Source organism: Panthera leo, chromosome E1 (genome assembly GCF_018350215.1).
Source record: "Panthera leo isolate Ple1 chromosome E1, P.leo_Ple1_pat1.1, whole genome shotgun sequence".
In the NCBI taxonomy this organism is placed as follows: Eukaryota; Metazoa; Chordata; class Mammalia; order Carnivora; family Felidae; genus Panthera; species Panthera leo.
The window spans coordinates 39,822,632-39,883,579 of record NC_056692.1 but is presented as its reverse complement, the minus strand read 5'-3'; the positions used below and the strand labels follow the sequence as shown (position 1 = coordinate 39,883,579).

Genomic DNA, 60,948 nt, shown 5'->3' with positions numbered 1-60,948 from the left:
CCATTTGGGGTTGTGATGATTCTGTCTCCTTTGAAGCCATCTGATGAAATTCTGATTTCACCAACCACTAGCACCCATGAGGAACCTGGTGTGACACAAGCTAAATGGAATAATTTTATGGGTTGAGGAGACTCTTTGCAGGCATCTAACTAGCATATTTTGGAGAAAAAAATTAGCTGAAGCATTAGGAAAGGAAATTATGCTGTATGCCAACCCCCACCCACCATTAAGGGTATAAAAGGACCATGGAGGAAGGAGAAACTCAAACCTCACCACATCCACCTAGATTAGCTTACTTGCTCTCCATCACCTCTCCCTGCACCATGCCTTACAACTGCTGCCTTCCCAACCTGAGCTGCCGCTCCACCTGCTGCTCCCGGCCCTGCGTGCCCCCCAGCTGCCACACCTGTACCCTGCCCGGGGCCTGCAACATCCCCGCCAACGTGGGCAACTGCGGCTGGTTCTGCGAGGGCTCCTTCAATGGCAGCGAGAAGGAGACCATGCAGTTCCTGAACGACCGCCTGGCCAGCTACCTGGAGAAGGTGCGCCAGCTGGAGCGAGAGAACGCGGAGCTGGAGACCAGGATCCGGGAGTGGTGCCAGCAGCAGGTGCCCTTCGTGTGCCCCAGCTACCAGTCCTACTTCCGGACCATCGAGGAGCTCCAGCAGAAGGTGAGGGGGTGCCATGTGGGGGCACAGCAGCAGCTGACTGTCTTTGAACAATAAGACATTCTCAAGTTCAAGTGGCCCTCACAGTAGAATCTTGTTTTCAGATTCTGTGTGCCAAGTCTGAGAATGCCAGGCTGGTGGTGCAGATCGACAACGCCAAGTTGGCCTCTGATGACTTCAGAACCAAGTAGGTTGAGACTTTTAGGCTAGGTGACCCCTAAGGTACTTATGGCTCTCTCATGGCCCCGTGGGACTAACATTTCCTGGAAGGGGAGAGGCAGCCATTTTTCCCTTTTGATTTCTCTTCTGAAGCCCGGCTTTATCTAAAACTGGTTTCAAACAGAGATCCAGACTCATATGCTGTGTGCACTTCAGCCTATATTGCTATCTCTGGAAGGCCTTCTTAAATCCCCAAATTCAGAGATTGACAGAGACTGTTCTATGGGGAGTGGTGGTATATTAACCAACCAAATTGAGAGGAAAATGAGAGACTCCATCTCATGAGTTCTTGTGGGGACCTTCTGGTGTTAGGGTGAGTCAGGGGCCTCTCCAATCTATTTGCGCAGAGCTTGAGGGAAACATGGAAGAAAAGGGGGAGAAAACTGTACCAGCTCAAAGAGATGGAGGCCAGTCCATGCACACAAGACACAGAACAGGGGACCGGCTTCTTTCCTGCCTCATCCTTTCTGATCTGTGTGTGCAGGTACGAGACGGAGCTGGGCTTGCGGCAGCTGGTGGAGTCGGACATCAACGGCCTGCGCAGGATCCTGGACGAGCTGACCCTGTGCAAGTCTGACCTGGAGGCCCAGGTGGAGTCCCTGAGGGAGGAGCTGCTGAGCCTCAAGAAGAACCACGAGGAGGTGAGAGGAAAAGGAAAAAAAAAGTAGGTTTCAGATCCAAGCCTTTAGCATCAGCAACCAGGAGGCAAGTGCCATCAGGCTTCTTGAGCTGGGAGTCTTCTCTGAAGAACTCAAGACTCTTCAGAGAATGATGATACTATACCCATAGCATGTAGGGAGGTGGGTTGCTTATTCTCCAGCAACTGGGTGAGGTTGGACAGGTGTTGGAGATGCTGAGAAAAGGCATCCATTTATTGAGCCCTGCTCACTGCTGCTCACTGTTAGTTTTTAAATTTGGTGGTAGAGATGGAAGGAAAAAAAGAACTAAGACATGTTCCCTCTCTTCAACGGGCTCCCAGTGGTCTAGGCAGATGGCTATGTACAAACAATGGTAGAATACGGGCAGAGGAAAGTAGTTCCATATGAGAAGTATGAGCAACATATGCAGGGAATAGTCCAGTCTACCTGGAAGGAGACAGGGAATGTTCTCAGAGACATGTCATGGGAAGGAGGAGGCTTTCACACTTGGATGTTTCAATCTGGGGGAAGAGACTGAGCAAAGACACAGAAGTGGAGGAGCAGGTGTATTAGAGTTTGGCACATGGATTGATATGGCTGGGCATGCATTACCTATAGGGGTGAGTTGGGAAATGAGGTAGGATTTGCACAGACCGGGGAGTTCGGACTTAAGTCTTATTGGAAATGTGAGCTTTTTTCAGTTTTGGGGGGAAATATATTGATGTGATCCCTATTTGGGTCTAATCCTACATCGTATCTGTGTCAGTCGTTGGGAATGATCAGGATATACATTTTTGGCAGGGTTGTGCTCACTTTCCTACAGTAGGAAGATATACAGCAGATCCATTTCCGTGGTTCATTTCTTCCTCTTCTTCCCTCAGGAAGTCAACACCCTGCGCTGCCAGATCGGAGACCGCCTCAACGTGGAGGTGGACGCGGCCCCCACCGTGGACCTGAACCGCGTGCTCAACGAGACCAGGAGCCAGTATGAGGCCCTGGTGGAGACCAACCGCAGGGACGTGGAGGAATGGTTCACCACCCAGGTGGGCATCTCAGCACGCGGCCACCCGGGCCCCTCGGCCCCTCGCGGCCCTCGAGGCAGGGTCTCACCCTGTCTCGTCCCCTGTGCTGTTTCAGACCGAGGAGCTGAACAAGCAGGTGGTGTCCAGCGCGGAGCAGCTGCAGTCCTGCCAGGCGGAGATCATCGAGCTGAGACGCACGGTCAACGCCCTGGAGATCGAGCTGCAGGCCCAGCACAACCTGGTGGGTGTCGCTCGGGGTGCTGCCCACCCTCTCCTCACCTGGTGAAGCCCGTGACTTCCCTGGAGTCCCACGGAGTCGCCCCGTGAGAAGCGGCTCTGTGACATTCCGTGTGTTCCCCACACAGAGGGACTCCCTGGAGAACACGCTGACGGAGACCGAGGCGCGCTACAGCGCCCAGCTGGGCCAGGTGCAGTGCCTGATCACCAACGTGGAGTCCCAGCTGGCGGAGATCCGCTGTGACCTGGAACGGCAGAACCAGGAGTACCAGGTGCTGCTGGACGTCAAGGCCCGGCTGGAGTGCGAGATCAACACGTACCGGGGCCTGCTGGAGAGCGAGGACTGCAAGTGAGTGCGAGGCAAAGAACTCTGGAGGACATGTGGTGGGACTACAAGATATTGTGAGCATACACATGGCGGCCACGTTTTCAACTCACAGAACAACGTGCATGTATAGAGTCCATGATGTGACAGTTAAGCAGAAAAGGAAGGTCAGAGGTGAAGGGCATACATCCCCTGCATCAGGGAGCTAACGATAGAGAGGTGGTGGTGGACAGATTGTTGCAACAATAACTGTTGGGTAAGACAGCGTGTATTGTTTTCAGGGGAGCTCAAGAGCGTAACATTTTTCAAAAGGACAATTTCCACCTCAGCACATGGCATTCTGGGATGGGGAGAAGGATTCGATGGCAATCAAATTTGATTCCAACTATCTCCGAGCACTGAGAATTCATGGGTTGTCTCATTAGGCACCTTAGGGCTCTCTCCACAACCATCCCCAACCCGCTCTAAACCTCTGTGTCCTCCCAGGCTTCCCTGCAACCCATGTGCTACCACCAACGCTTGTGGCAATTCCTGCGGGTCCTGTGGTGCCTCTCAAACGCGTTGCTCTTAATTTAAGAACTTGCACCCTCTTTGAAGACAACAATGAAGCCACTCTGATCAAGCAAAGGAAAGGTCCTCGGGTCTTGCCTTCTTTGGAGCCTAGCCATGCCAAATATGATATCTCTAGACATGAAAATGCCTTCCAGATTCAACAAGCAAAGGCACACATGGTTAACTTCCAATGTCTGGGAAATCCCTTTCTGTTGAAGTTCGAGTGTCTTTGTTTCTGAAGATGTCCAGCTCCATGGTATCTGAGCTCCAGGTATTACTTTTAGGGCATTTCCTGTATGTATTATGTTTCCTGTTTTTCTTGCTTCTTTGGTATTCTCTGGAATGCAAGGAAGCTACTTCATTTACTTCCCAATAAACTTCATTTCTCTGGCATAGTAAATGTGTTTCTCATTCATATTTATGCACTGTAAAGTACCTGTTGTGGCTATTTCATAAAAACGTCCCTTTGTTAGGATGAAATAGGTTAAATGACTAACCCCAGCCATTATGCTCCACTGGTAAATACTGCTGGCGGGGGGAGGGACTGTTCTCCTGGGAAGCTCCTGCCAAGGGGCGACCATGAAGGAAACCTGGCCTCCAACACTCATGCCCCTCTTTCCTTGGCTGCAGGGTGCTTGGCAATACTGAGTCCTCCCCAGATCTGACTGCTATTTCCCACGGTCATCCTCATCATTCAGGGGTTGGTTTTCTGTTCCCCTTTCTCCTAAACTGCCTAAAGACCAGCTTCTGAAGAAACTGCTCAAAGAGCAGCTACCCTCTCCTTTCAACCTGTCAACTGTACCTGCATCCCCACTGTAGATAGCTGCCTTTCCCTGAAGACGTGCCTTCAATGATTTCCATAAACCAGCACACTCTGGGTTCTCTCGTTATACCTCCTGCTACCCATTTTCCAGCTCCTGATTAGCCTGCCTTCTCCTTTCTGTCCCAATTGGAGGAAATGCCTAGATCCTCAGCTGTGTTTTTTTCTCCTCCATCTCTGTTCAGGAAGAACTAGCACCTCTATGCTGAGAACTCCGAATCTTGCTCTCATTTTCATTCAAGTCCCAGGTCTTTAGTTGCCCATAGGACAGTTTCACTTGATACTAGGCTGCCACATCACATTTAATTGGACTGAAACTTATCTTCATCAAACTGGTTCCTCTTGTTACCCACTTGTTACACCCAACACTTCGTAATCTAAAGACCCTTTAAATGCAGGTAAGCGCATCTCCCCACCTCCCCCTCTTTTCAAGTTCCCTCTTTCCTCTAGGTCTTCTCTCCTATCTACAATGTTCTTCTGTAACTTCTGTATCATTTTATTTCTTATAATTTCAAGAAAGACTAGTGCTCATTGTCTCCCCCAACAGACATGAACCCTACCCCCCACGTGATTCATATCTGAATTATTAGAGCTCTCAATTCTCTTGGTCACTGTGTCAAGTCTTCATTCGATTTGACCCTATCTAACCTACACAACTGCAACCAACCATCTGTTCTGTATGCTCCATGTGGAGCACTGAGAATACACAAATAAATGAGCCCTGGTCCTGGCCCACAGCATGTTCACAGTCTAGAATGGACAAGACAAAGAGACAACCCTTATGCAGACAAACATCCATGTGGCTCAAGAAAGGTGTAAGTAAAGAATGATACATTTCTGACCTATGAGAGAAAAACTATATGATTTCAGGAATTATTTTTATAGTTTAAGTGTGAGAGAGTGGTAAAAAGAGAGAGGAGGTAGTGCTCAATCAGAGCTTTGAAAACCCAAATATTCTGTTCATATAAATACTGTCTGCCTATCCTTCAAGAGAGACAGTATCATCACCCAGTTATAGCCCAGTGTAAACCACAGAATACTGTAAGTGGAATAAAGGAACAGTAACACTAATGAGGATTCATGAGAAGGTTATTAAAACTTAATATACTTCCCTTGTTCCAACTTCAGTCAACGATTACTGTATGATATTAGCATAATTCTGAAACGAAGTTTGATGAGGTATGTTTGGACAGATGAGTATATGCAGGTCTGACAAGAGGGAAAGTTTTCCCAAACATGAACTTTGCCTGGTAAGGAGAAGAGGAAGCAGGAAATGTGTCTAGAGCTTGACAGACCAATTTCTAACTGGAGCAAAGCATAAATGTAGTGGCTGATGATGAAACTGCAAAGTAGTCATGGAGCACCATATCTGGCAGTGCTTTTCATGGTTATCTGTGAGATTTCTTTGTAAGGAAGTTTGGTATATGATCTATCGAGAGCTATGTATAAGGCGGGTTGTGATGAGTCCTAGAAGTTGGTGAGATTGGGTGGAAAAGAAGGAAGAATCATTGGGGGGCTGGTGAGAGACAACAGGACAGAGATGGGGGTGGTGGTTGGGGAGCCAAGGGTGGGGTGGATTTCAGAGGCACAGCCTGGGATGTGGAAGCAAATTCGGGGTAGAGGAACAATGGAAAGGGAAGGAAGGAAACTAGTACTGATTGAATACCTGCTTTGGGTCAACATGAGAGACATTTTTTGAGCCTGAGAAAATGAAACACCAGTGGGGCTCCAGTGGAGAAGGCTGGAAGAGAATGACTGGATTTGGGAGAGACGTCAGAGAGTTACCTAAACAGAGATGATCAGTTAGAACCATAGGAGTTGTTAAGACTGTCAAGGGGATGATGTTACACTATGGACAACCTTGGGAACCACTGGTAGAAATGACAGAGTGGCCTCAGGCTCTCCAAAATCCCTGACGTGAGGTTCCTTTTTGATTTGGCCCAGTCCCCAAGGAGAGAGGTGATATCTGGTTAAAAGCAGTTGGGAGTGGGAAGCTGAAGCAACACAGAAGTAAAAAAAGGGGTGCCTGGATGGCTCAGTTGGTTAAGCGTCTGACTTCGGCTCAGGTCATGGTCTCACGGTTCATGAGTTGAGCCCTTCATCGGGCTCTGTACTGACAGCTCAGAGCCTGGACCCTGCTTCAGATTCTGTGTCTCCCTCTCTCTCTGCCCCCCCCCCCCACCCCCTGCTCACATTCCATCTCTCTCTTTCAAAAAATAAATACACATTAAAAATTAAAAAAAAAAGAAGTCAAAAGAAATTGGGGTTTTGATGAGGGAATGGTCAATGGCATCCTTCTCATGAATCCTCATTAGTGTTATGGTTCCTTATTTATTCCACTTACAGTATTCTATGGTTTACACTAGGCTTCAATTAGGTGAAGATATTGTCTCTCTTGAAGGGAGAGAAAGAGGAGAATTCAGACAAGTCAGTGGACATAGTAATAGGGAGATCACTGGTGACCATAGAGAGAGCAGGGTCTATAGGTTGCTGAGGAAAGAAGTCATAGTTCAGTGACTTTCACATCTTTTTCAAGTTACCAACTTAATAGTGAACTTAACACAAAAGTTCAACACAATGTATTCATACTAAACATGAAGCTTACTTTGCTTTATCTTCTGTGTACTCTTTTAAGTGTTTATTTATTTTTGAGAGAGAGAGAAAGAGATGGGGGGAGAGAGAGAGAACAAGTGGGGGAGGAGCAGAGAGAGAGAGAGAGAGAGAGGGAGACACAAAATCTGTACAGGCTCCAGGCTCTGAGCGGTCAGTGCTGAGCCCGACACAACATGGGCTCAAACCCATGATCATGACCTGAGCCGAAGTTAGAGGCTTAACTGAATGAGCTACCCAGGTGCCCTCTCTGTGGAACTCTCAAAATGTTTTAGCACCTGCTCTTCCCTTTGGTATGCAGAGCAGTCACATAAATAGGTGTTCATTCCTTCTCTGAGTGGTTCCTGAATCCAGCTTTCACAGATTAGGACCATTAAGTTATATTGTCTTGGATTTTTTTTCACATTCTTCTTGACTTCTCTATTCTAGACTGGATAGAGTTAACATACTGATGAGCTTTGCATTTTTATGATTTGGCTTGGTCCCTTAAGGACCTCCAAACTCCATTCCCACTGGGAGTCGAAGACTGAGTGTAAGGGACAGAACAGCAGTCCTGGAGAGGATTTGAGTGATGGGCTTTGAATCCTATTTCGGGGTGCATTTTGATCAGCCCATATTAGCATTGACCTAGCTCATTCTGCATATCCTCCTCTGCTTGTTCCTCATTGAAAATCTTGTTTGAACATCTTCCCAAAGCCAAGCCAAACCTGTTGGTTTAATTCCTGGATCACCATGACAATTGCTCCCTTCAATGTGGTAAGACTGAGTGGTTGATAAACTGGCAATAGACACTTTTATGGAATAGTCTATGGAAGCCCTATATCTTGTTCTTATAAGCAGCTCTAACGGGGGCTGGCCCAGCAGGGTGGGCTAGGGTTGGTAATGAACAGTGTTTCTGCTTTTCGGATTTTCCAGTGAATAACTCTTCATCTCTTAGGCAAACATCAGTATCTTGGTCTATGTGTGCCCAGCAATGGCACTCCTGGTCTCTTCTTGCCATTTGTCTACATTAAAATAGAATTAATCTGTAAGTGGCCCAGTATGTTACTTTGCATTTCCCAAGTAATGCAATTTATATTTCTCTTGGTGAGAATTTCAAGTGCCAGTACCTGGCCATCAGAGAAGATGGTTTTGGGAAGGAGGAGGGAGGCTTCCTAATACCTTTAAAGTTCTGCCATGGGAGGATGGATGGTCTCAGTAGATCTGCCCTGAATCCACTCTGTGGTTGAGTGCCTCCGGTGGGTTGGCATGTGATCTCTCCCACGGATATAGTCTTGGCTTCCATAATAAATAGTATCTTTTAACCTCAAGTGCAATTTTCTCACATCTGGAGACCAGAAGCCTTACCGTGGCGTCTGCCACAATTACACAGGCAGGTCTAAAACTTTTTTGTTTGTTAGGATTTGATCTGCTCATCATGTTTATTGAAGGGTCATTAACTAGAGACAATGACATTGCTTATGTAAAGGGAAGGATTCAAGCACACAGTAAGTGGAATAAATAAAAAACAACTGCCTTCCAGAAATCTTGGGAGATAAAACTTGGCTCTTTTCTAAATAAACCCAAGTCCTCTCAGCTATTATAATCTAATTACCATGTAGCTATGCAGCAATCATGGTTATTTTTGCTCAAGAGGTGGGAGTAGTCATGTTTTCTAAACTCTGCCCTCCACTTTTGAAGATTCAGGGTACTTATCTCTGGGTCATTTTGTTCTGAGGCAGAAGCTGCCATCATGGTTTAGGAATCCCTGCGGACATATTTATCAATCCAGAATACAGCATCTCTCCTATTCTTTAAAAAAGTGCCATTGTCTCGGTTTTCCTCTTTGGAATGTTGAGAAATAGAAGAAGGAGCGAAACAGAAAAGCTGATGAATCTGATGAAAGCTATTTGTTTTATGTTATTGGTACTGATTTTAAACTAGCACGCCCGTCCGATCTCTCTCTAAATGTAGAGATTCAGGCAGGAGAGGCAGAGAATTGTGGATTGTGAACGTGGGTAAGGATGTCAGTGTCTTCAAAGCATTACCTTCTGGGAGACTGCACACTTACTCCAAATTCGCTGCCCTTTATGGGAGCAGATCTGAAGCTTCATGTTGGCAATGACTTTCAGAATCACCCAAGAAAAAGTACATTGTTATTTTACAGTCCCAATGTGTTTCTGACCCATTAAAGATGCTACCAAATTCCGTTGCTTATCCCACTTACTAGGCTTGGTTCCAAATGATATCTGGTGAGTTTCAAAAGGAGACACACTCTCAGAAGATGAAGATTTGTCTTCAATGAGGCTAACCAAAAGAAAGTGTCCCAGAGTGTGAGGTCAGCTTTGTAGAAGAGGTGATGTGAGCGGTGGCTATACAGGAGGAATTTGCACATAGCTTCCAGAAGGAATTGCTTTAAGGTGTCTCTGTCCTATTTTGAGTGCTGATAGATGAAACGTAAAGTGCTCATAGTTCATATCTCCATCTGGAATAGCACCGGGGCAGAAATATATTGATGGTCAAAGATGTTACTAAGCATGTCATGGCGTGGTGGTTTTTCAGGATCACATCCTTTGGAGAACTGGGCTCAGATGTTTCTCTGTCAAATCAACCAAAGGTTTCTTTTTTTTTTTTTTTCAAGCTTTTAGCAGGTATTACACTTGTTCATTTAGCAGACTTCCTTCCATTAGAATGGAAAGGACCTTTGGTTCTTTGATGGAGAACAGGCTTTTGTTTCTTGGCCCACTCTAATGTAGGAGGGGATAGTGTCTGGTAGTGACTGAGCTTCACTGAACTCAATCCATTTGCGCATTATTGCAAGTCAGTAGTGAGGAGACTGGAAGAGACGGTGTGATGGAGACAGCGTGGCTGTTGGAGTCAGAGAGGTTTGGGTTGGAATGCTGGCTCACAGTGTGGGAGCCCTGGGACCACAGGCAACCTCTCAGAGGCTTGGGGTCCTCCTCTACAAACCCTGCAGGGTTTTGTGAGGCCGGGAGGAAATAATGCATATGAGGTGCATCGAACAGTGGTCCTCAGGAATCCGGTGCCATTCCGATAACACTCCCGTTGTGTGTAAGCACACAATAAATTCTTCATGCAGGGTGGGTACTACCAAGTTGTTTGTTTCCTTAACGTTGCTGACCACTGAGTAACAGTAGAAATGGAGTCTGGTGGTGGGTGGAGGGGCTTCCTGCAGCCCCTCTAAGGAGAGCAGAGAGTTGCCTCCAACTGGTCCGCATGCAAGGGCAAAGGGCTGTTGAACAGGATGGCCTCACAGGTCTGCTCTGGTCTCAGCTTCCAGGATTCCCTACTGAACAGTCCAGTTTCCAGGCAGGCTTCCTTAAGTGGCTTTCCTCACAGAGCCCTCACTGAATGGGAGCTGGATGAGGCACAAGTGTTTCCTCCTTTAGGAGAAAGAGGCACAGAAGTGCCTCCATCTCTGGGGGACAGGGGACAGCTGTCACTCTAACTCAAAACCCTATGAATAAGCGCTGCTATTGACAAGGTCATGGGTTGGTCACTTTGAAGGTCTTACTTAACCAACCAGCATAATTGGCGAGGAGTCCTGACTTAGCAGGAAGCCAGAGTAAAACGTTTTATGAGGTGAAGGACTCGTGTGAGGTGGCTAAATAACAAGTGGAAAAATGGGTAAATAAGGTAAAAGGTGGGTAATGCTGCATGTGGTCACCACACCCACTGCTGACAGAATATAAAGCTCTGGACAGGACCAGGGCTTACACCAGAGAGAGGAATCAGCCTTTGGAACTGACCTTCAGAGCTCTGCTGAAAAGCCCTCCAGCACCATGCCTTACAACTTCTGCCTTCCCAACCTGAGCTGCCGCTCCACCTGCTGCACCCGGCCCTGCGTGCCCCCCAGCTGCCACACCTGTACCCTGCCCGGGGCCTGCAACATCCCCGCCAACGTGGGCAACTGCGGCTGGTTCTGCGAGGGCTCCTTCAATGGCAGCGAGAAGGAGACCATGCAGTTCCTGAACGACCGCCTGGCCAGCTACCTGGAGAAGGTGCGCCAGCTGGAGCGGGAGAACGCGGAGCTGGAGACCAGGATCCGGGAGTGGTGCCAGCAGCAGGTGCCCTTCGTGTGCCCCAGCTACCAGTCCTACTTCCGGACCATCGAGGAGCTCCAGCAGAAGGTGAGGGGGTGGGCACCACACTGCCGACTTAGTTAACTGTTTAATTTTTTTGAATGTGTTTTTATTTGTGCGAGAGAGACAGAGATACAGAGTGTGAGCGGGGAGGGGCAGAGAGAGAGGGAGACACAGAATAGGAAGCAGGCTCCAGGCTCTGAGCTGTCAGCACAGAGCCCAACGTGGGGCTCAAACTCACAAGCCGTGAGATCGTGACCTGAGCCCAAGTCGGAAGCTCAACCAGCTGAGCCACCCAGGCGCCCCAGGTTAACTATTTAAATTTAACGCACCAACTTCTTAATGGATCTAAGGCTGTTCAAAGCTACACCAATAAAGACATTGACTTCATTGGCTTAGGTAGGACATCTTAGGAAATCTGTTTGGGAAGCTCTATAGGAAGGATGCAGACTGGGGTAGGATAAGGCATCAGACAGGTAAGATGTTTCTTACCTAAAACCAGAGCATCTGATTTTTTAGTTCTGTTATGATATCCTGGTCTTGTTTTTAGGCCTATAGGCCTGTAGGCTTAAAAAAGCATGCACCTGAATTAGTTCAGCTAGGAATTTCCTGAGTAGATCCTCAAATATTTAAAGCCTTTCAAAGCTGTAGCAAGAGACTACGTCCATAGCAAAGCAAAAGAGCTGTTGACCCCATAAGCCTCACTAATATACACAGGCCCTGTACCATCCACTAGAGCAAGCATGCATGTGAGAATTCAGGGTCAGAAATGCAGGAGCAGAAGTGGGGATAAGTATAGAGTCAGCATAGAGAGAGAGACTTAATACATGCTGTAGGTCAGGGAGGGCTTCCCACAAGAGGAATATCTGAGTAGGCTTTGATGGATGAATAGTTTATATCCAGTGGCACAAGCCTTTGATTCTCCAAGGAGATTGACTGGTCACTGCTCAGTAGTGCTGACAAAGTGAATGCCAGAAAAGGGGCCATGCAATTTGAAGATCATGTATTCATTTGCCCATATTTACTGAACACAAGGCACAGTGCTTGAGTGGGGGATGAAGTTCAGAGTAAGATAGTCTAGTCTCTTTCCTTCAGGAGCTCGCAGTCTAATAGGGGAGACAGACATGGAAACACATGGTGAGAAGTGTACCTGGCTACGTGCAAAGTACTGTGGGCATGCACGGGGGATGTGACCCCCTGTGGGAGCTGGGGGCGGGGTGGAGGGGGAATGTGGGTCATTCAAGGGGTCTTGCTGGGTGGGCAAGGATATCCCAGGGCATTCCAGATAGAGAGAGAGCTTTGTACAAAAGCATGGAAAAGGGTAATATGAGGGGGAGTGGAAAGAGGTCAGCAGGGCTGGAGTAAAGGGGTGTAAGGGTAGGAAAACCAACCTGTCCTGGTTTGGCTGGGATTCTTCTGGGCTTAACCTTCCAAGGGCCCCCTATTTCTTTCTTTCTTTCTTTCTTTCTTTCTTTCTTTCTTTCTTTCTTTCTTTCTTTCTTTTTAACATTTATTTATTTTTTAGAGACAGAGCGAGACAGAGCATGAGCAGGGAAGGGGCAGAGAGAAAGGGAGACACAGAATCCTAAGCAGGCTCCAGGCTCTGAGGCATCAGCACAGAGCCTGACGTGGGGCTCGAACTCATGAACTGCGAGATCATGACCTGACATGAAGTCGGACACCTAACCCACTGAGCCACCCAGGCGCCCCAAGAACCCCCTATTTCTAAGCAAACTGGGACACAGGTCACCCTAAGTGAGGCTCATTACCCAGTTTGCTCAATTCCTGCAAGAAGCCAGAGGCAGACCAAAGAGAGGAAGAATTAATGACTAAGGGCACATTTCCCCTTGACTGTTTTAGTTTTGAAATGAACGGTGCTATTAATTGGTTCATCTTCCTTTTATTCCCAAACTGAAAATCTGAAAAGACTCAAAGCTATTTGGAAAGAATGTGTGCTTGGAAAAAAAAAAAAAAAAGCTTTTCACTTTAAGGCACAGGCGTTCCTTCTCAGTATAACTCATTTCATAATGAATCCTGTCCCCAGATCCTGTGCAGCAAGTCTGAGAACGCCAGGCTGGTGGTGCAGATTGATAACGCCAAACTGGCTGCGGATGACTTCAGAACCAAGTAAGGTTTTTCTGAGGATCAGAGCACTCTAGTAACACACAGGCTGACTTATGACCTGATGAACTCGGTCCTGGGTGCGAGCAAGCAGATGTCTGGGGTGACCCTGGGAGGATTCTTGCATTGGGTTAGCCAGGTTAAATGTCAGTTTCCTCACTGAATACAAGAATGTTGCATTTTAAGCCTCCTTTTAAGGAGTGCAAGAAACCACCCACCCATTCTCTTTTTCAACTTAATATGTGGGCCCAGGTTAAAAGTGAATTTCACACCTGTTTCTTAGTGTAGGTTCACCACTATCAGCCCGTCAGAAAAAAGTTACTAAATCACAAAAATAGGAAGCAAAATCCATTTTAGCGAATGACTTTTTTCTAGGTGTGATCATTACAATCATAAGAATCCTTTGCATGTTTAAGGGACTTTATAGCTTACAATGTAATTGTAATTATTATGCCATTTCTACATCTTTGGACCAACCTGTGAAGTGTTAGTTTGGTTTCCATTGTATAGATGAAGACGTCAAGGCTCAGAGACATTAAGGAATCTATCCATGGTTCTGATTTCTAATTCAATGCTTTCATTACATCAGTTTGCTTTCAAGGTGGTTGGAAAGGATGGTAAGACAATCTATATAACAGGCTTATGAAGTTCACCAACTCACTGAAAGAGGCAAGAAGACAAGGCCTAATCCATAGCAGCCTGTACATGGGGTTCTTAGAACAAATGCAGTTAATATCAGATTAAGACTGTACATAGGCCCCCAACCAATACCTTCCCTGTGGGTCTCAGGGAAGAAATAAGTCTTTTTTCATTCAGCATGGTAGCATTTTTTTCCCTTCCAAAAAACTTTTTAGAAATTCAAAAACCTGCAAAATGTAATTAATTCGACTGGGCCAGCCAAGTAAAGCCCTGGAAAAAAAGTCTTTTTTTTTTTTTCACTCCCGTTGACCTTTTGGCATGTGTGCAGGTATGAGACGGAGATGGGCTTGAGGCAGCTGGTGGAGTCAGACATCAACGGCCTGCGCAGGATCCTGGATGAGCTGACTCTGTGCAAGTCCGATCTGGAGGCCCAGGTGGAGTCCCTGAAGGAGGAGCTGCTGAGCCTCAAGCAGAACCATGAGCAGGTGAGGGAGTCCCAGCCCCCATCATCCCAAATGGAGCACTCCATACCTCCCCCAAGCAGGATAAGGTCGGTCTTTACTAAGCGTCTTAGAACTAACACAACAGTTTGCTGCTTGCTCAAAACCCTCTTGGGGGAATTTTCAGGGACTGGCTCATAAGCTTACCTCTTTCACCTAAAAGAATGTGGTCAGCTGACTTATTTTCCCTTGGGGCCAGATATACGGCCAAAAGTCCACACAAAGATATTTAAAGTACTTTCTACTATTTGACAAGTTCTATTAGCTTTTGAAGGTGACAAATGAAGGACTAAGACTGGAAGAAGACAGCAAACTCCCTCATGTTATATGTCACCTAGATACTAGAACCCAGTGGGTGGATGGGTGGATGGATGGGTGGATGGATGGGGGGGTGGATGGATGGATGGGTGGGTGGATGAATGGATGGATGGGTGGGTGGGTGAATGGATGGGTGGGTGGGTGGGTGAATGGGAAAAATGAGAGATGAAGGAACTGAAATAATGGGTGATTCAGACCTCATGGTTGAATGTAATAGAGGATGTCAGATGCATGTATCAAACATTAGATTTTTAAAAATATAATGTATTGTCAAGTTGGCTAACGTAGAAGAGGAAACTATGTATACACTATATAATGGCAGAAGACCAGGAAATAAATGGGAGGAGTTATGCCTGGTTTCTCTGTATTGAAGTAGCAATAATTATAAACCAGTTACCATACCAGGCTTATCACTGAGCAAAGGGAAAATCAGAAAGAAATGATAGAATCCTGGATTGGGAAGAAGCATTAGCAATCACTTTTTCAAGCAGCCTCATCATGCAGATGAGAAGACACTCAGGTAAGAGGCCTGTATCACACAGAAGTAACTCAGCTGGTTCTACATCAACTGGGCCTCAACTCATATTTCCTAAATTCATTGCAAACTTCTTCCCATCATATTGAACTTGCTCAAAGAGAGTTTACTGACAGACTTTTTTTCCTGAGTTCATTCCTCTCCCTTCCTCCTTCAGGAAGTCAACACCCTGCGCTGCCAGATCGGAGACCGCCTCAACGTGGAGGTGGACGCGGCCCCCACCGTGGACCTGAACCGCGTGCTCAACGAGACCAGGAGCCAATATGAGGCCCTGGTGGAGACCAACCGCAGGGACGTGGAGGAATGGTTCACCACCCAGGTGGGCATCTCAGCACGCGGCCGCCCGGGCCCCTCGGCCCCTCGCGGCCCTCGAGGCAGGGTCTCACCCTGTCTCGTCCCCTGTGCTGTTTCAGACCGAGGAGCTGAACAAGCAGGTGGTGTCCAGCGCGGAGCAGCTGCAGTCCTGCCAGGCGGAGATCATCGAGCTGAGACGCACGGTCAACGCCCTGGAGATCGAGCTGCAGGCCCAGCACAACCTGGTGGGTGTCGCTCGGGGTGCTGCCCACCCTCTCCTCACCTGGTGAAGCCCGTGACTTCCCTGGAGTCCCACGGAGTCGCCCCCTGAGAAGCGGCTCTGTGACATTCCGTGTGTTCCCCACACAGAGGGACTCCCTGGAGAACACGCTGACGGAGACCGAGGCGCGCTACAGCGCCCAGCTGGGCCAGGTGCAGTGCATGATCACCAACGTGGAGTCCCAGCTGGCCGAGATCCGGGCTGACCTGGAGAGGCAGAACCAGGAGTACCAGGTGCTGCTGGACGTCAAGGCCCGGCTGGAGTGCGAGATCAACACGTACCGGGGCCTGCTGGAGAGCGAGGACTGCAAGTGAGTGGCCAGCAGACATCATCCCTGCAAGGCACATATATGGTTCTACTCAAGGACAAAACAGAGACTTTTCGGGTTAAGTTTCAGAGGCCAGCACGTCTGTAGAGATCAGAGGTTTCTGTTACAATAGTGTACCGTAGAGGGAATTTTTTGTTGTCATTACCTGGCCGAAAGGTATTTTCTTTTCCAAAAGATACTCAGGAGACTTGACTGTTTTCTCCAGCTGGTGAGCTTTTGGAGGCTGATGGGTAAATAAAGCCTTCTACCTTCACGGTTGGCCTGTCACAGCAAAAGGGAAAACAAAACTCAACAACCATCACATGTATTTGAGCAGCGCTTTCAGATTTAAACCACACTTTCAAATCCACTATTTCATTGATCCTTGTTGGAATCATCCGAGGCAGGCGGAGTGGGGACAGTATAGCCAACTCACATATGAGCATGACACAGTGTTTTCATGAACACATTCTGTGTGGTAGGTATTACCAATCCCATCTTACAGGCAGGGAGACTGAGGCTCAGAGGGGTGAAGGGACTTCCCCATAGCTCCAGGGTTATAGAATGAGGGCTGGAATCCCACCCTCAGTCTTCTTTGCTCTTCTCTGACACTGTCTCAGAGCTTTGTAGAAGGAACAGTCTGAAGAAGGCTTGGCTTCCTAAGATGTTGGAGAATGGCTTCTGCTTTTTCTGTCTCCTTGGGTTGACCTCCCTCCTTTTTAAAAATGATCCCTCTCGTGCTGATGAGCTATTAATTCTGTCTCCCAGGCTGCCCTGCAACCCCTGCGCCACGACCAATGCGTGTGACAAGCCCATCGGGCCCTGCGTCACCAATCCCTGCGCCCCGTGTGGCCCACGCTCCCGCTGCGGGCCCTGCAACACCTTTGGGTGCTAGATATCCAGGGGCCAGCAAGAGGATTGCATGAAGACAGAGGGGCCATCGATGGGCCAGCCCTGCTTCTCTGACGAGCATCAGCCACAGGAGCCAGCCCCAGGCATCCCTATAAATCACGATCTGGAAGGAGAGCAAGAGCCCAGGTGTGGCCCGGCACTGAGCCCAGCCCACCTGACCCTCATCATTCAAGGCTGCTCTCTTGTAGTTATGCTGTGACCTGATGGTCTGCCAGGTCTGGGCTGTGAAGGTGTCATACGACGTGTGTTGTGGTTCTCTCTGTTGCTTTGACCTCCCTTGCGGGTCCCCGAATCCCTTTGTAAATCTAATAAACTTTCCTCTTGCAAAGCAGTGATGGTTCTCATTTGTATTCATTCTTTCCAAAGTGTTCACTCTGTTGTGTACGTGCTTCTTATAAAACCACTTGAAAGCACAGGAGGACTGTGTCATTAATCCTCTCCCCAAAGGGCTTCATCACCATTAATTAACATTCATTAGGTGCAGTGAGCCCAGCGTCCACTTGGGCCAGCTGGAAACCAGTAGGACCACTAAGTCAACAGGATTCATCTGAATATGGTGTATATTCACTATGGGAGCTGACTCAATAATGCACAGTGGTTAACATTTCTAGAAAGTTCCCCTTTTTCTTTTCTAAGTGCCTGCAAGAAGAAGGACAGGAGCTAACATTTATTGGACACTGAGCAAGTACCAGGAACTACACAACTCATTTTCTTTCTTCTGTACCAGTAAGGAGCCCAGAAGTGACAGTTATGCTGGTGCCCTGCTCCTGCATGTCCGGTGCCTCCTGATGTCCGGCCACGGTTGATGGTTCCCACAGTTGTGCGTGCTGAGTCCATGCAAGCCAACTGTCCCATCTTGGGCTAAAGTGCTAGTTATGTAATCTCTCCTTGAGATGCAGCTGACACTATGTCCTGCTGCTAGGATGATGGCTGCTCCAGTGTTGGTCATAAACTCTTGTCTTAACACACTTAGCTTCCTTAGTGTCTGCTCCGGTGGCGTTGATTTAGCTGGTGCTGCTGGAGCTCCCTTATCCAGACCTCAGGCGTGGCCCTGGACAATGACAGAGTGACCCTCCATGCTGTGCTCAGAATGTCCCAGATCCAGCTGGTGTACTTCAGCCTCTCATCCTTCCTTCCCAGAAGCCACCTGCATGTGGGCTATGAATACACTTCTGCACCCTATGCAATCAGTTCTCCGTATGTGCTGGGACCACCATTCACCCATGGGTACCAGCAGCTGCCTTTATCAGGGACAGGTCCCTCCCAGACACCCAGTCCTCTGCCTTGCGAGTGAGAGCTCCAATGTTTCAGCGCAGTAAATACACTTTCTCTTACCGCTCAGTGTGTAAAGCATCAAACAAAACGTTGTCTCTATGTTAGTCAAGTCTATCAATGGGAGGACTAGGTCTGGGGGAGGCTGTCCTGAATCTTGGTCTCTGCCACAGTGATTTCTTTGGTGAAGAAGAGAAAGGAGTTCAAGGAAATCACTCTGTCCCAGGACAAAGCCAGATTGATTTCTGAGCTGTCTGGGTGGGTTTCAGTGCTACTCACCTCGTATATGGGGCAAGACACATGCGCTGAAGTCCCCTGCCGGTGAGCTGTGATTTGCCACCTGGTGAAACAAGGCACTGCTGCTATTTCTTATTTTAAATTGCTAATTATGAAGTATTTCAAACATCTGAAAATACAAAAAAAACCATTAAGACACCTATAAATCCACAACCAAGATTTGATAGATGTAACCTTGTGCTGTATTTATACCATTGCTATGTGTGTGTTTTGTTTGTTTGGTTTAGTTTTTGGGAAAAAAAGGTTACAAGTCGACCTCGAACTGATCCGTTACCCATTCTTCTCTCCCTCTGTCCCCCTGGAGGTAAATTCCATTCTAAATTTAGTGATATATTATTCTCCAATTTAAACATTTCTAAAAATTATACATAGGGTATCCATGTACAGTGTGTGTGTGTGTGTGTGTGTGTGTGTGTGTGTGTGTGTGTATGAATTAGCAGTTTAAATTAGAAAATACAAGTGGTATAAAGCTTGCCGTCAATTTTCTCCATTCAACATTACGTGTCTGAGATTTATCTGTGTTAATACACATTATTCTTATAATTTATTTTAACTTCTTTGTAGTATTTCATAATGAAACAGATCATGTTTTTATTTACTTATTCCACCGCTAAAGGACAGTTAGGGTGTTTCTTCCTTTCTTTAATCATTATAAACAGTGTTGCAAGAACATCCTTGTCAACATCTCTCTTTATGTACCTGTGTGAGTCGTTCTCCAGAGCCGTGGTTCTCAAAGTGTGGTCCTGGGAACCTGGGAAGCTGTCAGAAATGCAAATTCTTCAGTCCTACCCCAGACTTACTAACTCCAGAACTCTGGGGGTAGGGCTCAGCAATCTGTTTTGTTTTGTTTTGTTTATTTTTTCTTTGTTTGTTTTGTTTTACAACTTTGTAAAAACGTTTTGGGTATACATCCAAAGGAAATGAAATCACTGTCTCAAAGCGATAACCGCACCCCCCATGTTCAATACAGCATTGCTCACAAAAGCCATAAATGGAAACAAATGTCTGTAGACACAGATAACTGTAATATATATACAGATTATACACACACACACACACACACACACACACACACACACAATGGAAGGGGAAAGAAGAAGGCAATCTTGTCATTTGTGACAAAGTGGATAGACTTGGAGGACATTATGCTAAGTGAAATAAGCCAGACATAGAAAGTCAAATACTGCAAGGCCTATTTTTTGTTAACATTTTTTTAAAAAATTAAAAAAAAAAACCTTTGTCTATTTGAGTATAGCTGACACACAATGTTGCAATTCATTTCTGCATTCTCTCTCTTACATGTGAAATCTAAAGAAGCTGAACTCATAAAAACAGAGAGTAGAAAGGTGGTTGCCAGGGACCAGGGGTGTGATGGAAATGGAGAGCTGTTGGCCAAAGTGTACAAAGTTTCAGTTATACGGGATGAGTATGTCTTAGAGCTCTGATGTACAGTGTGGTGATGATAGTTAATAATACTGTATTGTATTTTTGGGAATTTTCTAAGAAGAAAAATCCTAAGTTAAATCTTCCCAGCATGCATGCGTGCACCTGCAACCCCCAAACACACACACACCTGAAGGTGACCCAGTAGAGGTGATGAATACGTCATTTAGCTGGATTGTGGTGATCCTTCCACAATGTATGTGTATGTATATAAAAGCATCAAATTGTACACCCAGCAATCTGTTTTCACTTGCAAATTTGTGCAGTGCCAACAGATACAAATACTGCCAATAAATGTGGGTATGATGGCATCGTGTTGTTATAGCTTGTAGTTTTCTTATTCTTAGTGAAATTAAGCCTTTAAAGAATCTTTTGATTGGCCGTTTGGGTTTCTTATCAACTCAATAAATTCAACTCAATAATCATGGAATGCCCACGATGACCTAAAACTGTCCTGGGTGTCAGGACAGGGGAGTGAAAGAAATTAAGACCTGCTCTCAAGGAACTTACGTTCAGGTGGGGAGACAGGCAGTAAAAAGAGTCAGACAAACATGACTATGTCAAGTGGTAAGTGCTAAGAAGCAAAAACAAAGCTAGGAGCTGTAGACTGTGCCCCCCAAATCCTCATGTTGAAATCCTAGCTCCCATTGTGATAGTATTGGGAAGTGGGGGCCTTTAGGAGTTGATTAGTCCTGAGGATAGAGCCTCATGAATGGGGTTGGAGCCCTTACAAACAGAGACCCCAGAGGGCTCCTCACCTCTCCTGCTATGAGAATACTACTGTCTATGAACCAGGAAGCGGGCCCTCACTGAACACTGAGTGTGCAGGAGCCTTGATCTTGGGCTTCCCAGCCTCTCGACTGTGACAGATAGATTTCTATTGTTTATAAGCTGCCCAGTCTTTGGTAACCTACAATAGCAGCCTGGACTAAGACACTGGTCAAGGGGACAGAGAAGGATGGGGGAAGAAGCCTTTCAGATAGGGTGGTCAGGGCACTGAACGTCTGACAGAAAAATAGGGTTTAGTCTATTGCATTGAATTTTACTACTGACACACTTGGATTTATTTTTAAAATCTTATTTTGTGCTTGCTATCAATTGTGATTTCTTTCTTAGCTTATTGTTTTCCCCTTTCCTGAGATCTATCAGCTTGATCTTGTTTTCTTTGTTGATGCTTATTAATTTTTAAATGTGCAGACATAGTGCTAATTTTAACTAATCTCTCTCTTCTTGCATATAAAACAAGGTGCAAAGAAATTTTGATTTATGTTCTTTATTTTTTAAGTTCTGCCTTTTTAAAAAAATTTTTTTTAATGTTTATTTTTGAGACAGAGAGAGAGACAGAGCGTGAGCGGGGGAGGGACGGAGAGAGAGGGAGACACAGAATATGAAGCAGGCTCCAGGCTCCGAGCTGTCAGCCCAGAGCCCAATGAGGGGCTTGGACTCACGAACTGTGAGATCATGACCTGAGCTGAAGTCGGACGCTTAACCGACTGAGCCAGTCGGATGCCCCTAGTTCTGCCTTGTTTTTGCACTCAAAAATTTGGTCATTGTTACTATTATTTTTAGATTTTCCTGTATGTTTACTGGGTTGTTTGCTCCCAATGCTTTTTGCACTTTCCTCCTCCTTTCTGGTTTTAATTTCCTGTTTTCTGAAATGCATTCTTTGGTAGTTCCTACAGTACCTGTGATAAGTTCTCCCAGTTTCTGTCTGAAAATGTCTCTTCTTAGTGGTCCCTCCTGAACGATGGTTTAGTTCAGTGTGGAGTTCCAGAAGGGTGGCTATTTTCCTCCGGTCTTTTCAAGATTATCATACCATTGTCTTTCGCATTTTGTTGCTGATGCTAAAAAGCATACTACCCATCTAAGTGTGGTTCCATGTTGGTAATCCTTTTATTTATTTCCCCCTCTCTTTGTTTCTAAGATGGCTTCTTTGTGTTGAAGTGTTGTGTGGCTTCACTATATTTTGTCTAGCGGTGGGTCTGGTTTTGTTTTCCTAATTAGGATTGATGTGCTTCTTGAATTGATTCATGCTTTTCAGAACCAGTGGAACATTCTCAGCCATTGTGTTGTTTGTGTATTACTTCTGTCTTATTCAATTTTCCACGTCTGAATTCCTTTTTAAAAGATAGCTTTATTGAAGTATAATTCATATTATGTAAAATATAATTCATATGCCACAAAATTCCCCTGTATGAAGTTTACAATTCAGTGCTTTTCATTGTAGTCATAGAGTTGTATAGCCATTATTACAATTTTAGAACATTTCATCACCTCAAATAGATACCGTGTACCCACTACCCAGAAGTCATTCCCTAGGACACCCCACCTCAAATTAGGCAACCACAATGGTGTCTATAAGGTCGCCTAGCTTAGGCATTGCATATGGATAGAATCGTAAAATCTGTGGTGTTTTTGGACTGGCTTCTTTTACATAATGTTTTAAATTTAGAGACCAAATAAAAGTTCAGCTTTTTTTTTTTTAATCTTTCTGTGACAATGAGCATACTTTTTTCTTTCTCTTTTTCTTTTTCTTTTTCTTTTTCTAGATCACGTTTTCACTAAGGGTACAGTCCCTTGAGAGATATGGGTTTTTCCTGTTGTCTGAGCTCCAGCGCTCTCATATAGACTGAAGGTGTTGTCCCCTGTCCCTCATTTCTAATTCACTGTTTTTCAACCTAGCCTCTTTACAAACTCTCTGTGTGACCTTAAGCAAATCACTTCCTCTTTGGGGTTAACGTTTTCCCATTTGTAACATAGTTGGGTGAGATGACCACTTGAGCCCTTGGTGGCTCCAACATTCTAAGATTCTAGGCTTTATCTGACTCAGACATGATTTCCAGAAGAGAAATTTCACAATCCTTTATTTGTGTGGGAAGTCCATTCTTAGAGTGTGGCTCAGTGTGAGGTGATTCTAATACATGATCTTGGACTATGGACTGGCAGTAAATTGGCAGAACATTTTTCCAGGGGTTGTTCCTTTTGGCATTCTCTTTGCCTGAAGCTCATAACCACACCTCAGTCACTTTTGAACTACAGATTGTTTGATCCCATAGGAAGCTTGGTGTCCTTTCCTCACTTCCTAATAGCTCCCCTTCAGAATTGGCAAAGTCAGCAGTTATCACAAGGGTGACAGTGAAAATCGTGACAAAACTTTTATTTCCAGAACAACAAGCTCAAGGGTAATTTAGTGATTATATTGGAATAGGAGACTTACTTGGTCTTTTTTACAACTCTTTACTTATTTAGAACACTTACAAGAATTTCCTTTTGGATTTTTTCATGTAAATTTTATTCCTTTTGCTTGTGTAGGAGGAATAGGTATGTTTTCAAAAAATTTGGAGAGAACAAAAAAGTACAGAGAAGGGCAGGGGAAGCATTCATAACCCTACCATTTAAAAGCATCCAATGTCATCATTATAGTGTGGTTCTTTTTATCTCTCAGTTGTCCCCATTGTTAAAATCATGTACATTAATTTTGTTATGACTGTGTGTTATTTTGGGTAACTATACTGCTCTTGAGTAGGGTCACTATTTGTGGTTCTAAGTTGTTTCAACCAATGGGATATAATTATATCTAAGTTGTTCCAAACTATTGAAACAAAATTGTATCATCAATTTAGAAATAATGATTGAAATCAGGATGGCAATAAGGAACCTTAATATCACTGAATTGTATCATTTCCATATTCACCCTTTATTCTTCTTCAACATGGCATACCTATGGGTAACAAGTGTGTTTTTTCTGTTTTTTTTTTTTTAATTGTCTTTGATATCTGCCCCTAAGTAGTTGACAAACCATATTGGTTGTGAAATTATTCAACATTTCTGCAGTCTGCTGTTGGGGGCTGGGAATCCATGGGGATTAGCAGATTTGGCTTCTAATTATATGATCCTAAGTAAGCCTTTTCTCCATTCTGAGCCTCAGTTTCCTCATTTATAGAATGAGAGGCTTGGATAAGATGATCATGATGATCTCTGGTATCACTCTTTTTCCAAGATTTTCTCCCTCTCTGACAATTTTGGCTTTTGGGATTTACATTAGGAAGTGGAAGGGAGGATCAGAAAAGCCAAATGCAAAGCAGCCTGGTTTTGGATCTGCAGCTATAGCTGAATCATGGACTCTTGCTGTGAGCATGTCCCTGAGTTCTGCTGTCTTCCGCTAGAACAGCAGTAAGGAGCCTTTCTCTTCACCTAGGCACACAACTGAATTCTTTCCTCATAGCTTCTCTTTAAGATAACAAATAAGTCTCATCTTATGCCTTGAAAAAAACCCCAGAAATTGTGTTATATTCATGAGCATTTCTGATTGCTTGTGCTTCTTGGGTAGATGTTCCTAAATCATCAACTATTATGAATCATCAAATCCAAACAAGCTTGACATCTTTAAACTACTTAAAGCACACTCTAATTATTGTAGAAAGTTTGTATTGGTAAGACCAAAGCTCACAATCTTTATAATCAGGTGTACAAACGTACTGTGGCAGGACTTCTTTAAACAATGGACATCTCACCTCTGGGTTATTTAAAATCTTGATTGCCTAAAGTTCAGTGTGGAGGTACTTCAAGAACACAGGTACTGTTTACAGTAAACACACTCATGTGACCATGGAAAGGTCCTGGCAACTTGTTGGCCAATGTATCCAAGACCCTTTCCATGATTCTGATCTTATAGGGTCCCTTTGCCACACTTGACACTTTTGACCTTCACCTCCACTTTGAAGCTCTCCTCCCTAACCTTCTCTGATGCCATGAACTGGCTCTCTTCATTTTCTCCAACCATTTCTCCATTTCTTTATGACTCTTTTTCCTTCTCCTGCTCTTAGGTTGGGGAATCCCCAAAGTTTGGTCCTTAAGTCCTTGTTGCTCTTCTCTTCGTACATTCTCTCTTGGTTCATTTCTCCAGCTTTCACATCTCCACCAGGCTCGTACCCGCCATGAATTCTAGCTTTGTTACTCCAAGGACCTGATGAACATTTTCCTGTATAGATTCCACCATTCCTTCCAGTATAGCTGATCAAGAATGAAACTATATCACTGCTCTCCTTAGAACCTTCAATGCCTTCCCATTGACCTCCTGATGAAGCCTAAGCTCCTCAAGGAGGTATACAAGGTCCTTCATATGAAAGTCTTTCCATGCCTTCAGGGAACTCAAGTAGAGAGAGAGAGAGAGAAGAATGTAGGTCATGACAATGCCATGTGCTCAAGGTGAGACGAGAACTCACAGAGGAGGAAGAAATAATCTGTCAGAAGTTAGGGAAAGAGCTAGGTCATTTATATCTAAACAACATGAGATGATGGACAGAGTTTACTTCTCCTCCACCCTCATCTATCACTCCCTGACTTACATGGTGCTTACTGAGCTTCTCTCAGTTCCTCTGTTGCAGAACCTCCCAACCTTACTGAGGTGAATGGATTGGAGGGTCCATGGTGCTCATGCTCTGAATCCTTGGAGTGGCTGGCCAAGGCAGCCCAGACTGCCCCAGTGAGCCGCAAAGTGTGATCATTTCCTACATAAGCTTTTGTGTGAAAAATGGGAAGCATGCCTGAATACAATGTGCACTTGCACCAAAAAGCCTTACTAGACCCCCCCACTCAGTCTGGTAAGGTCCTCTTGCATGTTCCTATAGCCGCTGGGGCTTGCCCTGTCACAGATGTATCCTGCACCCAGCTGGTGTGCATCCTCCACCAGATTGTAGGCTTGCCTCTCTCGCTCACCGTGCCTGCTCGGTTGCTGGCACATGAAGGGCTCAGTTAAATGTCTGTTAAAGGAAGTGGGCTAGCTCATCCTTGATGAGCAAAACAGTCTGTGTTCCTCTCAAATATTTTGCTTGCCAAATTTTGGGTTCATTCTTTATCCTCTCCCACATCTCATCTTTCTAAATGATTGCTGGTTAAAAAAAAATGTCTTCTTTGAGAATGATTCTTAACACCATTTCTTCTTTTATGCTTCCTCTGCAGACACCTAAATGAAGCCCCACCTCACCGCTGGCCTGGATTACTGCGGTCGCCTCCTTGCTGGCCCCTCTGCCTCCAGCCTTACCTTCGTTTTGCTAAAACAGATAAATGTTTGCTAAATATTTCCTAAAACATCTCCCTCCAGGACAGTCTAAGCTCTTTAGCTTTGCCATAGAGGACTTCTACCATATGGCCTCGACCTCCCCATACAGCTTTATTTTCTACAACCTCCCTACACACCTCTTCCCTCCCAGCCACTAGTCTCATTGACTGTGTGTGTCACACCTGCCCGCTGTGTGTGCACACCATTCTTCCACCTGCAGGGCCCATATTTCTCCTCTGCGTCTCAGAAGCCTTGCGCCCCAGCACATATATGCTCCTGTGAACTTCCCATCCTGGCGGTGCCCTCTTGCCCATTTCCTCAATCTCTCACTTATCACTTACCATCTCCTGCCTTAGATTATGATTCCACATTCATTCCTCATCCACTCAACGCACATCCATTGAGTGTCTATTGAGTACCATGCACTTAAAGCTGAGGATTCAGAGAATTAGACTCTGCTGCTGCCTTCAGGGAACTCAGATACAGAGATAGATGAGCACAGAAGTTGTGTACTGCCATGCTTAAAGTGAGGTGAGACCTCACAGAGGAGGAAGAAATTATCTGTCTGAAAAAGTTAGGGAAGGAGATAGTTCATTTGTATTTAAGCAGCATGGGGTGATGAACAGAGATCACTGTTCTCTGTGTTGGAATCCTGGCTTCGCAACACATTACCTCCTACCCTCTATGCCTCCATTTACCCACCTGTAAAATGGGAATAATATCATGTACCTTGCAGGGTCATGGTGAGGTATGAATGAGATCATGTTTGTGAAAAGGGCTTAGCACCAAGGTGAGCCTGTACAGGTGCTCAACAAGTGTGAGCTCCTTCCGGCAGCTCTGGGCCAAGATTCCATTCCTTACAGTGCCCCGGACATACTGTTATCCTGGTGACTATCTGTTATTTGGTTGATTTATATTATCATGGAAATTTCTGCCATATCAAGAAACAGAGCCACTGGGAGCCAGGTTATTTTAAGTATTCCAGAAGGGATCTATTCCTCTCTCTGAGAACCATGAATTTGACATTTGGCATTTGGAAATTTGACCTGGCAAAAGATACACGGGCAAGAACTGTGCTTTCGCATCTTAGCAAGAAGAGCTGGGGGCTCGCCAAGGAGTCAGGGCCATCAAGCCAGGAGGCAAAGCAGCAATAGTGTCCCCGGACCTGCCCCACCCCACTAATGAAGCTCAGGGCATTCATGAGCCCAGCTCTTTGAAGCCACTCTATGAAGCTCATACTTCATTGATGCACAGCATGGCAGAGGAGTCCTGACTTAGCGAGAAGCCCAAGTAAAGTCTTTTACGAGGTGAGGGACTCTTCTGAGGAAACATAACAAACCAGGGGGGAAGGGCTTTTGACAATCACCAAATGAGTAAGAAAAAAAGGGAGGCCTTCCATGTCCACACCCTCTGTGGAAGGGGTATAAATGCTCCCCAGGGGCAGGAGACCCATAGCTCTGTGGCTTGGAGAACTTGAACTCCGTGTTCAGCCGGGCGTCTCGCTCCCTCCCGCACCATGCCTTACAACTGCTGCCTTCCCAACCTGAGCTGCCGCTCCACCTGCTGCTCCCGGCCCTGCGTGCCCCCCAGCTGCCACACCTGTACCCTGCCCGGGGCCTGCAACATCCCCGCCAACGTGGGCAACTGCGGCTGGTTCTGTGAGGGCTCCTTCAATGGCAGCGAGAAGGAGACCATGCAGTTCCTGAACGACCGCCTGGCCAGCTACCTGGAGAAGGTGCGCCAGCTGGAGCGGGAGAACGCGGAGCTGGAGACCAGGATCCGGGAGTGGTGCCAGCAGCAGGTGCCCTTCGTGTGCCCCAGCTACCAGTCCTACTTCCGGACCATCGAGGAGCTCCAGCAGAAGGTGAGGGGGTGGGCACCACATGGCCTCCAGCCGGAATGGTAGGGAGGGAATCTGCGGTCTGATTAAGAAACAATACAGGTTCTCAGTTGATGTCTGGCTTTTCCATTTTGTTTTCTTGAGGGCCCATTTTATACGAGGCTCAGGACTGTTAGGCCTCAATATTTGCATAGTGCAAGTCTATGTGAAGGTAGCAGCACTTTGCATAAATAAGCTGTAATTAAAGCCGCCTCCAAATGCTTCTGTGCATTTGCCAAGCTCCAGATTTATTACCCTGAGGTAAAAGAAAAGCACCGAACCCAAGAAGGAAGCTGAGGAAGCAGAACCTTTTGTAAGAATTGGACCATTTTCTCTCTCCCTCATCTGGACTTTTGACTACTCTGACTTCTTGCTGCTGTCCTCTTCTGGGTACTTAATTACCCGAATTATTTTCCTGACCTGGATGCTTCTGGACTTCTCCTGGTGTTCCGTGTTCAGTGAGGGCATAAAATGGTTAGCTAAAATCAGAAAGGGTAGAAACCTCCTAGGAGGAAATCGTGCAAAGCCAGCCAGGATGGCTGGGAGGGCATGGCTGCTTCCCTGACCCAGTGCCTCCAGTGGCCAGTTACGCATTCATTTTCCCCAGCCGACTGGACGTTTCTTGAGGGTGGATCCAGTGTTGACTCATTTTTGTATCTTCGGTTCCTAGAACAATGCCAGATTTATGATGGGTTTTTAAAAATAAATGTTAAGGGCACCTAGGTGGCTCAGTCAGTCGAGTGTCCGACTTTGGCTCAGGTCATGATCTCACGGCTTGTGAGCTCAAGCCTCACACAGGGCTCTCTGCTGTCAGCACTGAGCCTGCTTCAGATCCTCTGTCCCCCTCTCTCTGTCCCTCCCCGACTCGTGCTATCTCTCTCTATATATGTATCTCAAAAAAATGTTAGTTATTATTATTATCAGCCTCTCAGTATTGCTTACTAGGAAAGAAAAAGATTACTTAGCTACTGATACTTTTCTCGCATATTTCAGTATTCTTTTTTCAAATTTGATTTGTCAAATATTTACTGAGCACCTATTGTGCGTGGACAGCATTTAATAATCTTATATAAGATCCAGTGTGATTTCTCATTCTGTCCCTTCCATGTAAGTGCATCAGCAGGAATTGGTGTTGGTTAGAAATAACCAAGCTTATCCTCGATTGTTTTGGGTCTTCTAGATCTTGTGCAGCAAGGCAGAGAACGCCAGGCTGGTGGTGCAGATTGACAATGCCAAGCTGGCCTCAGATGACTTCAGGACCAAGTGAGTGGACGAGTGGGGTGTCCCCTCTCTCCTCTTGCCCCTTAGCCGGTCCTCAACACTGACAAAGCTTTTCTCTAGACGTTTCCCCCAGGATCCACAGAGCCACTGCTCAGCAGAGCTCAGAGCTCTAATCTCTAGATGCAGGCCCCTCCTCCAGCTTCTCTGTAAGGTGACATCCCTCCAATCTAGGAGAGAAGTCAGGCATCCCTCCATCTCCCGCCATTGCTCTGCTCTGCACAGAATGCAATCAGGAGAATGTGAGAGGTGAATTGATTTTGGAAATTTCACAGTGTATCAACTTTTATTGCCTAAATCTACTGGCTCTTTATTTATCCAAAAAAACCCAAAAAACAAAAAACAAAACCAAAAACCGATTACCAGAGCATTTTCCTCTAGGAGCTACTGCTCAGTGTTAAAAACCTGAATGAGAGACAAGCCTGTAGAAACCATAAGCCCCAAACTTCCAGTTGTCTGACAGATTGAACCAAACCAGAGTCAGGGCCAGGCCTATTCCTGTCTGGCGGGTCCCTGATGCCCCTGTACCACAGGTACGAGACGGAGCTGGGCTTGCGGCAGCTGGTGGAGTCGGACATCAACGGCCTGCGCAGGATCCTGGACGAGCTGACCCTGTGCAAGTCTGACCTGGAGGCCCAGGTGGAGTCCCTGAAGGAGGAGCTGCTGACCCTCAAGCAGAACCACGAGCAGGTGAGGTTCCCCAAAGAGCAACAGGCTGAAACTCGCCAAAGCCTGTTTCCAACTGCTGTGGGGTGTGGGAGAGGCTCTACGTGCTGAGGAATCTGTCTTCCAAACAAAAGGATTTGTAGAGAATGAGCAATTGAAAACCTGTGATATGAGAGTAGGATGTTTCTGCCAGAGGCGGGGGTGAGAGTGAAGGAAGTTGGCAGGCCCAGTAATGAGGAAAGACCAACAACCAGGCAGTGCCCACAGCTTCCTCCGCTCCCAGCCTCCTCCGCTCTGCGGGGATGCAGAGATCTTGTATCCCAATTCCCCATTAAGCACCTGCAGAGGCCAGGATGGCCACCCAGCAGAGAGGACTCAGCTGGAAACAAAACCACCTCTCCTCCTTCTCCTCCAGAGCTTTCTCTGCTAGTCAGTGTTGTCTGGAGAAAATGCTGAGCAAAATGCTTACTGTCACTTCTTGGTCAGTTGCGTGATAAAGGAGACAGACATTTTGTGCAAACCTCAAATACCAGAACAATGTAAATAGCGATGGTTAATAGTAATCAAGAGCTTATTGTGTGCCAAACATTGTGCCAAGTGTTTTAGAACTCCAGACGTAATTCTCATTTTATAGATGGAGAGCTTGAGACTCCTAGAAGCTTCTAGAAGCCATATAGTTAAGTGGTAGAGATGGCCCTCAACTCAAGCTTGATAACCACCTAAGCCCAAGTACCAAGTTATGTTGGCTTTTTGAAGAGATAGCAGGGAAATGAATGGATACTTATTTCCTTCAGCAGAATCTAGGTTGATAGAATCACCAAACCACCAGTTAGGTCTATTCCATCCCAGATGGGAGATTTTGAAGTAAGCACTCTTTATTTCCTCTTTAGTAGGCCTCTATCCTTTTTATTAGCCATGGTTAAGAATCAAACCTAAGAGGCTGTGTGGTGTATGAGCAAAAACACTGAACTGGGTGCTTGGGGTCCACAGTGTACATGGTGGTCTCTCATATCTCAGCTTGGAGGCTGAATTGCTGCTCTAAATGAGGAGGCGTAGCCCGAATATGGGGGTGGAAAGTGGTCCAAGGGTGAAATACTTTGCCAAGTGGAATACACAGATTAGGTACTGATTACAGAACCTAGTTATGAGAGGATCTGGTGGCACAGAGCTGCTGAAAGCTGAAGAATGATCACAAGCTGACCTGCTCTCTTAGAAGAGAGCACCAGAACCCTTTGTGATTCTTCCCATCTTCCCCTTCCTCTTTTAGGAAGTCAACACCCTGCGCTGCCAGATCGGAGACCGCCTCAACGTGGAGGTGGACGCGGCCCCCACCGTGGACCTGAACCGCGTGCTCAACGAGACCAGGAGCCAGTATGAGGCCCTGGTGGAGACCAACCGCAGGGACGTGGAGGAATGGTTCACCACCCAGGTGGGCATCTCAGCACGCGGCCGCCCGGGCCCCTCGGCCCCTCGCGGCCCTCGAGGCAGGGTCTCACCCTGTCTCGTCCCCTGTGCTGTTTCAGACCGAGGAGCTGAACAAGCAGGTGGTGTCCAGCGCGGAGCAGCTGCAGTCCTGCCAGGCGGAGATCATCGAGCTGAGACGCACGGTCAACGCCCTGGAGATCGAGCTGCAGGCCCAGCACAACCTGGTGGGTGTCGCTCGGGGTGCTGCCCACCCTCTCCTCACCTGGTGAAGCCCGTGACTTCCCTGGAGTCCCACGGAGTCGCCCCCTGAGAAGCGGCTCTGTGACATTCCGTGTGTTCCCCACACAGAGGGACTCCCTGGAGAACACGCTGACGGAGACCGAGGCGCGCTACAGCGCCCAGCTGGGCCAGGTGCAGTGCATGATCACCAACGTGGAGTCCCAGCTGGCGGAGATCCGCTGTGACCTGGAACGGCAGAACCAGGAGTACCAGGTGCTGCTGGACGTCAAGGCCCGGCTGGAGTGCGAGATCAACACGTACCGGGGCCTGCTGGAGAGCGAGGACTGCAAGTGAGTGGGAAGCTAGTACTATTTCCCTTGGGGGTGCATGAGGTTGCCGCGGGGATGAGAAATCATCCTGATGGAGACAAATTTATAATTTCAAGCTTTTGGTTGGAAGCAGTGTGAGGAAGTGCTATATTCTTACACAGAGTGCATTTAGTATCTTCCTATGTCTTCAGCTCATTTCCCTCTAATTTGCCCCCGTGATCTTCTGTCTCCAGGCTCCCCTGCAACCCATGTGCCACAACCAATGCATGTGACAAACCCATTGGGCCTTGCGTCACCAATCCTTGTGTCCAACGTGCTCGGTGCGGGCCTTGCAACACCTTTGTGCGTTAGAAGCCCCGGTGCCAGCAGGAGGAGAAGGGTTTCAAAGTCACATGTCAACTCTACTTCATGCAAGCATCTCCTATGGTGACCACAATTTGGACAAAGGAAAAATTTCTACCAGCACCAGCTTCTAAGTGTCAACTCTACCTTCTACTGATTTGCCTGGCTTGATCCTTCAGACGGCAAAGTCTGTACCAGTTCGTTCTGTCTTCTGAGCACTTAGAGAAATCTACAACAGAATCGTGCAATATCTATTATCACGATGACGCACTCGTGTAACAAGTTATGCTTGAACAAATACTTACCTAAATGTGATTTCAAAATAATTACATAAAAGAATGATGGAGCTGATGGGCAGGCTACAAAACTGAACATAATTGGAAAAAAATCTTCCTTGTCACTCTTTTGGTCTTTGGAGATACTACAGTACGGGTCCCTTATTAACTTCCTAATAAACTCTTATTCTGGCACAAACCTGATAATTGTCCTTTTTTGTTCATTCATTCACCAGTTGGGTGTCTTGTATCAATAAAAAGTGACTGGCGTTCTCTCATCAGATGAAGGGGTCATGTGACTTCCTTCAAAGGAAAAGTCTCCAGACATCACCCACCTATTGATGTGAATTTCGGGTATGGGCAGAAGGTGATAGGGGAAAAACTGGTGAATCCACATGACGGTATCTACAAACATTTTCTGTCTAGCTCTTCAGAGGGAATACCACAGAAATGGTACATCATCAGGAGGAAGCGAATCTCGAGAGGAAGCCCATACCTCTTGGCAACATGAAAACACTGAACCTAGAAAAAGGCTGGAGAAAATAAAATCAGCCAACAATTATCTTCTCGATTTCTATCTTTGTGTATTAGAGAGGTTTTCTTTATAGCCATCCAAATCAAGTTATGGTGATTTTTGTACCTATAGATTTTATAATAACTATTAAAAAATGCAGAAATACATTGTACTTAGGTTCAGAATATCAAGTCAGTTTATTATAGATTATCAAACCACAATGTTATAAAAAGACTTATTTTCAGAGGCACTTGGTGGCTCAGTTGGTTAAGCCCATTTTGGGCTCCATGACTGGGCATGAAGCCTACTTGAAAAAAAAAAGACTTATTTAATTACATTCCTTTCACCAAAGTATTGTTATTATTATTTAATGTTTATTTATTTTTGAGAGAGAGAGCATAAGTGGGGAAGGGCAGATAGAGAGGGAGACCCAGAGTCCAAAGCAGGCTCCAGGCTCTGAACTATCAGCACAGAGCCCGACATGGGGCTTGAACTCACAAACAGTGAGATCATGACGTGAGCCAAAGTCAGACACCCAACCGACTGAGCCACCCAGGTGCCCCACCAAAGTATTAATAATGTTAATATTATTTTTCATATTATTAAATCATGGTATTTTGGGGGAGGGCAAATGTTATACCCATTTAATAATCACAACAAATATAATTGTAAAAGTTTTATCACAGATTACATATTCCTTTAAAAGTTTTTATTAAGGGGGGCCTGGGTGGCTCAATCCAACTCTTGATTTCAGTTCAGGTAATAATTTCACGGTTCATGAGATTGAGCCCCACATTGGGCTCTGTGCTGACAGTGCGGAGCCTGCTTGGGATTGTCTCTCTTCCTCTCTCTGTCCCTCATTCCCCCCCAAAATAAATAAACTTGAAAAAAATTTTCATTAGTAGCATACAGTGTAAGTTTTGTAACACACATAATATTTTGTGGCATATTTACATATGATAAAATCCATAAAAATAATATATAAGGATAAATAAACACATTATAGGTGTGTGCTCAGCATTTTTCTGGTAGGAGTATAAGATGAAATATTGTGAAACCCACCAAGTAGTGAGCCCTGAACCTCCCAGACCCCCTGTGCTCTGTACAGACAGAGATGTCACTTCAACCCCACCTAAAGTTGTAGGTGGAAACTCTTTGGGATGCCTCATGTGTGACGAAGGAGTTGAAACTAAGACCATTTTGTTTCCATCAAAAAGACTCTTCCTTTTTTTTTTTTTTTTTTTTTTTTTTTTTTTTTTTTTTCAACGTTTTTTATTTTTATTTTTGGGACAGAGAGAGACAGAGCATGAACAGGGGAGGGGCAGAGAGAGAGGGAGACACAGAATCGGAAACAGGCTCCAGGCTCCGAGCCATCAGCCCAGAGCCTGACGCGGGGCTCGAACTCACAGACCGCGAGATCGTGACCTGGCTGAAGTCGGACGCTTAACCGACTGCGCCACCCAGGCGCCCCAAGACTCTTCCTTTTTGAAGTGAGAGAACAGCCTGACATTTACACACGTATACCTTTCTTGACATATCAGTGCACCTAAGATATCCACCTTGTGTGAAATCGTGGGTCTGAAGCACCATGGCCCCCTCTCCCAAGGTTGTTCTGGGCTGTCAGGACACAGCAAGTGCCTATAAGTCACCCCACTGTAGTCCCAGATTCACAGAGAGCCTCTGGGCTTCATTCTTCCCCCTAATTGTCTCCTTTCCCTACGGAGGCTGCGGGTCCCAGGCAGTTGTTCTGCCCCTCAGTAAGACTGCGTCAAGACCCCAGGCTTCCCCAAAGGGCCTGAAAGGCATGGAAAAGCTGAGACTTCACTTGAGCTTGGCACCACTCACTGTAGCTCCCATGACTCTCCTGGCCCCAGGTTCTTCCTGTCCTTTGTGACAAGGAGAAATCAGTAATGGTTCCTAGTCCATACTGTACTCAAATCTGACTCTGCTCTTTACCAGCTCTGGCCCTTGGGCAAGTCCCTCCCCTTCTCCAAGCTTCATGCCTCCTCCCAGCACTCCCAGATGCAATTTAGAAAATGTGAACTCAGAGTAAGTGCAAAACCATCTGCAAAGTGCTATGTAGAGGCAAGTGGTTATTCTCTGGTACATCTGACTCCATTGGTTTGAACTGTTGATCCAATGGCCACAATATTAAGTTGAAGAAAGTGACTCTGAAACTAGAGTTTGTGGGTTGGATCCCTGCTCTGCTCTTTAATAGCAGTTTGACCTTGCAAATAACATCAACACGAAGCTCCCCAGTTTCCTCATCTTTAAGAGGGCAGCGATAATAGTGTGTTTTCACAGGATGATCTTGAGGATGGGTGGAGTGAGTACACAGAAGCACACGGGTCTGTGCCTAGTAGAAGTAATCTGGGCTATTGTGAGTCACAGAGTGGCTGCCCTTGGGGTGCAGACAGGAAAAGGTGATCTCAGGTAGTGCTTGAGGAATGCTTTTGGGTCCCAGGCAGAAACTACACAGTGCATAGAAAGTAGAAGGTGAAGATTCATGATGCTGGATGCTGAAGAGACTTGTGGTTTTTGTTTGTATGTTATGATTCCAAAGGAGATTTTTTTTTTAAAGTGTGCCTAAGTATTAGAAAAACTCTTGGGAGGTCTTCAGACTTTCAAAAGCCATGGAAGTGTTGGGGGTGGTCCAAGCCTATATTTCTGAGAAGAAAAGGGAAGTCCAGCTAATAGCTGGGGTAAAATTGAAGAGAAAATTGCACTAAGGTATTATAAGTCTATCTTATATACATATGTGCACATACCAGATACATGCATACACATTGTATATGTACCCACATATATAAACTGTATGCATATATGTATATATACATTATATATTATATCATTACATATTAAGGTACATTACATATAATATAGTTAATATAAATACATAACTAATAATATATTAATCTATTCTACATATATTTATTTATTTAGAATTGCTTTAAAAAAGTTTATTTATTTTGAGAGAAAGAGAGAGAGAGAGAGAGATAGCATGTGTGCATGAGTCTGAGGGGCAGAGAGAGAGGGAGAGAGAGAGAATCCCAAGCAGGCTCCACACTGTCAGTGTGGAGCCCGATGGAAGGCTCCAACTTACAAGTCATGAGATCATGACCTGAGCTGAAACCAAGAGTTGGATGCTTAACCAACTGAGCTACCCAGGTGCCCCTAACCTATTATATATTTCGACACACACACAATATGTAGGTAGAAAATACGAGAGCACAGCAGAGGGTAGAGGACCCAGTGGCCATGAGAAGTGGCCAGATCTGCTAGGCTGGATGGGTGGGGAGTGCCTGGGATTCACCTTCCACTTTCTGTCCCCTCCTCCACACTCCGGAATGCTGGGACTACTCTATTGTCCTGTGAGGTGGGCAGGAGCTCTGTCTACCCTGGAGTGTGCCTTCCCTGCTCAGTCGCCCGAAATGGCAGTGTGCTTCAAATGGTGGAGGATTGTGGCTGGTTTATGCTGTATTTCAGTGAGCCCTGGAGCTCCAATTCCATCCATTTTTATTTGTATGCAGTTGGCATTGTCTTTCCGTCCCGCATTCAGTGGTGTCTCCACTTACCAATGTTAACAAAGAACACAAACAACAATCAAGTGAGGGAACCCAAGGCCCAGCTCAGGTCAAGAGTAGTGTCTTGTTTTCCAACAAGATTCCTACTTAAAAATTTTTTTAATGTTTATTTATTTGTTTTCAAGAGAGAGAGAGAGAGCACAAGTGGAACAGGGGCAGAGACAGAGGGGGGCAGAGAATTCCAAGCAGGCTCCACACTGTCAGTCAGCACAGAGCCCAACTCGGGGCTTGAACTCATAAATTGTGAGATCATGACCTGAGCTGAAATCAAGAGTTGGACATCCAACTGACTGGGCCACCCAGGCACACCTGATTTCCACTTTTCTATTTTTTTTAATGTTTGGTTTTTTTTTTTGAGAGAGTGTGGGAGAGCCAGCAGGGGACTGGCAGAGAGAGAGAAAGAGTAGGGGACAGAGGACCCAAAATGGGCTCTGTGCTGATGGCAGAGGAATGCAGGCCTCAAACTCATGAGCCGTGAGACCATGACTTGAGCCGAAGTCAGATGCTTAACTGACGAGCCACCCAGGTGCCCCTCCCACTTTTGTAAATCAGTGGTTGGAATGAAGAGATATCAGGAACGAGAACTGTTATAGAGATCAGAACATCAGTCTATGAAAATCATGGGGCAAGGCAAGAGCCAGAGTGGGACTAGAGCTTTTATCCCAAACTCAGAGACCACATACTTAGGTGTGGCAGTGAGTTCCAGGGGAAAATACCAAAAACCTTGATTCAGGGTGTGCATACCTGAGGACAGCTGAGGAGACAGGCCCTCAACACTTGCTCAGCCTTCCCACCTGGGTGTCTCTGGGCCAGCCTCTCCCCTGCGTTAGTGCTGCTGTGCAGAGAAATGCCAGAAGTGCCTCTGAAAGACTCTGGTCACATGCTACTGTGCTTGTCCCCGGGGAGCAGACTCCTCTGAGAGCCTGTGCCCCTTTCCAATAAAAGACCCCATTCTTTACTTGACTTCAGCAGAGAAGAATCAGTAGATAATGGTCTTATCAACTTTAAAAATGATTAACATGGTACAATACGGGTCTCAATTAAAGTAATGTAGAAAGTCGCATTATTAAAAATGGGTGTCTGCTGCTTGCTTAGGATACGAAAGAAATAAATGGGTCTGGAATTCTCTCTTTTTAAATTGTCTTTCAGCAGCAACAGAGGCAGAGAAAGAAAAAGAGTGAGAGCTCTTACTAAGAGTTACCTTCTAGTCAATTCTGGGTGGACTCTCCCAGGTTTAAGATCAGTTGCTCCTACCATGGGTTCCCAGTCCAACTTTGCTGAGGTCAACAGTTCCAGAGCCAGGCTTTCCCAGAAAGCAGCACTCCTAAAGCAAGGAAGTAAGAGCATCAAAACCTGGGGACCGCCACCTAGCCCAGCTCCACCCTCTGAGGGGCTGGGTGATGGGTCTCACCTGCTAATGACAATGTGACCTGCTGAATGACAGTTACAGTAGAAGAATTATGGGTTGTTTTGGAGGCAGGATATTTGGGTCCTGGCTTTGGACAAATTTTCAACTCCTCCAACTTCTAGACTCTTCCTTTGAGAGAACGTCTGGGCCGCCAGCCTCATGGGGGTTGTGATGGTCTCTGTGTGTGGAAGCACTTTGTAAATGGTACAGCACCGTTCACACATAAGCCTTAGTATTCTTGCCATTGACCCCTTGACCTTGAACCTTGAAGACTGACTCTTAAGTTCACAGAGTCTAATTTTGAGATTGTCTGCTCCCAGTGAACCATCCCATTCAGCGTCCTACATGGTCCTTTTGTTGCTGCTGTTGACAGATGTAACCTGGGCTCCTGTTTTCCCAGCTTGGGGAGCTCCACCAAAAGGCCCTGGGGTAGAGCGGGACCCACTTTCCATTCTGGAAAGGGCATTAACCTCTTATGTTATTCCAGGTATTCATCTTCCTCGTTGACCCATGGAATGCCAGGTCCCAGGGACTGACATGACAGGAGGACCCACAGGGAATGGAATGTGATAGGAGGCCTTGGGGGGAGCGATGAGAGGGGTGTGGGAGAAGGGATGTGGGCCTGCAAGGCCTCTCTGTCTCCTTTCTCCTCCTGGATGTACATTGTAACCCCCATCTCTTCCAGCACCTGCACACGCTCCTTTTACAGGGTAGCTTTCCGTGGGTGGCTCTGCAGAGACAAGGAAGTGCTGAGTCACTCACAGGAGGAATTGTCAAGAGGCCCAAGAACCATCCTGAAAACACCCGGGAGCACTTTGGCAGCTGAGTGTGAAACAGCATTCAAAGCTGGGGGTGGTGGGTGACAGTGACAGTTAAATGCTTTGTTCCATTTTGTTTTGCTTCAAAGAAGAGTCACTGATATCTAACAACTGCTCACATTCCTCATCGAAACAGGAAAATCAGACGAGAAGTGCCAAAAGTTTCAAGAATTGCTAGAATGGTAAGAAGATAGGATCGTGATGTGGCCTGTCCCTTGTTATCGCAAAACTTGTGCTGACACCTTTAAGTGAGCAGGTGCCAGGCAGGTGGGCCCGGGCCTGGCCAGGTTCTTATTGGAGTCCATGCAGGCATTCCGGGTAGTATTCTCTTTGTTTCTCACTTTGTCACATATAGGGACAAGCGTGCATCAGAAATTTAAGGAAGACCAGGGAAAATGTACAACTTCTGGGGCAAAGACAGATTTATAAGAAATTAAAACATGTGCTCAGTGTGGCAGGGAAATGTTGGTGTCTACATGACGTGGCTTCATATGGTAGCACAAATGAAGTTAGGGGTGGCCCTGATGAGCTAACGCTTGGAGAGTGACACACTGAAGTGTGTGTGTGTGCGTGCATGTGTGTTGGCACCCAGATTAGGTAGCTGGTTTCAAGTTCCGTCAAGGCAAAGGCTGTTGCAAACTGGCTGGATGTGAGCAAGACGCCAAGGAATCTGAGCTTGAGGCCTGAGAATCAGAGTTAAATGAATTCAGATGTGTGTGTATGTGCATATGTGCACGCATGTATGTGTGCGCGCGCATGTGTGTGTGTGCATACGTGTGTGCGCACACGTGTGAGTATGTGTGCATCTGTGCATGTATTTGCATGTGCATATGCATCTGTGCGTGTGTGCATATATGCCTGCGTTTATTTGCATATGTGTGTGCATGTGTGTGCATCTCTGTGTGTGCATCTGTGTATGTGTGTGTGTGTGTGGCACATGGCGCTTTTGGAGGAAGGCAAGTAGTTAAGACATGTGAACTACTCACATTTCCATGGATTATAGCAATCAGAGTTTTCAAACAGGAAGATAAAAGGGCTGTTGGTGAATTAGAGAAAGGTTCCTTCCTGGCTGGACACACCCCACAGGGGGCTGGTTTGGCAAATGGCATAGACGTTGCTCTTTCGCGTCTATATGATCCCACCACTGGGTGCTCTTTCACCTGACACCACTCTTACAACTACACATGGCAGCCTTGGGGGCAACCACACAGGCTGCCTGGAGCCTGGTCCTCAGACTCTATCCGGGTCACTGTCCCTACTAGATTGGCTCTCAAGTCAGATAGTTTAAATAATGTCAAAGAATTTTCACATTTCTTAAGTGATCCTTGGGTGCCTTTTATGGCAGACATGTAGGAAGCACGTAATCAATTATGTCCTCCCGGGTGTTTCCAGGATGCTTCTTGGGCCTCTTGATAATTCCTCCAGTGAGCGATTCAGTACTCCTTTGTCCCCTCAGAGCTACCCACAGACAGCTACCCCGTAGAAGGAGCTCGTGTAGGTGCTGGAAGAGACAACGTGCAACAGATAATAACTGGCCTGCCTGAAATTAATAACTCATTTAGGGCAGATGAAAGAATGAAGCACAGAGAGGTTGCTTGAGCAATGCCACACAGCAAAAAGTGCTTTTTGCTCATTGAGAGGAGAAGCCCTTGGGTAACTATGAGAAGAGCAGGAAGCATGGAGACACATGATTGCCATTTTCTAATGAGAAGGGAGTAATTCCCTTTCTCCTAACCCTGGCACTATGTGCTTTGAAGGCAGGGTGTCATCCCTATATAAACAACCATGACACTCACAGGATTAGACATGGAATTCATGGTGACAAAACAGGGGTATGGAGTGTGACTTTTGAATTAAGTTGAGCACGAAACAGAAATTAAGTGAAGAGCTAAAGTGTTTCAACCACACAATGGTGGACTTCGTGCCAAGAATTTGACCAGTTCTTTTGGGAGGTGCTTAAGCGGAGACCCCAAAGGTGACCATCAAGCCCATGTCACAGGGCTAATCAGTGGCCAAGCCAAAACTTGAATGCTCTGGTCTTGACCCTGTGCCTCTTCTCTCTACAGAGGGTGTGGGCATCTCTTGCTTAGACATAAAGCTGCTCAAAGGTGACAAAGTAAGGTAGACATCCTAGAAGTTTTAGATTTTAATTGAGAGAATCAGGGTGTGTTTAAAGAATCTTTTTTTTTCCTTTCTCTCATTAAGCTGTGACTGACAATAAATGAAGAGCTGGTGAAAAAGTGGATCTCTTGGTTGAATCAACGCATTCTTTCAAACTCATACTAATCTCATATCCAATTAAATTAGTTGATTTAAAAACACTAGTCAAGGGGAGCCTAGGTGGCTCAGTCGTTTGAGCACCCAACTCTTGATTTCAGCTCGGGTCATGATTCCAGGGTCATGGGATCAAACCTGTGTTGGGCTCTGTGCTGAGCATGGAGCCTGCTTAAGATTCTCTCTCTCTCCCTATGTCCCTTCCCAGGTCTCTCTCTCTCTCTCTCACACACACACTCTCTCTCTCTCTCTCTCTCTCTCTGTATAAAAATGAATGAATGAATGAATGAATAAAAATACTAGTCAATGTTTATGCCTATATTTAAAAAAATCTTGGACTTGTATAGACAGTTATATATGCACAAAATGCTAGTAGAGTGTATTTATTAAATTCATGATTGTGTTTGTGTCTGGGAAGAGGGGACTGAATGTGACTGGCTTGAAAGCCCAAATTCTTTATGTCATCTTTCATGTTATGTTTACTTGATTTTTTAACACAGCAAATAGGAAAAAAAAAAAAAAGAACTTCTGTTCACCCTCAGTAGAGAAGCATAGGCTTTCACAATATAGTTTCTCTATTCTTTTTTTTTTTTAACATTTATTTATTATTTTTGAGACAGAGAGAGACAGAGCATGAACAGGGGAGGGGCAGAGAGAGAGGGAGACACAGAATCTGAAACGGGCTCCAGGCTCTGAGCTGTCAGCACAGAGCCCAATGCGGGGCTCGAACTCACGGATCGTGAGATCGTGACCTGAGCCGAAGTCGGCCGCTTAACTGACTGAGCCACCCAGGCGCCCCTCTATTCTTTTTTTAAAAAATTTATCCAAGTTAGTTAGCATATAGTGCAACAATGATTTCAGGAGTAGAATCCAGTGATTCATCCCCTACATATAACACCCAGTGTTTATTCCAATAAGTGTCCTCCTTAATGCCCCTTGCCTATTTAGCCCATGCCCCCACCCACAACCCCTCCATCAACCCTCAGTTTGTTCTCTATATTTAAGAGTCTCTTATGTTCTGTCCCCCTCCCTGTTTTTATGTTATTTTTGCTTCCCTTCCCTTATGTTCATCTGTTTTCTATCTTAAATTCCACACATGACTGAAATCATATATTTGTCTTTCTCTGGCCAATTTCACTTAGCATAATACCCTCTAGTTCTATCTATGTTGTTGCAAATGGCAAGATTTTATTCTTTTTGATTGCTGAGTAATACTCCATTGTTTATATATATACCACATCTTCTTTATCCATTCATCCATCAATGGACATTTGGGCTCTTTCCTTACTTTGGCTATTGTCTATAGCATTGCTATAAACATTGGGGTGCATGTGCCCCTTTGAAACAGCACACCTGTGTCCTTTGGGTAAATACCTAGTAGTGCAATTGCTGGGTCATAGGGTGGTTCTATTTTTAATTTTTTGAGGAACCTCCATCTGTTTTCCAGAGTGGCTATACCACTTTGCATTCCCACCAGCAGTGCAAAAGAGTTCCTCTTTCTCCGCATCCTCGCCAACATCTGTCGTTGCCTGAGTTGTTAATTTGAGCAATTCTGACAGGTATGAGGTGGTATCTCATGGTGGTTTTGATTTGTATTTCTCTGATGATGAGTGATTTTGAGGATTTTTTCATTTGTCTGTTAGCCATCTGGATATCTTCTTTGGAGAAGTGTCTATTCATGTCTTTTGCCGTTTCTTTGCTGGAATATTTGTTTTTGGGGTGTTGAGTTTGGTAAGTTTTTTATAGATTTTGGATACTAACCCTTTATCTGATATGTCATTTGCAAATATCTTCTCCCATTCTGTCAGTTGCGTTTTAGTTTTGCTGATTGTTTCCTTTGCTGTGCAGAAGCTTTTTATCTTGATGAGGTCCTAGTAGTTCATTTTTGCTTTTGTTTCTCTTGCCTCTGAAGACATGTTGAGTAAGAAGTTGCTGCGGCTGACGTCAAAGAGGCTTTTGCCTGCTTTCTCCTCAAGGATTTTGATGGCTTTCTGTCTTACACTTAGGTCTTTCATCCATTTTGAGTTTATTTTTGTGTATGGTGTAAGAAAGTGACCCAGGTTAATTCTTGAACAGCAGGTCGCTGTCCAGTTTTCCCAACACCATTTGTTGAAGAGACTGTCTTTATTCCTTTGGGTATTCTTTCTGGTTTGTCAAAGATTAGTTGGCCATACATTTGTGGGTCCATTTCTGGGTTCTCTATTCTGTTACATTGATCTGAGTGTCTGTTTTTGTGCCAGTACCATACTGTCTTGATGGTTACAGCTTTGTAATACAGCTTGATGTCCAGAATTGTGATGCCTCCAGCTTTGGTTTTCTTTTTCAGGATTACTTTGGCTATTTGGGATATTTTCTGGTTCCATACAAATTTTAGGATCATTTGTTCTACCTCTGTGAATAACACTGGTGTTATTTTGATAGGGATTGCATTGAATATGTAGGTTGCTTTGGATAGTATTGACATTTTAACAATATTTGTTCTTCCTATCCAGGAGCATGGAATATTTTTCCATTTTTTTCTGTCTTCTTAAATTTATTTCATAAGCTTTCTATAGTTTTCAGTGTATAGATTTTCCACCTCTTTGGTTAGGTTTATTCCTAGGTATTTTATGGTTTTGGGTGCAATTATAAATGGGATCAGTTCCTTGATTTCTCTTTCCGCTGCTTCATTATTGGTGTATAGAAATGCAATCGATTTCTGTGCATTGATTTTATATCCTGCAACTTTACTGAATTCATGGATCAGTTCTAGCGATTTTTTGGAATCTTTTGGGTTTTCCATATAGGGTATCATGTCGTCTGTGAAGAGTGAAAATTGACTTCCTCCTTGCCGATTTGGAAGACTTTTATTTCTTTGTATTGTTCCATTGCTGAGGCTAGGGCTTCCAATACTATGTTGAATAATAGTGGTGAGAGTGGACTTCCCTGTCGTGTTCTTGACCTTAGGGGGAAAGCTCTGTTTTTCTCCATTGAGGATGATATTAGTGGTGGATCTTTTGTATATGGCTTTTATGATCTTGAGGTATGATTCTTTTATCCTTGATTTCTTGAGTGTTTTTACCAAGAAAGGATGCTGTATTTTGTCAAATCTTTTCTTTGCATCTATTGAGAGGATCATGTGGTTCTTGTCCTTTTATTGATGTGATGTATCATGTTGATTGATTTGTGGACATTGAACCAGGACTGCATCCCAGGTATAAATCCCACTTGCTCGTGGTGAATAATTCTTTTAATGTATTGTTGGATCCAGTTTGCTAGTGTCTTGTTGAGAATTTTTGCATCCATGTTCATCAGGGAAATTGGTCTGTAATTCTCCTTTTTAGTGGGGTCTTTGTCTGTTTTGGAATCAAGGTGATTCTAGCCTCATAGAATGAGTCTGGAAGTTTTCCTTCCATTTCTATTCTTTGGAACAGCTTCAAAAGAATAGGTGTTAACTTTTGTCTAAATGTTTGGGAATTTCCCTGGAAAGCCATCTGGCCCTGGACTCTTGTTTTTTGGGAGATTTTTGATTACCAATTCAATATCTTTACTGGTTATGGGTTTGTGTAAATTTTCTACTTCTTCCTGTTTCAGTTTTGGTAGTTTATATGTTTCAAGGAATTTGTACATTTCTTCCAGATTGCCCAATTTATTGGCATATAATTGCTCATAATATTCTCTTATTGTTGTTTGTATTTCTGCAGTGTTGGTTGTGATATCTCCTCTTTCATTCTTGATTTTATTTATTTGGGTCTTTTCCTTTTTTGTTTTGATCGAACTGGCTAGGGGTTTATCAATTTTGTTAATTCTTTCAAAGAATCAGCTCCTGGTTTCATTGAACTCTTACTGTTTTGTTTTGTTTTGTTTCGTTTCAATAGCATTGATTTCTGTTCTCATCTTTATTATTCCCCAACTTCTGCTGGTTTGGGGTTTTATTTGCTGTTCTTTTTCCAGTTCTTTAAGGTGTAAGGTTAGGTTGTGTATCTGAGACCTTTCTTCCTTCTTTAGGAAGGCCTGGATTGCTATATACTTCCTTCTTATGACCACCTTGCTGCATCCCAGAGGTTTTGGGCTGTGGTGTTATCATTTTCATTGACTTCCATGTACTTTTTAATTTACTCTTTAATTTCTTGGTTAACCCATTCATTCTTTAGTAGGATGTTCTTTAATCTCCAAGTATTCATTTTCTTTCCAAATTTTTTCTTGTGGTTGGTTTCAAGTTTCATAGTGTTGTGGTCTGAAAATACCACAGACCATCATACCATCGTATGATCTCGATCTTTTTGTACTTGTTGAGGGCTTATTTCTGTCCTAGTATGTGATATATTTTGGAGAATGTTCCAGGTGCACTTGAGAAGAATGTGTATTCTGCTGCTTTAGGATGAAATGTTCTGAATATATCTGTTAAGTCCATCTGGTCCAGTGTGTCATTCAAAGCCATTGTTTCCTTGTTGATTTTCTACTTAGATGATCTGTCCATTGTTGTTTAGTGGGGTGTTGAAGTCCCCTACTATTATGGTATTATTATCAATGAGTTTCTTTATGTTTGTTATTAATTGATTTGTATATTTGGGTTTTCCACGTCGGGGGCATAAATGTTTACAATTGTTGATCTACTTGGTGGATAGACCCCTTAATTATGATATAATGCCCTTCTTCATCTCTTGTTACATTCTTTATTTTAAAATATAGATTGTCTTATATAAGCTTTCTTTTGGCAGCCATTAGCATAATAGATGGTTCTCCATCCCCTTACTTTCAATCTGAAGGTGTCTTTAGGTCTAAAATGGGTCTCTTGTAAACAGCATATAGTTGGATCTTGTTTTCTTATCCATTCTGTTACCCTATGTCTTTTGATTGGAGCATTTAATCCATTGACATTTAGAGTGAATACTTAAAGATATGAATTTATTGCCATTGTGTTGCCTGTAGAGTTGGAGTTTCTGGTGGTGTTCTTTGGTCCTTTCTAGTCTTTGTTGCTTTTGGTCTTTTTTTGTTTTGTTTCATCTTTTCTCCCCTCAGAAAGTCCCCCTTAAAATTTCTTATAGGGCTGGTTTAGTGGTCATGAACTCCTTTAGTTTTAGTTTGGGAAATTTTTTACCTTTTCTTCTATTTTGAATGACAGCCTTGCTGGATAAAGAATTCTTGGCTGCATATTTTTTTTTGATTCAGCACATTGAATATATCCTGGCACTCCTTTCTGGCCTGCTATGTTTCTGTGGACAGGTCTGCGGCAAACCTGATCTGTCTTCCCTTATAGATTAAGGACTTTTTTTTTTCTCTTGCTGCTCTCATAATTCTTTCCTTGTCTGTGTATTTTGTGAATTTGGCTATTATATGCCTTATTGATAGTCGGTTTTTGTTGAATCTAATGGGAGTTCTCTGTGCTTCTTGGATTTTTATGTCTGTGTCTTTCCCCAGGTTAGGAAAGTTTTCTGCTATGATTTGCTCTCATAAACCTTCTGCCCCTTTATCTCTCTATTCATCTCCTGGACTTCTATGATTAAGATGGTAGTTCTTTATAATGAGTCATTGAGTTCTCTAATTCTTTTTTCTTAATGTTCATTTATTTTTGAGAGAGACCAGAACTTGAGAGGGGTAGGGGTAGAGAGAGAGGGAGACACAGAATCCAAAGCGCCTCCAGGCTCTGAGCCATCAACACAGAGCCCGATGTGGGGCTCAAAATCACAAATGGTGAGAGCATGACCTGAGTCAAAGTTGGACACTTAACCAACTGAGCCACCTAGGCGCCCCTCTAATTCTTATATCATGTTATTGTGCCTTAGTTTCCCTCTTTTTTTGCCTCATTATTCTTTATAATTTTGTCTTCTATATCATGGATTCACTGCTCTGTTTCATCCATCCTTGCTACAGTGGCATCTCAGTTATAACATTTTTAATTTTGTCCTGACTACGTTTTACTTCTTTTATCTCCACAGAAAGGGATTCTATGCTTTTTTCAACCCCAGCTAGTATTCTTATTATCGTGATTCTAAATTCTAGTTCAGACATCTTGCTTATATCTGTGTTGATTAACTTCCTGTCTGTCATTTATTCCTGTTCTTTCTTTTGGAGTGAGTTTCTTCATTTTTTCATTTTGGAGGAAGAAAAAGAATTAATAAAATAAAAAATTAAAATTAAAAAATTAAAAACAACACAAAAAATCAAATAAAGGAAGCTAGGTCCTAAGTGCGTTTTGGTCTGGTTGTTGAAAGAAGGTTGATAGAATAGAGAAAAAAGGGAAAGAAAAGAAAAGAAAAGAAGTAAGAAACTGTTCAAAACTTAAAACAAATGAATACAATAAAATAGAATAAAATGAAGTGAAGAAAGTAAAATAGAATAAAAAATTTACAAAAACAGTAAAAAATATGGTAAAAAATAATTTTTTTATAAAAATGGAAAATAAAAATAATTTTTTTCTCTTTCTGTATCCAAGAATAAGAAAAGAAAAGAAAAAAAAACTAGATAGATCGACCAGCGAACAGAATGAAATCCAAATGAAATTATATCCCATTTCCCCTAGAAGTCAAACTATGAAGGACTTTATAGTTGGTACACTAAGCAGGTGGAGATACTTGTGGTAGTCATCTAGGGCTTGGTTGTTGCAGTTGAAAGAGGCTTGGTGTAATGGCTCCATTCTCATTGGCTCCATACATGTGTGTGCATGTATATGTGCATGTGCATCTATGTACATGTGTGGGCAAGGTGAAAATGGCTTCACCTAGCTTCCCAGTCTCTGGCACAGGAACACTGCACTCTCACCAACCAGCAATCAAGTACTCTTCCTTTGTCTCCGGCTTCTGTCCATTCCCCGCTTCTACACTGTCCATGTTCAAGCCGTCAGCCTGCCGGGTGGCACCTACCTCCTGAATTTTATCATGGGGCTGTGTTTCCAAACTCCTCACTTTTGAGGGCCCTGAAGCTTGGACCTGTTCTGACCCTCTGGAGGAGGGTCTAGGAGCAATGGCTAGGTGCCAGCTTGCCCCAGAAAAAGTTCATGCAATCACATGGCAACAGAGGTTCAGGGATTATGGTAAATCACAACACACAACTGTCAACAGGTTTCACTGCACCCTGGCATCTTTGTTCCAATGCCAGCAAACATGGTTATTCTCTGGGGTACACTGGGATCTTTGCCTGTGGGGAGGCCTTATGGTGTCTACCAAATGTCCTTCTACTAGGGGAACTGCTTCTCCCCGTGTGGCCCACGGACTCCTCAGGCCTTGCTGCCTGCTCCTGGGGATTCGCCCTTCCCACCAGGATGCCACTGGAAGACATTCTTAATTAAGATCAAGATTTGCATTTGAAAAAGAAAATTCCATTCTGAACAGGAAAGTTTCCTAATACAATGAATCTGCACTGCCAGGTATCAAACTGTGGAATTTCCAAGATTGCTCTCCCCTGTTTATAGGGTCCTAATGGTATTGAAACCTTTTTCCTTCTCCTTTCTTCCTTTCTTCTTCAGTCACTTGTGGGTGTTTTTACTCTTTCTCTTTCTCTCCAGCTACTTGGGGTGGGGGAGCAGTTTTCCTGTTCTTTTCCCCCCTTTCTCTGTCCTCTTTCCTCAAAAACAGCTCCTTACCCTCTGTGACTTCTCTCTCCCCCAGTTCACCTCTCTGTGCTGTGTACCTGCTGAGTTCTGTGGCTCAAGTTATGCAGATTGTTGTTTTAATCCTCAGATCAACTTTCTAGGTATGCAAAATGGTTTGGTGCTGATCTAGCTGCATTTCAGAGATGAGAGAAGCAGAGAACTTCTATGCTGCTCCACCATCTTGACCCCTTCTTGTCCATGATCCTCTTTTTTATTTTTGGCCTAGATTTTTTTTTCTTAAAGGATTTTGTTGCTATCAAAGTATAAATCAAAATACAAAGGAACTGAGTGGAAAAGCGAGCTAATCTCTTCATTTCAGCCAGCAATGGTTGTTGTAATCCCAGGTGTTAGACCCTGGAATCTTACTGGTTGTGCTGTTGACCTGATGGAAATGTCTGGTGCTAAAGATAGGCTGAGTAATCAGGAGGATATTCATTCTTGTTTGGTCCTGGCAACCCACAGCTACCAAATGGTGGAATGACATTAGTCCAGATCCTTGCAATAAAGTAGTTGTGTAAAGGCATTTGTGATTTTCATACTTCCTATGATAAGGAGAAAGGAGGACAAGTGAGTCAAAGGCCTTTTATAAAAGATCTAACTGCTTTAGCTTTGCCTGCAATATCTGAGGTATTTAACTCAATACCTCAGAGTTGACTGAAGTCAGGGAAGTGTGAAGATCAGAAAAGATGATCCATGTTGAATGCCTACTCATCCCTGTGGGGGTTCTCCTGGAAGCACTGCCGAGATTTATATATGAATATTTCCCTCTCTAGGATGAACTGGGAAGCACCCTATCTAAACACAAATATGGAAATGCTCTCAACCACAGAAGCATCAATAAGATAAGTGTATGGTTATCAAGAAGGACCACATGTAGGTATGCAAGTTTCTCTAAGATATCTTATCTTGCAGATTCATTGTATTAGGAAACTTTCCTGCTCAGAATGGAATTTTCTTTTTCAAATGCAAATCTTGATCTTAATTAAGAATGTCTTCCAGTGGCATCCTTTGTCATAAATTTTAAAATAGAAGTAGAAAGAAAAATGGGGATTGTGAAGTGTGATGTTTAATTGTATGTGTCAACTTGATGAGGCTATGGGATGCCCAGATAGCTGGTAAAAATTGTTTTTGGGTGTGTCTGTGAGGATGTTTCTGGAAGAGGTTAGCATTTGAATCAGTAGACTGAGTAAAGAAGATTGCCCTCACCAACATGAGTAGGCATCACCCAATCCATTGAAGCCCTGATGAGAACAAAAAAAGCAGACGGAGGGTGAATTTGCTCTTTTTGTTTGAGCTGGGACATCTATCCTGTCCTGCCCCTGGATACTAATGCTCATGGTTCTCAGGCCTTTAGACTCAGACTGGATCATACTACCAGCTTTCCTGGTTCTCTGGTTTGCAGATGGCAGATAGTGGGACTTCCTATCCTCCATAATCATGTGAGCCAATTTCTATAATGAATCTCTTCTTATAATCTATATCTATATTTATTTATCTACATATATCCTATTGGTTCTGTTTCTCTGGACAACCCTGACTATATATGGAGGGAGAGTTCCAAGATGGCAGGTAATAGAGTTTGTGGTGGCATGTATGCTCCAAACATAAAATACATGGCTGGGAAGATTTTCCTTCGACTAGGAGACAAGTGTGCATTCAACGTGGATCATCTTTTCTGATCCTCATACTTCCCTGACTTCAGTGAAACCAGAGATATTGAATTAAATTAGCCTTCATGACCAACTGAGAGAGCTTGTAGCCCTTACTCTAGCTTCCTTCAAATAATTCCCTTAGGTTCTTGTTAATGGGCAATGAGGCAGAGAGAGAAAGAGAGAGAGAGAGAGGCAAGAAATACAGTGAGCATGCAGGGTATGGTTCAATTAAAGGGTTATTAGTAAACCTGAAGAAATGGCTGATGCCAGATACCTCTTGGTTTTGTTGTTGGGGAGAAAGGGGAGGAAAGAGGCAGAGGACAAAGACTGTAGGCCATATGCATCCCACATGCTGGGAAAGGATTACCCAGGATAAGAAGAAGACTGTATGAAAAGAAGATTGTGCAATAATATCTCTTATTCCCACACTCTTTCTACATCATGATTGTGTTAGTTTTCCATTGACGTAGACCCTCCCCTCAAATCTGGGCAAGTTCGTGACTATAGAGTAAGTGACACTAGTGACTTGTGAGGATAGGTCATAAAAGGCAATGCAACTTCCACCTCATTCTTCTGGGCTGCCTTGAGGATGCCCAGGCAGGCTTTGAGTCTTTCCAGATGATGTTCCAGACATTACAGAGCAGAGACAAGCCATCCTACTTTGCTTTTTCAGAATTCCTGGCCCACAGAATCCATGAGCATAATAACATTATTTATATCACATATAAAATGATTTATTTCACTGTATTTGGGCTTTCTGTTATGCAGCAGTAGCGACTGAAACAAAGACTTTCTCTGGGTCTCTGGTTTGTCTTCACTTGTGGTGGGAACCAAAAGAAAGCACCAGATGGTTACATCTTGACTTTTCTGCATCCATGAAATTCTAAGGGAGGGGGGTGGTTAAACAGGGCTGACTTTCTCTTGTCAGCTATATTTATCCACACCTGTAGATATTTTCCAGCTTGCCTTTTATTCCATTAAAGACAGAAACATACTTTATTATAACCTGTGTTTGATAATTCCAGGATCTGAATTGTCGTCTGTTTATGCTCTCTTGTTTCTGCTGATTCTCACTCATGGTGTCTTGTTTCCCTGTGTGCCTAGTTATGCACGACTGCAAATTGTTCACTGTACCAGTAAAGTTAGGCTAAGTTATGGTTACTGCAGTAACAACCAACTCCCCAATTTCCCAAGTCTTATCACAATAGGAGTTTATTTCTTGCTCATGCTCTATGTCCCACATAGCCATTAGGAGTCTCTAATCATCATACTTACTTAAGGGTCCAGGCTGACAGTTGCTCTAACTCTAGACAGACTTCCAGAAATCTTCTTGGGAGGGTGAAGAAAAAGTGGCACATTATACATCAGCTCATATAGCCTTGGTGTGGAAATGATGTGTGATATGTGTCACTTCTATTCATATGTTATTAGCCAAAACAAGTCACTTAGCCATGCCTAACTCCAAAGGCGATAGAGAAGTGCATTCCTGCAATGTTTCTGAAAGAGAGAGAGAGAGAGACAGAAATATTTGGTGATAGCACTAATGATTGCCACACTTTCTTTCCTCTGAATATCATCTGTGGGACTTTGTGGAGGTAGGATAGTGGTGTGTTCTTCCAGACAGGATTTGAATTTGTTCCTGCCAGTACACTGGGGCACTACCAGTCAGAAGCCTCTTTCAATTCATGGCCAGAAGTTTTTTTTGAATGATTCAGTTGTGAATGGTAACTTTCCTTATAGTGCCGTGGTGATGGGAGGTGACTAGGCTGAATTTATGTCTGGGTCACCAAGAGGTGTGGCCCTTGAGGGTCCCAGTTTATGGAAGGGAGCCTCTACCTTGGTTGGGTCCTAGACTTTATTTTCTGTTTCTATCTCCCAGAAAGGTCATGAAAACTAAAATTCAAGTTTGTCAAATTCAGCAAATGCTCTCAGAAGAGAAGTAATGTCAGCTCAGTGATGCTGTTAAGAAGATCAAGGGGTGCCTGAGCGGCTCAGTCTGACTTTGCTCCTGTCATGTTCTCTCAGTTTATGAGTTTGAGCTCTGCATTGGGCTCTGTGCTGACAGCTCAGAGCCTGGAGCCTGCTTCGGATTCTGTGTCTCCCTCTCTCTCTGCCCTACCCCACTTGCGCTCTGTCTCTCTCTCTGTCTGTCTCCCTCAAAAATAAATAAACATAAAAAAATAAGACTAACAATTAGAAAATAATACAGCATATTCAGTTGTTTTCATAATGCAGGTTAGTCCAAATAACCTAGCCTGCCATACCATCTGAAACAGAACCTCTGGAGGTATCCTGCCCCATACAGAAGTCACAATATGTGGCTATTTCAACATAAAGATATTAACATGAAATAAAATTTAAAAATTAGTTTCACCTTAGCCACATTTCAAGTGCTTAATAGTCATATGTGTCTAGTCGACTCCATATTGGACAGAGCAATTACAGAACATTCTTGTTATCACAGAAAGTTCTATTGGACAGTGATACTTGCAGACCTGAGATTGGGTGAAGCAGTGATTGATAACAATGAAAGATGGGTAAGGAATGGCAGCAGAGACCCCACTCTCTTATAGTGGACACCTCTCAATGTACTGCATTACAGGGGATCATCTCACATTCATTCATGATTTTAGTTTTTCATTTATTTAACAAATATTTATTGAGTGCCCACCTTACAGCACCCACTGGGTGTAAACTGGTGAATAAAACAGCTATGACCTCTGTGGTTGTGAAACATACAATCATAGAAGATATTCTTACTATAAGGCTTACTTACCTTAAGACAAAGGAGCCGTTTTCTGTGGTTCCATCCAGAAAGCCTGACATAAAGGGCAATAGGCTCCAGAAGCAGGCACATCTGGGTTTGAATCCAAGCTCTGCATCTTCTAGTTAGAGTAATTGATCTTCATGAGCCTTAATTTCCTCATCTACAAAATAAGGATCATATCACTTACTGTATGTAGTTATATTGAACATTAACCACATAAACACATATAAAGTACCTAGTGCAGTGCCTGGGCACAAAGGGAGGGGCTGATAATGCGCCCCCTTGGCCAAGAGGTGGTTAATTGTACACATGATTTAAAATCAATGCCATGCAAATATAATAAGCTTCTCAGAAGTCAAGTTTTTGTCGAGCTGCTTCTGGTGAAACCAGAATCAGAGCTTGTCTTGTGATTGTCTCAAAAAGAAACACCAGAAACTGCATGTGTAATATCACCCAATGCACACAAGAGGCCGCCAAAACAGACACCACACCAAAGTTTTTCACGACTGCTGTTATGTTCCCATCCTGTTTTTTCTTGGACACCAAGCATTCATTTAATAGGCACTCAAGTACCCCAATTAGGAAAACCACATTGTTATTGTAAAGTAGTATCTGCCACACACCAAAATAAATTCCTGATGGATAACAGCAGTAAGTGTAAAAAATGCAACTATAAAAACTAAAAAAAAAAGAAAGAAAGAAAAGAAAAAAAAAAATAGTTGTCTTGTTTGGGAGTGGTGAAGAAGTTTCAAAGCACAAAAGGAGCAGGAAGGAAAATACAGGTAGATGTGCCTATATAAAAAGAAAATTAAATGCATAAAAAATCCATAGACACAATTAAAAGATGATACCCTGAGACAATTTTGTAGGAAGTGTGAGAAAGGAAAGTTAATGCACTTAGCATAAAATAAGATGTGTAGCTTGAACATATAATTCCCAAAAGAAGAAAAAGAGATCTTAACAAATGCACTAAGAATGAAGTCACTACAAATAAATACTACAATGAGATTCCATGACCTGACTACCAATTACAACAAATCTCTTGACAAAGAGATTTTAGAGTAATACAAATTGGGGCCCTTGGGTGGCTCAGTCGATTAAGGATCCAACTCTTGATTCAGCTCAGGCCAAAACTGAGCTTGGGTTTTCTCAGTCTCTCAATCTTTCTGCCCTCCTCCCCCAAATAAAATAAAACTTAAAAAAAAAAACTTAAAAATTGGTATTGGTGAAGGCATCTGTGAAATGGGTGAAAATGGGAATGATTTTTTTGGAGGATGATTTTTCAATATTTATTTATAGCCTTAAAATAATTAACATGCTGAAGATTCAGTAATTATATTTCTAGGGATTTACTTTAGGGAGATAATAAGAAAGTTGCATAAAGACTCACATCAAAGAAGCTCAGTTTCGTGTTTTGCTTTGGAAAATTGGAAACAGATATCCAGCAATATGGAAACATAATTTCTCAGACTTTCATACTATTTAATAATCAACATCTTTATGAACATTTTCTCAGGTGAAGGACAATATTTGGTGTATAAATCAAATTTTTTTAGAATGGTTTTTTTCGTGTGTTTTGTTTTTTAAAAATTTACATCCAAGTTAGTTAGCATATAGTGCAACAATGATTTCAGGAGTAGATTCCTTAATGCCTCTTATCCATTTAGCCCATGCCCCCTCCACAACCCCTACAGTAACCCTGTTTGTTCCCCATATTTAAGATTCTCTTATGTTTTTCCCCCTCCCTGTTTTTATATTATTTTTGCTTCCCTTCCCTTGTGTTCATCTGTTCTGTGTCTTAAAGTCCTCATATGAATGAAGTCACATGATATTTGTCTTTCTCTGACTAATTTCGCTTAACATAATACCCTCCAGTTCCATCCATGTAGTTGCAAATGGAAAGATTTCATTCTTTTTGCTTGCCAAGTAATACTCCATTGTGTGTGTGTGTGTGTGTGTGTGTGTGTGTATACACCACATCTTCTTTATCCATTCATCCATTGATGGACATTTGGGCTCTTTCCTTACTTTGGCTATTGTTGATAGTGCTGCTATAAACATTGGGTTGCATATGTCCTTCAAAACAGCACACCCGTATCCCTTGGATAAATACCTAGTATTGCAATTGTGGGGTCGTAGGGTAGTTCTATTTTTAATTTTTTGAGGAACCTCCATATTGTTTTCCAGAGTGGCTGCACCAGCTTGCATTCCCACCAACAATGCAAAAGAGATCCTCTTTCTCTGCATCCTCGTCAACATCTGTCGTTGCCTGAGTTGTTAATGTTAGCCATTCTGACAGGTGTGAGGTGGTATCTCATGGTGGTTTTGATTTGTATTTCCCTGATGATGAGTGATGTTGAGCATTTTTTCATGTGTCGGTTGGCCATCTGAATGTCTTCGTTGGAGAAGTGTCTATTCATGTCTTTTGTCCATTTCTTCACTGGATTATTTGTTTTTTGGGTGTTGAGTTTGATAAGCTCTTTATAGATTTTGGATACTAACCCTTTATCTGATATGTCGTTTGCAAATATCTTCTCCCATTCCATCAGTTGCTTTTTAGTTTTGCCTATTGTTTTCTTCGCTGTGCAGAAGCTGTTTATTTTGATGAGGTCTCAGTAGTTCATTTTTGCTTTTGTTTCCCTTGCCTCCAGAGATGTGTTGAGTAAGAAGTCGCCGTAGCCAAGATCGAAGAGGTATTTGCCTGCTTTCTCCTCGAGGATTTTGATGGCTTCTTGTCTTACATTTAGGTTTTTCATCCATTTTGAGTTTATTTTTGTGTACGATGTAAGAAAGTGGTCCAGGTTCATTTTTCTGCATGTTGCTATCCAGTTTTCCCAGCACCACTTGCTAAAGAGACTGTCTTTATTCCTTCCTTCTTTGTGAAAGATTAGTTGGCCATACGTTTGTGGGTCCATTTCTGGGTTCTCTATTCTGTTCCATTGATCTGAGTGTCTGTTTTTGTGCCAGTACCATACTGTCTTGATGGTTACAGCTTTGTAATACAGCTTGAAGTCAGTGTACAAATCAGTTTTTACAGTATGATTTCAATTTTGTAAAAACAGGTGTCAGCATGAAACACTAGAGTATCCATTGGTCTTACCTTTATTCTGGAGTTTCTATCACTCTTTTTTTTTTCACTCTTTTCTCATGACTTGGGCATCAGTGGGGTGTTTCTATAATCACTGCCCCCAGGGTAGGGTTATTACTATAGAAATGTGGAGTAAATGAGCCAAGTCAACGCTCTGTGTATGCAATTCAAAGTAGACTTCTGTGCTGGAGGACAGTGGGTGGTCAGACAGAGAGGGCCTTGTGGCCTCCTGGATGGAGGGTGGAAGGATGTAGAATTTGGGGAGAACAGGGAGGAAAATATCTCAGCTGTGCCATCAGAAGAAGGATGGTGGCCGTGAATAAGAGAGAACCATATACTTTTCAGTGGATGCCCACGGTGCATCCTTTAACGCTACGATACTCTCTTTAACGCTACGATACTCTCTTTAATGCTATGATACTCTCTTTAATGCTACAATACTGTCCAAGCCCCACAAAACTCAGATGCCATTTCCAGATGAAGGATGGGGAGACAGAAATTTTGAATGATTTCTGAGTTTGTACAAAACTGACTCTTCTTCCCCCTCAGTTGGAATGAAGGTTGAAAATAGTTTAAGCAGTCTAAGAGAAAGGTAGTTATGTATTCTTAACATACCTTGGAACATGGATTTAGAAATTTGTACCTGATATATATATGCTTATACATAAATATGTGTCTGTATAGCTACCTGTATTCATATCAATATTTATATGGAAGTCTTTAGAGAAAGTGCTAAAAAGGGAAACTAGAATATTAGCAGATTATCTTTGTTGTGTGGTTATGGATGATTTTTATTTTCTTGCTTTAATTTTTTGTATTTTCCAGAAATTCCACAATAAGCAGGTATGAAATTCATAATGCAAACATTATTGTTTTTATTATTATTTAACTATAGCATCAAAGGCTAATGACAATCTGGAAAAAATATTTATAAATCATCATACAGACCAAGCTTTTGTTTTCTGTTTCACAAAGCAGCCCTATCAATCAATCAAAGCACGTAAGCATATGAAATGTTGCTTAATTTCTTTCATGATAATAGAAAAGCAAGTTACTACAATTGCCAGATCCTATCTTTCTTCTATCAGATTGGCAAGATCATGAACTTTGATTACACGTTGTGTAGGTCCTGTCACACACTGATGGGTGTGTAAGTTGTAAAACCTTTATGAAGGGTGATTTGGCAATAGCCATCAAAATTACAAATGAAAAAACTCAAGGATCCGGCAATTTCTCTTCCAAGAGTTTATGGGAGGGCTATAGAAAGATATGTGTAAGTACACAGTTACATAATAGCAAAATATTTAAAATTAAAGTTTATAATAGCCAGATATTGGAAATATTAGAAACAAATGTCTTTCAATAGAGAATTTGTTAAATAAATGATCAGTACAATAGAACACTATGAAGAATGTTTTTATGTACTGAAATAGAATGAGCTCTAAGATATCTTGTTAAGAGGGAAAAAAAAGAGTTAAAACCAGAGTGTATACTATGCTACTATTACACCTGCTATCATGTATAAAGAACAAAAACGTATCTATATCTATCCATCTGTTTTTCTTGTATATAAATAATACAATAGCTAATGTTTATCAAACAATATGTAGCCAATACACTGCTCTAAGAGCTTTATATAACTCAGTTAATCTTCAAAACAGCCTGTGAGATTGGCACTATAACTATCATAATTTCCATTTTATAGATGAGGAAATTCAGGTGCGGAGGGGTTAAGTGAGGCTGGGAGCAGAGGGGAGGGCAGGTGAGAGGCGAGAGAACTGACTGGTGGACACAGAAAGAGGAGAGACTTTGCACTGCCTGCCCTTTGGTGTCCTTCTCGTGTGACTGCATTGCCTATTATTAAAAAGAATGAGGGGCGCCTGGGTGGCTCAGTCGGTTGAGCATCCAACTTCAGCTTGGGTCATGATCTCACAGTCCATGAGTTCGAGCCCCGCATTGGGCTCTGTGCTGACAGCTCAGAGCCTGGAGCCTGCTTCTGTTTCTGTGTCTCCCTCTCTCTCGTTGCCCCTCCCCTACTCGTGCTCTGTCTCTCTCTGTCTCAAAAGTAAATAAAAACATTAAAAAAATTAAAAAAAAAAAGAACGAAAAGGACGTGTCTGTCTTGGACCTCACTGTATTACACTTGCCCAGAGGTGTCCATTTGTGGATGTGCAGTCCTGGAAGGAACACTGGACCAAGAAACAGAACATCTGGGCTGCCTCACTCCATCATTAATGTGTCCTCTCCTGGGCCTTTGTATCAGCTTCTGTAGAAAAGAAGTGCTTCAGGGTGATGGTCATGGTGACATTAAATTATGTCAGTGTTTCCTAATCTATTTGAGAATTTGAGTCATCTGGGAAGCTTTAAAATATATAGCTTCTCAAGCTCCCATGAGCACATACTCTGATTTAACAGGACTGGGGTCCAGGTTGGAGGTCTGCATTTTTCAAAAGCCTCCGCCCTCGGCAATTCTGACATAAAATCACCTTTAGAAACCCTGGACCACATGATGTCTCCCTCCCAGTTCTAAATGTCCACATCCTGTGAAGTACTGAGCATCCTATCAGATCCAAGCAACCCATTATCTGTCTCCACCCTTCTCAGTCCATCTAGCTGGTCTTGGAGGCTGCCTTACCTCCACGCCCACCTAAAAAGAAAAGGCAAATTAAAAGGAGGGGCTGTGTCTCTTGATCCAGATCTCCACACCCACTGCCACCTTCATCCCCACCTCCCACTCAGTCCCCTTCTCTGGGTGCTGCCTTCCAAAGGTCGAGCCTGTAGTCTCCAGGGTTGCCACCACCATTCCAAGGTACCAAACCCAACCCGGAGATAGGAATTTCGACCCATCGTGGAATTCACACGCGGACCTGAATCCTCTGTGGATTCTAGCCTCTTCCCAAAGGCATTTTATGCCCTGCCATGGTATTCTGGGTGTTTTGTATGCTAATCCCGCCTACCGCCAGGTGGTCTATGAAGTTGGAGCTCTTAAAAGAAGTGCACAACATTCCCATTTTAGTGAGATGTTTTGGACATTCCATGATCTTCCGTCCTTCTTCTTCCCTTCCTTCCCCTCCCCCGTCCCGTCTCCTTCCATCAAGGAAAGGGTTCTGATCACTGCTCTTCCAGCCCACTTAGAGAGGAGGCTGAGTGTTCAGTTCACCCGGAGGCCCAGGGAGAACGTGGCTCCCACCTCTTGCAGTTTTATGATGAGTCTCTTTCCATTGCACAAGGCAGTTATTAATCATGACTGATGCTCACTGACCAAGCCCAAACAAATGTGTGGCACACTCCACATACCACACACAGTCACAAATGTTTGCTTTGCTCACATGGGCCCGCAGGAGGATACCATTTCCTCCTGGGAGGAGCCACAGGACCGGACCTCCTAGAGCAGCCACTCTGCCTGCAGCAGGAGGCGCAGGGCCCCCGGCTTTTGCCCATCTGGTTTTCCAGGACGAGCACCCACGATGAAACGGGGTTGGCTGCCAGCTTGCCACCCGAGGAGACGTGGAAGGGGAGGAACCATTCCAGAGACAGAGGCCGCAGCTCCCTCTGACCTGGGCTAATGACGGCTGGCCCGTGTTTGGCCATGATGACAGGTCTTTTCGAAGATGGCATTTTTACCCTCTGGACAAATAGCAGTTGGCCCGAGTGGGGCTTTTTTATGAGTTGAGGTACTCAGGGCTGGAAAATAAACAGGCAGCTAATGAGACGTTCTTATGGAAACTGGCATAAATAATAACAAAGGAAACATCCTGTCCCCTGTGCCAACACCCTCCGGTGAGGGGCTATAAAAGCTGCTGGCCGCTGGCCACCGTCAGACGTGGGGAACTCCGGCCGCGCTCCTGACCTGCCACCTGACCAGCCGGGACCATGGGGTGCTGCCCGGGGGACTGCTTCACCTGCTGCCCTCAAGATCAAGACTGCTGTGAAGTGTGCTGCTGCCAGCCCGCCTGCTGCGGCTGCTGCGGGTCCTGCTGCGGCTGCTGCGGGTCCTGCTGCGGCTGCGGGGGCTCGGGCTGCGGGAGCTCGGGCTGCGGAGGTTGCGGGAGCGGCTGCTGCGGGAGCGACTGCTGCGGCAGCGGCAGCGGCTGCGGCTCGGGCTGCGGGGGCTGCGGGTCCAGCTGCTGCGGGTCCAGCTGCTGCGGCTCGTCCGGGTGCTGCGGCCCCGTCTGCTGCCAGCCCACGCCCGTTTGCGAGACGAAGTGAAGCCCCCTGTCTTCTCCGCGGAGGTGGCCCAAGCAAAGCCTGCACCTGCTGCACGTGGGGACCCCTCGTCTCCGGGACCTTCCCCGCATCCAAGACAGCATCCTGCCTCCGTGTTATTGGTAGATGAGGGCTTGTTCTCCAGCGCCTGCCCTGGTGTTTCAAGGCCCCGAGCACAAGAGCCATATGCTGGTGAGAGATGGAAACTGGTTCCCATACAAAGTGATCCCGAAGCTCACAGGGTGAATCCCCATGGCTTTATTTTCATGGACTCACATGTCTTGTCACTATAAGGCATCCTCTGACTCAAGGTGGCTTTGGGACTGACCCTTCTCCTCAGCTCTCTGCTGCTTTTTGGTGCGAAGATTTCTTTGTTAACTTCTTAATAAATTCGAGCTTGCTGGCGTAACCAAATTAGTTCTCCCGCCTCTTCCTTGGCTCCCTCTTGGGCACCGGGCCAGGAAAATTTACTCTGGCATCCACAGTCAGGGTTTTGAAATGT

At 44.3% G+C, this 60,948-nt stretch overlaps 4 protein-coding genes across 4 annotated transcripts; all 4 read left to right on the top strand.

The window, feature by feature from the left end:
- The first annotated feature begins 308 nt into the window (after positions 1 to 308).
- LOC122206149 (keratin, type I cuticular Ha1-like) lies at positions 309 to 3,680 on the top strand. Its single transcript, XM_042915038.1, has 7 exons — positions 309 to 671; positions 773 to 855; positions 1,372 to 1,528; positions 2,407 to 2,568; positions 2,663 to 2,788; positions 2,913 to 3,133; positions 3,596 to 3,680. The coding sequence occupies exons 1-7, from the start codon at positions 324 to 326 to the stop codon at positions 3,678 to 3,680; spliced, it is 1,182 nt and encodes a 393-aa protein (XP_042770972.1). The 5' UTR covers positions 309 to 323.
- A 7,190-nt stretch (positions 3,681 to 10,870) lies between these two features.
- LOC122206151 (keratin, type I cuticular Ha3-II) lies at positions 10,871 to 17,062 on the top strand. The gene is made up of 7 exons (XM_042915043.1): positions 10,871 to 11,221; positions 13,218 to 13,300; positions 14,262 to 14,418; positions 15,444 to 15,605; positions 15,700 to 15,825; positions 15,950 to 16,170; positions 16,936 to 17,062. The coding sequence occupies exons 1-7, from the start codon at positions 10,874 to 10,876 to the stop codon at positions 17,060 to 17,062; spliced, it is 1,224 nt and encodes a 407-aa protein (XP_042770977.1). The 5' UTR covers positions 10,871 to 10,873.
- Positions 17,063 to 27,659: 10,597 nt separating this feature from the next.
- Positions 27,660 to 32,299, top strand: LOC122206180 (keratin, type I cuticular Ha3-I). The gene is made up of 7 exons (XM_042915091.1): positions 27,660 to 28,016; positions 29,212 to 29,294; positions 29,843 to 29,999; positions 31,243 to 31,404; positions 31,499 to 31,624; positions 31,749 to 31,969; positions 32,182 to 32,299. Exons 1-7 carry the CDS (start codon positions 27,669 to 27,671, stop codon positions 32,297 to 32,299), a joined length of 1,215 nt encoding a protein of 404 aa, XP_042771025.1. The 5' UTR covers positions 27,660 to 27,668.
- Positions 32,300 to 60,113: 27,814 nt separating this feature from the next.
- LOC122206108 (keratin-associated protein 17-1) lies at positions 60,114 to 60,449 on the top strand. The gene has a single exon (XM_042914950.1). The coding sequence runs from the start codon at positions 60,114 to 60,116 to the stop codon at positions 60,447 to 60,449; it is 336 nt and encodes a 111-aa protein (XP_042770884.1).
- The last annotated feature ends 499 nt before the right edge of the window (positions 60,450 to 60,948 follow it).

Bases quoted from the DNA above. Each gene is read 5' to 3' on its own strand.
- LOC122206149 (XM_042915038.1), top strand. From the start codon at position 324: ATGCCTTACAACTGCTGCCTTCCCAACCTGAGCTGCCGCTCCACCTGC. The intron at 672-772 runs GTGAGGGGGTGC...TCTTGTTTTCAG, and splicing joins TCGAGGAGCTCCAGCAGAAG to ATTCTGTGTGCCAAGTCTGA. The intron at 1,529-2,406 runs GTGAGAGGAAAA...TTCTTCCCTCAG, and splicing joins TCAAGAAGAACCACGAGGAG to GAAGTCAACACCCTGCGCTG.
- LOC122206151 (XM_042915043.1), top strand. From the start codon at position 10,874: ATGCCTTACAACTTCTGCCTTCCCAACCTGAGCTGCCGCTCCACCTGC. The intron at 13,301-14,261 runs GTAAGGTTTTTC...GCATGTGTGCAG, and splicing joins GCGGATGACTTCAGAACCAA to GTATGAGACGGAGATGGGCT. The intron at 15,826-15,949 runs GTGGGTGTCGCT...TTCCCCACACAG, and splicing joins TGCAGGCCCAGCACAACCTG to AGGGACTCCCTGGAGAACAC.
- LOC122206108 (XM_042914950.1), top strand. From the start codon at position 60,114: ATGGGGTGCTGCCCGGGGGACTGCTTCACCTGCTGCCCTCAAGATCAA.
- LOC122206180 (XM_042915091.1), top strand. From the start codon at position 27,669: ATGCCTTACAACTGCTGCCTTCCCAACCTGAGCTGCCGCTCCACCTGC. The intron at 29,295-29,842 runs GTGAGTGGACGA...CCTGTACCACAG, and splicing joins TCAGATGACTTCAGGACCAA to GTACGAGACGGAGCTGGGCT. The intron at 31,405-31,498 runs GTGGGCATCTCA...GTGCTGTTTCAG, and splicing joins AGGAATGGTTCACCACCCAG to ACCGAGGAGCTGAACAAGCA.